The sequence below is a fragment of the Varanus komodoensis genome, unplaced genomic scaffold, assembly GCF_004798865.1.
Source record: "Varanus komodoensis strain SLA01 unplaced genomic scaffold, ASM479886v1 scaffold1, whole genome shotgun sequence".
NCBI lineage: Eukaryota > Metazoa > Chordata > Lepidosauria > Squamata > Varanidae > Varanus > Varanus komodoensis.
In genome coordinates, this window is record NW_025335268.1 from 106,107,711 (window position 1) to 106,168,658 (window position 60,948).

The following is a 60,948-nucleotide window of genomic DNA, read 5'->3' on the forward strand; positions in this document are numbered from 1 at the left end:
TCCATTCCAGATGTTCTTTTCAGTTTAATAGGAGTTATTCATGGTACTGAACTCCATTCCCAAAATGCATTCACCACCATGGGGCCTACTGGGCCAGGAGCCACCAACCTCCCCTGAAAAGAAAAAAGGATGATCTTGGGGTAGGTATCTGGGGATAAGAAAAGCCAGCTGTGCCCTATTTGCCGGCTGTGAGAGTCTGCTTTGGATGAAACAGTGCAAGTCACTGCTGGCATCCATACAGCTAATATATAAGACTGCATAGTGCTTCCTCAGCTGAATCAATATGGATTTGTTTGATTTTATAGAGGCTACTAACGTATTAGCCATTAAGCCAAGTACAACTCACCACCTTTCTAGTGCAACTTACCATATGCATAACAGCTCCATCCGCCCCTCTGTTTCTCCAGTCCCAAGCTGCAAGCAGCATCCCATAATGGATGGTTTATTCACGAGTCACATAATGTGGCTAGTAAACTCTGTTTTGGATTATTTCATTAATGGTGTGATTTATTCAATATATAGCCTGCCATTGGCACTAAGGGTGGAAACTAATAATAACACTGATGATAAAGGGAAAATTTAATTAAATGTAAAATAAAAATGATAAAACACATACACAGCTGCTAACACAAGGTTCATTTTTTTACAAGACTTTCCTGTGGTATAAGATGCACAGCCAAAACAGGCACGACTTTAAGTGTATGCTGAGTGGCTGCACCTTCTTTTCATTTTCACTCCGTCGCTCAAAACACGCGCAGGCACAGCCGCTGATCTGCTCGAAGCTCCACTCAGGAACGCAGCGCTAGCTAGTTAAGTAAATCAGTTAGTTAAGTAACTCGCTACATTCCTCTGCTAAACAAGCTTCCTGCAGGCTCTCATGTTACATGAACCCTGCTGAAAGGATTCTCTTTGTCTCAGTGTAATCTCCTTCATCTGAATGTTAAAAGCTGCGCTTGGGACCTGGCACAATTCACAGCACTTGACTGTTTATCTGTTGATCAGTCACTAAACACACCTATATCTGCCTGCGGATCCTCGCAGATTTACTGAACACTCCCCGCCCCCCGCCAACCATGGATAAAGAAAAGAAAAGTTTCTGAAGAAAACCAAACGTTTAATGATACGTGGGTAGATTCATTTGCTTTTACTGCTGACGAACTGATGGGGTTTGCTGTTTAATACATGCAGCCCTTTAGCACTGACTTTGACTCTTCAGGAAGCTGTTCTCCTATTCAAAATATATGAAAGGAGTCCTACTAGTTTATAATGTAAGATTAAAAATAAGTTTTTAGTGACTGAACAAGAGCTGCAGCTAAATCATAATGAAGATATACATAGTATTAAGATAGAAAAGATATATGCAGTGTTATCTTCATTTTAGATGTCAAAAGGGTTTTGCGGCTCCCGGTGTTTTCTTTTGTGTGGGAAACGGGTCCAAATGGCTCTTTGAGTGTTAAAGGTTGCCGATCCCTGCTTTAGACCAACTACAAGAACCCCAGTCTGGATCTTTAAAATCCCTATACTCCACACTTGGATCCAGGTGCAGTGGGAGGGTGGAGGGAGGAATATACTTGCTCTGCAGTAAAAAGCAGAAAAAAAGGTAGCTGCTTCACACACTTTTAAAGTAATGTCTGTTTTGACCTATATAAGGACTGCACATAAGGTAAAGGGTTCACGGTGTTGAAATTCTGCATTCTGGTTTGAACTAGTCTAGGAATATCTTTGGAACTACAGGATCAAAAGGCTGTGAATTCAGTCATTTACACTTATGTGCGCACACACAGTTTCCAGAAATGCCTGTGGAAAACTTCTTTTAAACATGTCTTTAAACATCTATTCAAGCACACTATAGAAAGACAATTGAGCAAAGCCAGTTGGGCTGAATGCAGCTTTAGGGAATAGAGGAATGATGATGATTTGAATTTGGCCCCATGGTGTGGGACAACTGACAAGATGGTCCCAAGCCTGCTTACCAGCCCTTTGCATCACCTTTCAAACTCGGCATGGGAGAAATGTTATAGTAATAATAATAATAATAATAATAATAATAATAATAATAATAATAAATATGTACCAAGATTCACATGATTCTTCAGAAAAAGAAGAAAAAAGGATGGGGAATACCTGAGAGGTTTTTTTTTAAAACTGAATGTGGGAGGAAATGACCTGTTTGTCACTATTTCAAATGTTTTACTTCACTAATAAATATAGTGGTGTTTTCAGGCAGTGGAAAAACGGGTATAGTGCCTACCCCATAGATGTGAGCAGAAAGCACTTTCCTGCTGCAAAACTGCTTGCATGAATCCCTTGAATTGTGTGACAAAGTGTTCCTGTGGATCCCTTGACTTTAAGGAGCAGCTTGGGTGGTCAAAGGGGTTACTGCAGAAAGGGATTCCCTTTGTAAACAACATTTTCAGGGAGTATAAACTTGCCAGCTTAAGTGTTTGCTTCATGCATCTGACCAAAGGGAGACCTACACTAGATGCCCTTCTGTTTAAAAGGGAGCAGAGTCTTGGTATTTATGAAAAAAGCATGGATCACAGTTGGAGCACATGCTAAGCCAATGTGATAATATGAGTTACTTACATGTGTCCTCAGGTATGAAAAAACATAACCCGTATTTTGCCATAGGACAAGATAAAAACAGCATTGTGTTTGCTGCCTAGCTCACTGGACAAGTCAGAGAGAAAGAAGTGAGAGAGAAGCCATAAGGAAGGCGGGAAAGCAACTGAAGGCTCTCAGACCTGCTGTTCTTTTGCCAAAGCAACAAGTGGGCCCTTCCTCAGTCGTACTGGTCTACTGATGCTGTGACTTCTGGCCTCAGAACAGCACAGCAAGTTTAGTATGCACAATAGGTAGATGATTGATAGATGATAGATAAAAAGGCAGCATACTTCAAAAGCCATGGTATAACTGGTCTGAAAAAAGCCATGACAAAATATCAGAAAGAGCATCAAGAGGATGGATTGAGGTGAGCGTCATGTGAGTCAGACATTACAGTGCTTGTAAAAATGCCTATTGTAAATAATGCCCATGTGAATTCTGGCGCATAAAAGCTTGTGCCATGATTCAACTACTAATTTGCTTACTTGGAAATCTAGCTCTAACTCCATTTCATGCTGGCTTCAGGCCTATTTACAGGCAGAGACTGAGAGAGGGTCTCTGTTAGATCTGCTGGCCTTGGGTTCCCCTTGATACCATCAACCATGGTCTCCTGGAAAGCACTGTTATACCGTGGTTCTGTTCCTCATCAAGAGACCATCTCAGGAGGTGCTGCTGGGTGATTTCTATTTGACCTTGCAGCCATTGGTCTGTGGGATCTTATCCTATTCTCTATGCTATATAATATATATGTGAAACCACTGGACTTCTGGACTCCATTTATTCTCCATGCTATTTAATGTATACATGAAACTGTTGGACTCCATTTGGACTGCTTGAGCACTCATCCCTACCTCACGGTGTTGTTGTTGTAGGGATAAGATTAAAAACAGGAGGAAGAGAATTATGTAAGCTGCTTTGAGTTCTTTCATATAAATCTAACAAATGAATGTTCTACCTGGGGTTGTCTTTGAGAACTGTTCAAAAACTTCAGCTGGTCCAGAATGCTGTTGTCAGCCTGCTCATTGTAGCTAGTTATAGGGAGCTCAGGACTCCTTCATTACAACAGTTTCACCAACTATTGGTCTGTTTCCAGGTAGAATTTAAAGTGTTGATTATGACACAAAAAGCCTTGTACATCTTGGGACCAGGATGAGCCTCCCCGATTTTTATGATTCTTACACACACATGCACACACCCATTTTAATTTGGTACGCTACCTTGGATGCCAATCTTGGTAGAAAGGAAGAAACAGAACAGATTAATAATAAAATAATGAAATGAAAAATCCTCTCATTGTCAATGGAATGTATTGCTTTTGCCACTAGAGGGCACCTTCTCCAAGTTTTTCATTCCAGAATGGAGACAAAATACATGCTTGTCATTTCAACAAACTGGTGTATTATCTTGTGCTGTGTTGTCATGTGTTTAGCATGCACCTTATTCAAGTACCTGATAATTCACCAAGAACTATAAAGATTAGGGACAAAGGACAAGATAAAGAGACTCCAGGTGTCTAGTTGACATATCTGTATTACCTGAGGTTTGATTTGGGCTATGGCCTATGGCTTTTCTGCCTCCTGACCATGTATGTCTCTGTATACCAGGGGTCCTCAAACTTTTTCAACAGGGGATCAGTTGAAAAGCGGCAGCGACCAGCACGGGCCAGTGAGGTGGGGGTGCCCGGGGGCGCGAGCCAGTGAGGTGGTGGTGTCGGGCACGTGCGAGGCAGTGGCTCACTCGCTCGGAGATCTCCCAGCGAGTCCAAAACCATATCCGAGCAAGCAAGCAACCCACCACCTCCCCACCGGGCGGTGGCAGGCACTGGGAGTCCAAAACCTCTGAGGCAGGCCAGATGAATGGGCATGGCGGGCCGTATCCAGCCCACGGGCCGTAGTTTGACGACCCATGCTATATACTAAAAGAATGCCTCCTAACATATCTTGGGAAAAGCAAATCCATCAACACTTCCAAGGACATAAGTTGGGCCCTATTGCTGGGGGAAGTGAGGAAGCTACCTCAGCTAGGTGTTTTTGGGTGTCATGAAAGATCTACAAAGTATTTAGTTATTTTTCCTGCTTTATTTACTGCCAAGAATGAGAATATTTTGGGCAGGTGAAAAAATCATTTGACTGGCCTTAGATACTCTACACCTTGTCTGTGTGTGTGTAGGTAGATAAGGCATTTGCTGCTCTGCCTCAGGTACCAAAATATATCAGAACAGCTTGCAGTGACACCAAGGAACTGCAATTGATCATGGTTGCCTCTGGGTCATTCATTTGATGGGGTGAGTAGATTTTCTAATGTTATATGAAGCAGTCCTGTTGGACAGCAGTTCATGTGCTACATGAAGCATGCATTGACTCTGAATACCTTACAACAGATCCTGGAAAATGAGGGCTCTTCAAGCAGATGATCAGGTCTTTGATTGCTTGCCTGCCATTAACACTCAAGCAAGGACACTGGTCAGCAAACCAGAGCTTGCAAAAAACCTCAGTTCCAGCTTCAGACACAGCTTCATTCTAGTACAATTGCTGGACTTCAGAAATCATCCATACTATAAAGCACTCATTTATCAGTTGTTCATTTAATGTCATCACTTCTTGCTTACTCACAGATATCAAAGAAATCCATAATGGATTCATAGAATCATCGAATAGTAGAGTAGGGAGGGGTCAAGAAGGCCTTCAGGTCCAACCCCCCTGCTCAGTGCAGGACTCCAAGTTAAACCATCCCTCTCAGATCGGTCTCCAGCTGCATCTTGAGTGCCTCCAGTGTGGAAGATCCCACAACCTCCCTAGGTCATTGGTTCCATAGTTATACTAACAGTCAGAACATTTTCTCCAATATCTAGTCAGAATCTGCTTTCCTGTAACTTGAGAACATTATTCTGTGTTCCGCACTATGGGATGATTCAATTGAGTTTGGATTTTTTTTCCAATACGATCTACAGAGTCTGTAGTGAACCATGTAGGTGAGGTAGGATTTGCACCAAAGCACAAAGGCCAATTAATGCTAATGCACTCTAGTGCAAGTGGAATGAAATTCTTGTTCATCCCAAAAAGAAAGAAAATCCAATGCCGTGGATGAAAGATGCCTGAAACACACAGAGAAAAAAAGTTTTGAAACACCATAAATTCCGATGGATTCGTGAAGCTTCAAGGAGTGTGCATATATTCCTGAAGCTTCAACGAGTGTCAAAGAACAAAGCTGCAGATATCAACAAAGGATCTATTCATAAGTAGGGCAAAATTTATAATATACCCAGGATGAAAGTATGTCAGATAAAACTGTCCATGTTAAAAACTAATTGGAAGGTAAATGACAGTGTTCAAAAACAGGAGATAATTAACCCTTGTGCATTAGCAGGACAAATTCAGGTGCTGGCTTAACTTACAGTTAACTTACACAGTTAACTTACAGCTTGAAGGTTACAGTTCTGAGAAGGACCATTTCTTTCCATATTTCCTGCCCATGATTTGCAATTGTCGTTTGAGGCCTTGCTCTGCCTCCCTTCACACACTGAAATCTGGTTGTTCACATCAGGGGAAGGGAATCAACTGGCTCACAAGAGGGGAAGGGAAGATGTGTTAAGCTTTCTCCCACTTTGTCTGTGTCTGTTTGTTGAAGAGAAGGAAAAGAGCAGTTGCAATTCGATTGGTCTGCCTGCCTGAACCAGCTTTACTTAGATAATTAATGTATGTTGAACAAGGAACTGATTACATGGGAGTGTCTAACACATGCATCATAAGGGTGAGACTGTTCAGAACATTTCTGTAATTGGAGCTTCGCTTTGTATTGGCACTGTAATCAGAAGGGTTTGCATAAAACTCTGAAGCTTAAAAAATTGCATAATGTTGGAAAGTCCTCAGAAATCACTGCAGCTCTGATGCTCTATGTCACGTTTCTAAAGAAACGTAAGCCACACAGATAAAACCTTTTACACAAACTATTTACACACTGCACAAAATATCTGAAACATGTCCAGGGAATTTCCTTCTTTCCATGTACAAGTGCCATACTATCCATATCTCATAGATACAGATAGGCTCACACAGTGCCACTTCTCGTGGAAAGATTGCTTCCTCTCGTTTGCTACTGTTCCTTGCACAGACTTTCTCCCTGTGAAATTGCCTCTGTCATCTTTTGCTATTCCAGGCATAGAGACAGCCATAAATAGTATGCAGTACAGAAGAAGTGCAAAGGCTGTGAGCCTGGAAAGTTTTTGCTTGACTCTGCCCATCAATTGCAACAACTCCATTTTGGAGTTTTCTGGTTGGCTAGAACACTGCACATGGGTGACTCTTCAGCTACAACCAACAAAGTGAAACATAAAGAAGGTGTCATTATGAGCAGGCTAATTGCACCTAAAACATTCATGTCATGATGGATTTGGAAAACCAGGACAAAAGCAGAATTCAGGAAATGCACATAGTTGTTTACTATTAACTGTGAGAAAGGACACACAACCAGTTCCTTCTGGTTAGACAGGATGAATGCACTACAGTTCCACAAACAAACAAACAATTCCACCTGAGAAGTGTATGTAAATGATCTCCTTGATGTCCAGTACTGTTACCTCTTCCTTTGAGTTTTCTTTCCCTGTATTTGGGCCATTCCAGTGATTACAGTTTTTCATTTTAAAAAGTATGCTCATAATGCTCCAAAGATTTTAATCAATTGCAGAATGATGTGGGATTCATTTCAGGTATTTCTGAGTGCAGACTACCCTTTTCTTCTGCACTTATATTAGTTATTGAATAGAAGAATTTTAAGCCCAAGTCTGGAGGAAAGCTTGAGGAAGAGGGTATATATGAGGTGTGTCCAGAAAGTAATGAGAATGAGGTCCCAATGCTTGACAAGGGCTCTGCGAAGGGAGAAACTCACTTGAGGTGGGGTGCCAGGTATACGTTAGAACACTGATCAGTTGCATCCCAGCCCTGTTAGAGACGAGATGTTCTTTTTTGTGACACCCTGTTCAAGTGAACAGGAATAATGTTAATGTTAATGTAAATAACAGGTTTATTAAGAAAAATGCAAAAGAGTTTAGAATAGTGGTATGCAATAAAATGTGTGAAATAGGGTTACAGTGCATCAGAAAATTTGGAAATGGTGAGGAAAGTTTATGGAGAAACTGTGCTATCATCTGCACAAGTGTCCCAATGGCACAAGCTGAGATCGGCTCAACGTGGATCCTTCATCACGACGATGCTCCCAGTCACAGTGCTTTGGCTGTCAGAGAGATTTTGGCTGAAAAACACATCATGGTGCTTCCTCATCCACCCTACAGCTGTGACTTGGCTCCTTGCAACTTTTCACCTTCCCACAGATGAAGAATGGTTTGAAAGGACACCATTTTGGTAGTGTGGATAATGTCCGAAGAGCCACTACGCAGGCTCTGAATGCCATCCCACTTGAAGACTTCTAGGTATGCTATGAAGAATGGAAAAAAATTGCTGGGACATTGTGTATACTCTCAAGGTGTATACCTTGAAGGAGACAATGTTTAGCTGTAAAATTTTTCAATAAAGAATTCTTAAAACGTCATTCTCATTACTTTCTGGACACACCTCATACGTTACTCTTCCTGTTGCTTGTGAAACCTGAGTCAATCTCCATTCAAATGTTGCAACAAGCCCTATTCACATGTTCTTCCTGTTTTCAATGAAACACAGTAGATTTGTGCAATGTTCAGGGTCCATGTCTGCAAAGTCTGGCTGTTGCTTCTTGCTGGTTAGGGTCAGGTCACAAGCTGATCTGCAGCCCTCTGTTGTTCCTTGTCCTTTTTCCCTGCTTGCTCTGTTGCTTTTCTTCACAAGAATGTTGAATCAACATTTAGGTTTGGAAGACCTGCTGAATGGAGAGAACTGTGGTGCTAAGGGAAGGCATGACCAGGCTCTGTGTAAGCAGAGCCCCTCTCTCAATGGAAGGCAGATCCTGGATTCAACCTCAGTATCAATACATGCAAGTCCCTCGTTCCCTGATCTTTTAATTGGAATATAGTAGGAAAAGCAAGAACTCTACATTTACTGTCAAAACATGGAACTGATTGGCATAAATTGAGCTTTCCTCCTGAGAGGGGACAATGCTCTACATCAAGGTGTCCTCTATTTGAAATGCTTTTAAGTTCAAGCTCAGATTAAAGATAAAGAACTATGAGAAATGAGAGAAGAGCCTTGAAGTGGCCAATCAATACTTTGAACTGGGACAGTAAATTCCACAGGTCAACAGGTAGGATCTTGGACACATGCCCAATGGATTCAAATGAGTTTGGATTTCTATGAGTTTGACCTGTTAATTCTACAACAGACCAGCTTTTCCTGTGTCAGGAGATTCTACGGAGTTGCAGACATTTCCCCCCCCCCCCCGCTTACTTTTGGAGCAGTTTTGTGCAAATGTGCACCGTTGCTAATGTGAATTAGTGCAAGTAGAATGAAATTTTGTTGTTGTTGTTTTAATCTGATTCAGCCAATGGGTAGCTGATGGAAAGAAAAACACCTAATATTCAGAATATTGATATCGCATCTAGTACAACTCTTCTTACATTAAAGGCACAAATGTTGACCCATTTTAGCACAGCCAATGAAGTGCAAGGGAAAATAAACACCTGCTTCTCTTTTCCTTCACATACTGCAGCCTTTGTCAGTATGGGCCCTCCAGATGTTTTTGACTACAACGCTGAAGAACTGTAGCTTCTGTGTAGCCTGAAGTGCCTGAAACCCTCAAATCTTGGTGGAAGCTAAGCAGGGTTGGGCCTAGCTGAAATCTGGAAGGGTGACTTAAATGGTTGTGAACCACACAGAGAGCTTCAGCTACAGGTGGTATAGAAATGTAATATCATAATAACAATAACTGGTGTAATTGTCCTTTTATGATGTTCTGTAAATACATTGGTTTGAAGGGTTATAATACTTTTCTGCAGAAGGCCTAACATTGTTATTGTGCTGAAGGCTTGTTTAGTAATAGATGTTTGGCGATAATATCAGATAATTAACTGATAATTTCAGTTAATTTCTGAAATAACTTAGTATTTATAGATGGGGCTTAGATCAGATAAATCTAATTTAATTGGCTTGGAAAACTTCAGACTCTGATTACCTGAGGGTTCTAGCTAGGTGGAAAAGAAAGTTTTGGAAATGACAGTTAGGGAGTTGAGAGGAATTCAGTGGGTGGTTGGTGGGCGATGCATGATAGCAGGACTGGGGAAAGACTGAGGAGAAGGTGGATACCTGAGTCCCAAATATTAAGCTGTTCCAAATATTTGCGTAAGACTAGGAGTAGGAAACAGGGAGCAGCCAGGAAACTGCCATAAGATCTTGCTGAAAGAAAGCTGCACAAACAAGCTATAAAAACCAGATAAATTGGGCAAGGAACAAGTAGTAAAATAGAAAAAATGTTGTGAGAAGACTGTGCTGGGATCTGAACAGTGAAGACTGCACCGTGTATTTGGCTGGGATGGAGGTTTAAGGAATTTGACTGGAAGTTAAGAGAAATCATTAAGAGGCTGCTATTCACATCAACATCTCTTGAATTCTTAAAAATGGTCAGTAAGCATCTATTTGAAATTCACATAGTAAATATTAGTACATTAAAAATCCCTTTACTAAACCAACTTATTAAATCATTTATCTTTCTCTAATCGTGGTATCCATCTCATTCCTAAGCCTCTTGATTTTTTAAAAGATTTTTAAAGTATCTGAAAGTATTCAGGAGTTTTTAAAGCATTGTAAAAGAACATGGTCTGTATTAAGCTTGCATAAGTTCTTTAGCCCCCCTCCCAAAAAAAAAAAAAAAAAAAGGAATTAAGAGAATCCATAATGATCTATCTCAGTGAAGGAGCACTATCGCCATAACATACCTTATCTCTGATGTTTGGCCATGCTTGCTAGGGCTGATGGGATTTGCAGTCCAAAAGTCCAGCAAAGGGCCCAGCAGTGAAGAAGGCTGACATACAGCTAGGAAAAATTTAAAGTGAACTTGGTATAAAGATGCTGCTTCCATTTTTGCTTCATATAATATTTCTTAGTTCATCCTCTCTCTGAGCAAAAAGGATGAACTAAGTGTGGATAAACTTGCGACAAGTGTGGATTTGATCATTCCCTATAAGGCATTCTGGGAGTTGTGTAAATCGCAAAGCTCACTTTTCACAAGAACCGTATTTTGATAAATCTGGATGCTTCAGAATTTAGCATTGACTAACATGATTTGCAAATATGCAACTGAGAATTCAAGGACACAAACAGGCAATGGCATTTCCTGCCATGTTCTTCAAGCAGACCTTAATCGTATCATTATCTATTTTGTGACTAAGAGGAAATGAAATTCTTGGCAGTGTAGATTTTGAGCATGCCCTGTGTATTTATTTCAAATTGTATGTCAATAACAAAAAAACCTGTTCTTCACTCACTTTTCGCTCACTCTTCATTCTGATAGGACATCTTCAGAAGTGGACAAATGTAAAAGAATGTCACCATGTTTAAACAATTGTGAGCATATTTAAGCCTTTACAATAATCACAAAGATCCTTTTGTGTGTGATTTTTGCTTGCCTTTTTGTACTACCTATGCCTCTAATCCTGCTTTGCCTTGCCTCTGGTTCCAAGAAGTTACCTAAAAGCAATTAATTTAGTCATGCTGTATTTAAAGCCACAAATGATGAAACCGCTGTGGGAGTATGTCAGACCAAATAGGAGAGATGAGAAACTGAGGCACAAGGATGTCCCTAACAGGAGCACATGAGAGCTCATATTATAAACTGCCTGGCCATCCCACACAAAAAATCTGCATAATTAGAGTCCATCCATCAGCACACACCAACTCGGAGCTCCACGCAAATCACTTCCCTCAAGGATTTTGTGTGTCGTCTTACTGTGCATTTCTCATTGTGTGCACAGCAAGGAAAGGAAGGAATTACGAAGATCAGTGAGAGAACAATCTGAATGGAGATTCACAACATTAATCAAAACTGGATTTAGAATGGTAAGTATTTGGTAATATACTCATACAGATTCTCAGGGCAATGAATTTATTGGGAGAAAGTTGGATGGGCTGTTGACTGTAAAGAGAACGCAAAGATAACTTTGGTGGTGCCCCATCTATGGAATGCGCTCCCCAGAGAGGTCCGCCTGGTGCCGTCATTATTTGTTTTTTGGCGCCAGGCTAAGACCTTTTTATTTAAAACTTATTTTAACTGTTAATTATTTATTAACTAGGGTTTTTTTTTATTATTAGCTGAGAATGCACTGGGGGGTGTTATTTATTGTATAATTTAGTATTTATTTATTTTATTACTTCTGTATTTATTTATGTGTTGTGAGCCACCCCGAGGCTTTGTTGCGATGGGGCGGCATAGAAATGTTTTAAATAATAATAATAATAATAATAATAATAATAATAATAATAATAATAAATAACTGGGAAATAGGGTCTGCCCCCCATATGGAATTCAGTGTTCTCTGAAAAACATCTCTAAATAGGTCCAACGACAGAACAAATTCCTAGTAAGAGAAGGCACTGTGAAACACCTTCTAGTAGTGTGTGAATTGACATCATCATTTCCTTGTGGTTTCTGATCTATATCAAATAACTTACGATACAGTTTCCACACCTACTGCAGCCAGCTCTTCTGAACTGCTAGCCAGGTAAAGTTCTGACAATTACTTCTGCAATTTGGGAGGCCACAAATAGCAACCTTGATTTGGCCCAAGCCTTCTCAGACTGCTTGATTGTTCTTTTCAGTTTCACATGTTCCAAGACATTCTCGTAACACCAGATCAGAGACTGACAGATGCTGTATTCCAGTTCCCACCACCACCAACTATGGGATTGATGGCAGACAGGATGGTAGACCCAATTAATATGGAAGTCAGTTTTAAAGACATGACAATCACGTAAGCCCAGCCTAGACTGCCATGTTGTGAACTTTCCAGAGACTTCAGATATGGAGTGATATAGAAACGAAATTAACAGCAACAGCAAAGTGGGAGTCACCCTCAGAATTTATGCCAGAGCAGCCATGTACATGATTGCTTTTAAAGGCAATAAGAGTCATGCTCAAGGTGATATTATTAGACCTGCTGCAGGAGAACACATGTAGGATATAATCCAGAGGATAATAGTCCACTGAAGCCTCACTGAAATCTATTTAACAAAATAGTTTCAGGTAACTTAAGTTCCATTTATTTGAATAGAAAGCACATGGTCTAACTAAAATGGAGCCATACCAGCTGTTCATTCAAACACTGTATTTATTAACTTAAAAACTAATTAAACATGAATGTTGCTTTGCATGCTTAAAAGGTATATTTAAATTTATTCTAGATTGCTGTAATTTGGATTACTACCCTCCTCCTTGGCCTAGTTGAAGGTGAGAAAATATTAATGCATTGTATCTTTCTAAAGAATATTTCATGTGTAAAGCAAGATCAGCAATTAACCATACTCCATGTCGTGTTGAATCATGATATGGATACATTATAGACCTTTAACATATTTGCTGAATTCATGAACAGTTATAATTTCTTGCAGTTCCCTTCTTAATACTAGTGTTCTTGCATACCTCCTTCTGGGAGATGTTTTGCTGCCATCTTTCTTTTCATCAGGATAGCTTCTCAATTTTTATAAAATTCCAAATCAGTCTAGACTTGGATTGAGCGATGTTGTCTTTCCCTGCTCCACCACCAACAATGTGATATTGGGTGAAATCTTCCTGAAGATCAATATTTTTATGTGTAGGATGATTTATTGCCCAGTTATAATTTACTGGTATTTCAAAACTTTCCCATGGCTTCTTGTTACAAGTTTCTCCAAGCTTATGCCACCCAGTTTTGTTGGATTGTAACTCCTATTATCTCCAACCAGCAAGAGTTCTTCAGGCTGTGAAGATCCAGTGTGATACAACCCATATACACAAGATGGGCTAGATCCAGACATAATCATGCTTAGAGAAGGCCCATTGAACTCAGACCCAACATCAGTTTGTGTGTAAGCAGCATGTATTTATATAGCCAATAAACTGACAGCATGTGCAAGAATGGGCATGAAAATTCAGCACACATGGAAAATTTTACACAGAAGAAAATACAAGGCATTGGGGTGCAGTGGGGATGTTCCGGCTCAGAGCCCACTTCTTTCTCCAAAAATCATACCTCAGTGATATGATCTTAGCACCTTCTCTCTGTTTCCTCTCTTTTCCCTCTGGTGGAGTAATAGCAGGACCCTATGTTCCCAAGGAAGCAGACATCAGATTCCAAGGTGCATACTTAGCTGGGAGTAAGTTCCATGAGAATTACAGGTGATAGGACAACACTTTCAATCTCTGCAGAGGGTCATGGGCTAGCTTGGGGAGCAATGGCTGAAGGACTGCCATCACTGTGCCTTCCAGACCACCCAAAATATGTACCTGAGGTACTTTTATCACATTACTTTCTGTCTCTGCTCCCTACCTCCACCTAATTATTGGGCCATCTGCCTAGAGCTAAATTGACATGAAATTGACATACTATTATCTGTTATATAGCTCTAACAGCCCTTGATTGTGGGAGGAACACTATACTTTTTAATATGCCATTTAAATGCCACCCATTTGGAAAGAGAATCCAGAAAAGATTCTAGAACTGACCAAGGTGGAATATTTAATCTAAGAAGGAAAAACCAGATTTTAGTACAAGTCAGTAAATAGTCCAGATGATCTAAAGCAAAATCCAGAAATCCAAGCCTACATTTCTTGATTGGAAAACTGCATCCTTTTCAAGGATATTCATGGTGCAGAAACCATATAAAATTACAGACCAGAGAATTTGATTTTTGACAATATTTTCCAGGAATAAAGAGGAATTCCATGTATAATAATCTTAATTTTACTCCACAAACTCAACCAATGTCCATCTATATGTGGAATCTTATTAGTAAACTTGTACAGGTTCAGCTTAATCATAAGACATATATCTCTGGTGATAAGAATCCCCAAATGCTGAGAGTGAGAAAGACAGTTGCTGTTGGTGTGCATTCTCAAGGCCTGCTCCCTGGACTTCAGGGGAAGTGGTGGTGGTGGTGGTGGTGGTGGTGGAGGAGAAGGAAGAGGAGGAGGAGGAGGAGGAGGAGGAGCAGAAGGGTGCCTTGGAATGTGGGCCAATTCCAGGTGTTGAGATGAGAGAAGTAGAGAATCTTATCTCAAGGCCAGACTCCCCAGGTGAGCAGGCAGCCTGTGAAAATAACCAAGATGTACAGTTAGTGATAGGAGACTTGGAACAGGGGAGTTTCTCAGAGACAGACAAGACTGGTAGGGCTCTTGACCCCATGACTTGACATCAGCAGAGGAGGGTGGCTCAATTACAGGAACATTGTACAGAAAGGAGGCATACTTATTTTCAGAAGACCCCTCCCAAGGGGATGTAGCCCAGGCATGTTCATAAGGAGAGTTCCTGGAGGCAAATACTAGATTCAGTTCAACTCTCCATATGCTCAGAGATTCATTCTGGGTGATTTTGCTTCTGGAATGCTTTCATTAAAGAAACATTTTGCAAGAAATGTCTGTTTACTTTAAAAGGAGGAATCCTCGCTCATGACGCCCAGTAAGTAATGAAATCCAGCTGCCACTGAAATTGCCAATAAGCTAATACACTGTATGATATATTGCTTCCTATTGGCAGCAGATCAGGCTTTGATTAGTTATTTGAATAACTATCTGTTGGACATGCAATGCTGCTGATATTATCATATGTGTTGGTAAAATGCAACAGTTGCCTCTTTTTGAGAGAAGGTTATAGTAAGGATAAACTTTATACCAGAACACTTTAATATTTACTGATCTTACATTCTTTTACCTACTTGCTTCTGGGAAGTTATGGGCAACATAAATACATTTTTCATGCCATTTCAGCAGCCAAAAGCCTAATATTACAATATTGGAAGTATAATACAATGGATTGAGAACTTAATGATATTTTCAACATCTGGAGGGATGGCATATGGTCACCACTCTCAAATGTATGTGTTTTTGGTCTGCCTTTGTTGAAGGTTACATCTAACCGTTATCTTTGAATATATAAAATATAATTGTACATAACAGTGTTTCTGTGCTCTTGTTCTGAGCACTTTTGCTGAAACTCACAGTAAAAACATATATTTTTAAAATCTTACCCATTTAGGAGTAAGACCCATTGGACTTAACAAGATTTACTTTTGCAACAGACTCCAAGAGTAGACTTCTGTAGACTCCAATAGGATTATTCTTGGAAATGGGAGGAAGGGAGGGAGGGAGGAAGCCCCGCGCCCTGAAAAGCGCCAGCGGCGCCCGGGGGAAGAGTGCCGGCAGAAGAGGTGCCGCGCACACCCCACCTGCGTGCGCGGCAGCGGCAGAGGCAGCAAACGCCGCACCCCGGACTCCACCACCTGCCCTGACTGCCGCCACACCCGGCACGTGTGAGACCTGGTTTTCTCGACGGGGCAGGAGGAGGGTGGTCTGAGGGTGAGGAATTTATGCTTGACTCCCCTGTCATGGTCAGATCACTTTCTGGTGAGGTTTGTGCTCGAGAGCGACCTCTCCCTCTGTAAGGGTGTGGACCTGATTGTGTGGGTCCGCCCCCAGAGCCGGATGGATCCGGAAGGATTCCTGAAGGCCCTGGGGGAGTTTCCGGCTGACAAGTCGGGTGCTCCTTTCGAGGCTCTGGTCGAACTATGGAATGGGGAGATGACCAGGGCTATTGACACGATCGCTCCTAAGCGTCCTCTCCCACCAGGCAGAGCCCGCTCTTCCCCTGGTACACTCCTGAATTGAGGGCGATGAAGCAGGTTGGGAGACGGCTAGAGCGTAGGTGGAGGAAATCACGAGATGAATCTGACCGAACACACTTGGGAGCCCACTATCGGGCCTATGCCGTGGCGGTGAGGGCGGCGAAAAAGAGGTTTTTTTCCGCTTCCATTGCCTCCTCACAATGCCGTCCAGCGGAGCTTTTTCGAGTGGTGCATGGCCTGGTTAACCCAGGTCGGAAAGAAGACCTGGTTACACCCTCAAAGGCCCGCTGTGACGACTTTGCCAGGCATTTCAGGGAGAAAATCGCTCAGATTCGTCACGAGCTGGATTCCACTATTGATTCAGAGGTTTTTGGGGAGACGCCAATGCTGCCGTCTGGTCCAGAATTATTGGATGAATTTCAGTTGTTGCAGCCCGATGATGTGGACAAGGTGCTTGGACAAGTACGTCCCACCACTTGCCTATTGGACCCTTGCCCGTCTTGGTTAATAAAGAATTCCAAGCACGGGACTGGGATCTGGATCTTGGAAGTGGTTAACGCTTCTCTGAGGGAGGGTTGGGTGCCTGCCCCTTTAAAGGAGGCGGTAGTCCGACCGGTCCTGAAGAAGGCGTCACTGGATCCAGAGATGGCCACTAACTATAGACCTGTGGCCAACATCCCGTTTCTGGGCAAGGTGTTAGAGCGAGTGGTGGCGGGACAACTCCAAGCACTCTTGGATGAAACTGATTATCTGGACCCATTTCAGTCCGGCTTCAGACCCGGGTACGGTACTGAATCTGCCTTGGTCGCCCTGTACGATGACCTGTGCAGGGAGAAGGACAGGGGGAGTGCGTCCCTGTTGGTTCTCCTGGACCTCTCAGCGGCTTTCGATACCATTGACCATGGTATCCTTCTGGATAGGCTTGCGGGATTGGGGGTCGGAGGCACTGCTTTGCAGTGGTTCCGCTCCTATCTCAACGGCCGGTTCCAGAAGGTGGTGCTGGGGGACTATGGCTCTGCGCCATGGCAGTTATGCCATGGAGTACCGCAGGGGTCCATTTTGTCCCCTTTGCTGTTTAACATCTACATGAAACCGCTGGGAGAGGTCATCAGGAGGTGTGGGCTGCGGAATCATCAGTACGCTGATGATACCCAGCTCTACCTCTCGTTTTCCACTAATCCAGGTGAGGCAGTGGCTGTACTGAACCGGTGCCTGGCCGAGGTAATGGGCTGGATGAGGGCCAATAAACTGAAGCTCAATCCAGACAAGACGGAGGTCCTGTTGGTTGGCGGATCGGGCTTCGGAGAGGGTGAAGTGACTCTTGCCCTGAACGGGGTTGCACTCCCTCCTAGGGACAAGGTCCGCAGCTTGGGAGTGCTCCTCGACCCGGAGCTCTCACTGGAAGCTCAGGTAACAGCAGTGGCGAGGAGCGCTTTCCTCCAGCTTCGGCTGATTCATCAGCTGCGCCCCTACCTGGAGAACGACTGCCTGGCGACAGTGACACATGCACTGGTGACTTCCCGTCTTGACTTCTGTAACGCGCTCTACGTGGGGCTACCCTTGAAGACGGTCCGGATACTTCAGTTGGTTCAAAATAGAGCTGCCAGGCTGTTGACGGGGACTGGGCGTTATGGTCACATGACTCCAGTTCTCCGTCAGCTTCACTGGCTTACCATTGAAGTCCGGGCCCAATTCAAGGTGTTGGTAATGACCTATAAAGCCCTAAACGGCTTGGGTCCTGGTTATGTGAAGGAGCGCTTACGTCCATATATGCCCAGCCGCCCCTTGAGATCAGCGGGAGAGGCCCTTCTCCGGGAACCCTCCGGGAAGGAAATTAGGAGGGTGGCTACTCGGAGGAGGGCTTTCTCTGCGGTGGCGCCCAACTTATGGAACACGCTCCCCAGAGAGGTCCGCCTGGCGCCGTCGTTATTTGCTTTTCGGCGCCAGGCGAAAACCTTTTTATTTAAGCGGTATTTTAACTGTTAGTATTAACTGATTTTATCTGGCCAGGGCGGCTTATTTTATATCGTATTTTTTGGATTTTTAATGTTTATATTAATTTATTGTTGTAAGCCGCCCCGAGGCTTCGGCGAATGGGGCGGCATAAAAATGTTTTAATAAATAAATAAATAAATAAAATGCATGGTTCTGAGCTGTTCTCGAAGTAATCAGTAGGCATTAGTTCACATGCAAATGTTCACAGGCGTGATATAAATATAACACATCATTAATCCTATGTAGGCTGTTAACTTAACTGAACACCCAGTGAATGCAGTGTGTTTAATTGTTTCTCTTGTTCACTTTCTAGCCAATGAAATCTGCTATGAAAAACTTGGCTGCTTTTCTGATAAACCTCCTTGGTCAGGAATTCCTGGGAGGCAACTCTTTGGTTTACCCAATTCTCCTGAAAATATGAATATTTCTTTCCTTCTTTTCACCAGAGAGACAGGAAATGAGTCACAGGTGAGACTTTTTCATTATCTCTTCAAAAGATATTTGTTATGTTCACATGAAATTAGTGCTCAGCCATGGTTTGTGTTAACTGTGATTGACTGCTTTAGCCATTATTTTGTAGAAGACCAGCCTATAAACTAGGACTATTTTATGTATTTCTCTCCCATCCATTTTGACAGCCTTTGGAGTAGTTGCATGTTCAGGCAGCTTTTGTTGGGTGGCTGTGTCTCAAGACAGATGGCAACTGAAGATGCCTAGTATAGGCCATGATTCTGGGTTAAGGCATCATGATAAGTAGTTTAAAATAAGCCAGACTCTATAACTAACAGCAAACCATGGCCTCCCTTTGTGAATTCTATCTAGCTAATAAACCATGGTTTGTTCATGGTGATGTTTTTAAACAGAACAAAGCTATATGCATGACACTACAGCCCACTCTGGGTTACTTAACATGGTCAGGTTATGTCGTGCACAGACCACAAGTGTCTGCCATTTTAAATGTGCAAGCTCTATTTAGATATTTTATATCATGTGAATCCAGTGATCATGGGTTATGTAGGGGTTAAACAACCCTCACTTAGGCACTTGCATGTTTTTAGAATCATAGGAGCGTTTTTAAATCTTCGCATAGCCCACATTTGCTGGAATCACATGACACAACCTGCAAACAGAGGTTACATATTCAACCTGACATCTGTGGGTGTTGTGATTCATTTTGGGTTAAGTAAGCCACAATAGATCATAAATGACAAGCCAGATTTTTAAAAAATACACCTTGATTTAGTGTTATGCATGAACCCGGACATTAGCCATATGATTCTCTTTCATATCTATTTCTTCCCATCTCAACTGAGGAAATGTCAATGGCTATTTTAGATAATGGTTCATTAAGCAGAATAACATATATTTATTTCTAAATCATGTTTTGTTAGATGTGGATAACTTCAGATTATAACTGTAAACAATATCAATGACAAATCATTATGCAGATCTGCTTTATTGCAGGTGTGGATCTGAACTAATATTCAATAAATTTCAGAAGATATAAAAACTCTAGTTCAATCATCTACCATGCAATAATATTTGTATTTCAGTATCAAGGGATCCATAAATTGGGCATTTGGTATGTTTAGTCAATAGCCTTTTTCCAGATAATAGCTCTAATTTATTGTATGGGTTCAGGTACATTTATGAAGCAAGCAATAGTAAGACATATATATTGACAAAAGTGGATATTAGAAACATGAAAATTCCAGGGTTGGGAATTCTTGCCAGTTACCTGACCTTGGAAATATATAGACTAAAACAGTGTGAAGTGAGGATTTCAAAATCAAGTGTACATCTAAGAATTAGGGCTTTGTGAGGATGTTGGTAGATAAGTGAGAAATATGTGAATAAATGAGACAGCATGCTTTATTTTGAAGATATTGGAATGTCTAAGAACTTATGTTATGATTCTTTTAAAATTCCAAACAGAAAATATTATATGACAATACAACAACTATTCGAAATTCTCATTTCTCTCCATTGAGGAAAACTCGCTTTGTTATCCATGGATATACCAGCACTGGAAAATATGGCTGGGTTGTGGAGCTGTGTTTGGTATGAAATTTTTATTGGCAGATTTCCCCCTCCTTCATTTTTAGACATGAAAAAAAATATTTATTTAAGGCTTTTATAGAACATTCATCTACTGGCATCTCAGGATTGTTTAACAACAAAGCGGCAGATAAAATAGAGCACAGCATCCAATAGTTCAATATTATAAAAACCACATTAAAACAGATTAAACATTAAAATACTGGAAAAATAAAAAGTGCCAAAAGCCTGGTTCCAAAAAGAAAAAGAAAAAAGAAAAAAATGGGTGGAAATTACATGCACACAGGTTTGCAGTAATGCTCCTGAGTCAGTTGTGGGGGTTTGCGTTTTCATTTCCATGAGTGATAGAGGCACATGGTGCACCTTGTGTGTGACGTACTTGGCCAGAGTATTGCAGGAGGGCAGGCCCAACCTTCACATTGACTTTTGGAACCCTTGAATTGCACCGACTATCTCTGGAAGAGGCTCAGGTATCTTTGATTGTCCTAATAACTGCTAACATGCTTATTTTGTACACGGCATGTGCACTACAGCTACTGGTGAATGTGGAAAACATCAACTGTATTGCTGTAGATTGGGAAGACGGAGCGAAATGCACGTATTTTTCTGCTGCCAGCAACACCCGTGTTCTGGGGGCTGTAATAGCTTATCTGATCAATACTTTCACGGTAAGGATGAAATTAATTGTTTATTAAGTTTCATAGCTGGGTACTATGCCTAAGCAGCAACATATTTTCATATATATGTGATTGGTATTTAAGCTAAATTAAAAGTACATGCAAATACTATGCATGGGGGTGGGGGCAATACAGAAAACCAAATGTTCAGTTACATCTCTTTGCAGTAGCAATTTATGGCCCGTTCAGCATTCTCACATGGCTTAATGTGCCCAATGTGCAACACAGGGACATCAATTCTCAAAGGAACTAGCAAGACTTCACCCATGCTGTATCTTTTTATGCTATCAGTTTGTTCCCCAGTATTTTGTACATAGCATTTTATGGAACTGTCAGCGTGCCGTACATGCCCTACTTATGTATTCCAACCCAACAGTCCCCTGAGAAGCACAGAATCTTTTGCAAAGTCTAATGTGCATTTGCCTTATGCATGTATAATGCAAATAGATATGTGTGCATATCTCTATTTCCCCTCACAACCAGAGAAAACTCAACAATACTCTCAGAATATAAAACATTCTTTTATTACAAGTAGGATAGAATGGACAGAGAGAAGTAAAAATGCAGCTTGTTGGGATCACACTACAAGAGTATAATGCAAGGCAGCATGGCATTACTAACCCTCTCAGTTGCACTCATTAACTCTTAACATAGCAAGAACTTTACATCCTATATGCCCTAGTAAAGAAAACAGTGCACGGAGAAACCCCTGTTCTACTGAAAAGAGAGAACTGAAGGTACATACCATCTTGTAGCTTTAATCAGCAAGGCATGGCTTTGATTCCCATCATCAACATTTTCTACTTTTGACTCCCTAGTTTCTCTTGTATAGAAAGGAGGGGTCCCTTGGATAAGAAAGAAAACTTCCTAAGTGCCATTGCTTCATTTTTATTGTTCGCATTGTATTGTATTCCTTTCTTAGACATTTAATCCCAGGTAGAACTCATTAAACTATTCTTGATTAAGTGTTTTCCTCCAGCCTGCCCTGATTTTGTCTCATCATTTCCTGGACTATTTACCAAAACTGCCTTTCCCTCTTTCTGTGCACCTCGTCTAATCTCATTAATACTGTACAGGAATTCCCTGCCGGAATTCTGTTTACATAATCTGCACCAACTCAGTAGCCACATCTGCGTCCTCAGACATCTCTTCTATAACATCAGCAGTCAGCTTGATTTTCCTTGGCCATCATTTTTAGCAGCCCTCAGAACTGTTTCAGTGCTTGCTTCTGTTTCTTATGGCTGGTTTACACACCAAACCATACCAAAGCGGGATGGTTACACCACCAAAAGCATCACTCCATCACCCTTACAGAGGTATAATACCAAGGGTACATCATCTTACAGAATATAAGCAATAGCCAAAGAGACTCCACTTGGAGTATGGCTGGCATACAAATGCATAAATAAATAAATAAATAAATAATGGAATATAAAAGTCATTAAATACATATATCACACCCATGTCCTTTCTCAATATTGTTTTCAGGCACCTGAATTTTGGTTCATGTTTGTGTTAATCATCAAAATAATTTAAGAAAGGGTCAGCTGAAAGGAGGACAGCAAAGAAACTAGTTCATATCTTGTAGGTAGGCGTATTGCAAAAACACAAAAGAACAGGAAAGACTAAATCAATCCTAGTCAAAGGAAGGCAGTTGCACAGACATGGAACAACAGACTGTTCTGTTTAAGCCTTGGGCTCAGTGGTGCAATGGTCTGTTCAAATGTGCAGGCACTTGTCAGGACAGTCTCCAAGGAGCATCCAAATATACCAGGAAATCAGTTGCTCCACTAGGAGCAGGACTCTGACAATGGCTCTTAATAGCCAATTCAGGATGAAACCACCCCAACACGTTTTGCATTACAACAGGGAATAGGGTTCTTCTTTGCCAAGCACATATCTTTATGTAGATTTTTCTCCTTTTCTTCAATTACTAGAAAATGTATCTGTACTGCCCATCCAAAATCCACCTCATTGGCCATAGTCTTGGTGCCCATACTGCTGGAGAAGCAGGGAGACGACTTCGAGGCACTGGCATAAGGTTTCTGGGCATCGACAGAATAACTGGTATGTCATCTAGTGAAACTGTATTATGCTTTTTGGTAGAAAGATAGGAAGAATGGACTGGAGTGAAACAACTGAGTGAGGAAGAACTCACCTGGATTAGAATTAAACTAAACTCTTTTTGGTGGAACAGTTAGTTCATATTGGCTTTTCTGTGATGCTAGGAAACACTGGCATTTAGGAGTTATTGCAAAGAACTCATAATCGTACTGTCCTTCCCTTTTATGCCTGGAAGGTATTGCATTGATTCATAGCAGCATGCCTGACTGAAAAAGCCATAGCACGGCACCTTCTTATTTTAGTGCCAGCCTTGCTGGAAGCTGGCAGAAGCAGGGGAGAGTTCAGGAGGAGAGTAAGGAAGAATGAGCAGCTGTATAAGCGTCATGCAATGGCGACATCTTTGCCTTTACTCTTTAACTTGCTATGCCTGTACTCTTTAACCCATAAAAGCCCGGGGTGGACATAACATTCTTAACCATGGTTCATAAATCCAGGAGAGACTTGTACACTCTCCCATTTTCCATTTCTCAGGCAACTTATTCTCAAGCTTACTTGGGTTGTTTTAGCTGTGGTGTAGCTATGACTGTCTCATCACAATGGTCAACCCAACATAAACCAAGGTTACACACTTAGATCTTGTTAATGTTACATTCAACCATAGTTAGTGCTAATGTAGATATGCTTCTACATCATAATTAAAGAAAATCATAGAGAGGAAAGAAGAATTTGGGTGTAAGAGGGGAGGACTGAGCTGCAACCCACCCTTATGTTACATTTGTGTTGACTCACAGCCTCTCATTAAGTTTAGAATTACATATAGTTTCCTCCTTGGGGATGCAGGTGGCACAGTGGTTTAAACCGCTGTGCTGCTGGGCTGGTTGATCGAAAGGTCGCCAGTTCGAATCTGCACAACGGGGTGAGTTCCTGTTGCTCCATCTCAGTTCCTGCCAACCTTGCAGTTCGAAAGCATGAAAATGCAAGTAGATAAAAAGGTACCACTTCGGTGGGCAGGTAACAGCGTGCCGTACAGTTCGATGTTTAGTCATGCCAGCCACATGACCACAGAGACTGTCTGCAGACAAACGTCAAGGGGAAACCTATATTTATTTATTTATTTATTTATTTATTTATTTATTTATTTATTTTCTGATTTATATCCTGCCTTTTTCCTACAAAGGGCTCAAGGCAGCTTACATCATTCTCCTCCTCCAACTTATCCCCACAACAACAACCCTGTGAGGTGGGTTGGGCTGAGAGTCTGTGACTGGCCCAAAGTCACCCAGTTGGCTCCATGGCAGAATGGGGACTCGAACCCAGATCATCTGAGTCCCAGTTCCATGCTCTTAACCACTACACCACACTTTACCTTTACCTTTATAGTTTCCTCCTTACTGCCTGTGTCATATCTAATCAAACACATTTCTTACCATCCAAGTTTTTCTTTCTTCTTTCCATTTCATACCTTCTTAATATATCTTCAGATAGATGGAATTTGTCAAACGTGCAATATACTAAATGACTGTTATGCTATAGTATTGTTTTACCAATACCTTCTATCTATAGATATTTATAATAGTATAACCCATCACTTTGAGAGAGACATTGGATTTTCAGGGATGAGAGAAGGGCCAGGTCTCCCAGTTCTTAATGGATGGTTTTATGTCTGTTTAGGTTTGGACCCTGCTGCATTTGGTTTTGAAGGTTTCCCTGATATGGTCAGGCTGGATCCTTCTGATGCTAGATTTGTGGATGTCATACATACTAATGCTGGCCGGTTTCCCAATATCGGTAATAACCAAACTTTCATGGACTTTGTGGTGCAAGTATAAAAAACTGACCAACTCATTTAGTGCACCACCAATCTATTTCAGGATTTGGGTTCCTTAATGCCACAGGTGATCTCGACTTTTACCCCAATGGTGGAAAGATAATGGTTGGATGTGATAATTCAGATACACCACCAATAGAACGTGACTCTGAAGACGTTTTTAAAGGTAACCCTCTCTACATCATCTATAGCAGCCTTCCCCAACCTAGTGTCCTCTACATGTGTGATCATCAAGTCCCATCACTCCTAGCTAGCATAGTCATTTCAGTGCACTGTCTGTTCATATAGCAACTCCAAATCAGAAAGAGGATCTCTCAGTCTTACTGTCCTAACAGCATTGTGTAGCTGTAAGTATGGAGGTAACTATTCAAGTCCTTGAACTATAGGTTTTCCTAAGAATTACCCAGAGTTATCCGTCTGTCCGTCCATCAGTCTGTCCGTCCTTCCTTCCTTCCTTCCTTCCTCTCACTCCCCCACACTTTTTCTCTCCTCCCTCCCTTCTTTCATTGGGTTTATTTAAGGAACATATGCATGCACACACAAAAATCACCATCATCTGAACTGTGGGATGAATGCAATTAGAAGAAAGCAACCAGTTCTAATACCCTCTACCCTTCACCTTCTTTTCTTACCCTAGTGATTTAATGGGCACCCCACCAGCTCCCATTCCTATTTATGCTACATTCTTCCCCCTTCCCATCTCCACTGTAATGTAGCCCACAATATGGAAGCTCCAAAAGGGAACCCTCATCATTGCATTACCTGGGCTATCTTGAAAGCAGATCCACTGGAATCTACAATGTTGGGTGGTCTTGGCTTTTGACTAGCAAGAGCTCTTGACTTGTCTTTGATCTAATGCTTGCAATGACTAAAGCACATCTGCCCCCACCCCAGCAGTACAGTCCCATGAATGTTTACTCACAATATTATGAATAAAGGCTGATGGAGTTAAAAATCTTCAGAGGCTTAAACAACTTTAAGACTCTCTACTCCTTCCAGCTCCAGGTATTTACCCATCATTTTAATAATTAAATTAATCATTTTAATTAAAAATAATATATTTTACATAGTCGCATTTTCTTTTTCTTCTTTCTTTTTCTTTCTTTCTCTCTTTCTTTTAGTTTTGAATTGTTGTTATTATTGAATGGTGTGATTGTATTTTATATTAGTTAAATTTTTTCATAAGCCATCCTGAGGCTTGTGCAAAGTATGGGGTAAAAATGCTTTAAATAAATAACATAAATAAATAAACTTTTTTCTTTGGCAGAGGCTCGTGCTGGGGGAAACTGCCACCACTCACGAAGTCATGAGTACTACAGGTATAGCATTCTCTACCCAGATGGCTTCATTGCTTATCCATGTGAATCATATGAATCCTTTCAAGAGGTAAGACTCGGCCTGGTTAAATTCTATCAACTTAGCTGAATTTATCTGTCTGAGGCCTGTGCTGTATTGGCAACATGTTATGTATTCACTTGCTTCACCACTATAAAACTGAAATCCTTAGAATCTTAGTGGAGTTCAGGGTGCCCATGGAACAAGTCCACATTTCTATGGCTAATGTAAATTATATTGCATTAGTGGACCTTACTATAATGCAACGCCAATAGTGCGTGCTCATAGATCAAGTTTTCCAGTGGTTCCATTGTTCCAGCAAGTTCTATCACTGTTGGATTAGAAGGCTTTCATGCTGGTGCCATCTCATGCACTTTAGTGGCAGTGTCACACTGGATACTGCCACTAGGGCTCCAATATGTGAGATAATTAGAACCTTTGAATATGTGCTGGATGTATTTCCAACAGCACAGAGCAGCCACCACCCAATGCCAGTTCCAGCAATTTGTGGGGATCATTTGGCAAGATCTCCTCAATAGTTTCTTTTCCTTATCCTGCAATGGACTTTCTTTTAATCTTGACTCTTTTAACAGTCCTGTCCGGAAAGAAAAGACAAATGACTGGACAGCAGTAGTAGCTGCCATTTCTTCAGCTCACTTTCATTTCTTTCTGGGAGAAGTAGAAAAGGCTGGATTTATATAAAGTCATGGTGACTTTTTTTCCTGCCCACATGAACTGGCCATGTGCCACATGACTTGACTAATTATCCCTGTGTTGCATGGGTAGCTGCTCCAACCATGGAGAAGTGTGTGCTGGTGGCCAGCTTCTAAACCACTCAGAAGCCATGGTTTGTTAGGATCAGGAGATGGCTTGAAGCCACCCCCTGCCATGCTTCTTGCAAGGTTTGGACAACTGAACAACAATGAAGGCTATTAGGTAAACTTTGTGGTCCATTCCCAGCTTCCCCAAGAATGGAAGAAAGATGCCACCATGACTCCTTTTCCCTGGTGATCACAAGAACCCATCTGGAGTGGGTGAACTGGTGCCAATGGCAAGTAAGGAAGCAACAAAACCAAGGCCCTGGTGGGCAGAACTGGGGTTCCTGTTGGTGGAGCCTTGGTAGACTTCCAAATGTGTGACTCCTGATGCTGGACCAGCCATCACCAGTCGCCAAGGACTAATCAAGGAATAGGACCAAAGACACTCAGGACAGCAAGTGAATATTAAGCAGGCATCCCTAAATTTTGACGTTAAACATTGGGCTTAACCATTCACTGGGGTGAAAAAAGAGAGCACTAATCATGGTGTCTTCTGCTGAGATGGAATAGCAGCAACTAATTTTTGAACCTGCATCATATGTTAGAATGCAAACAAATGAATGCCTGCCCTTTGACCAATGCATCAATTTTCTCCCAGGGAAATTGCTTTCCATGCCCCAGAGAAGGCTGCCCAGTGATGGGTCACTATGCTGATCGGTTCCGTACTAAGCTGAGGAAGAATAATTCCACCTACTATTTAAACACAGGACCTAAGGAACCATTTACCAGTGAGTGCACAAACAAAAATAACTGTGATACCAATGAATATGGTTGGAACTGCAGGGAAATCTTTTCAGCAAACTCAGAATCTCTTCTGAAAATCAAAGCTGCACAGGTAGTCGTGTCTCTACCATCATTTTCCATCTGGTGGTGGGGAATGGGGATTCCCATATAGAATGGGCTGCTTGGCTAGCACTGTCAGCCAGTGCTGACAGCACCAGATCCAGATAGTTTGGGCTGGACAGATTTAGGCACACAATTCAACTGAGTTGGCTGAAATTGATTTCCCCAGCTCCTTCTCCCCACAGCAATTTCTCAAGCCCCTTTGAAATGCCACACAGAACTATATAGGACATTTTTTTGTGTACGTGATTCTTTGCAGGTCTGTAGCTAGCCTAAAAGCTTGGAGGAAGGGGCCCCGAAAGTTAATAGAACAATTCATTTTGTTTGCAGCTATTTGAATTACTTTTTGAGTGTATGAGTCTGTGTGTGTTTGTAAAAAGAATTTAGACAGCAGAGAAAATTTAGGAGGGCCAATCCTATTACAGTCCTCATAGCTCCCAGGTGATGTTTTCCACCTCAAGGGTCAATCCCATTTTTTGCTATCATTTTAGGATTTACTTGCTTTTTTTTTTTTTTTCCTAAGAAAGGAATTATGGTATTTCCATGGACCGTGGTGTGAAATTCTGGCATATTTCTGCAAGTCCACCAAACTACAGCACTACCACTTTGCAAAAGGTCAAAGGTGTAAAATTATTAAAGACTGACAAGCAGCAATCACAACATGTTTTTCATTCACCTCTTCCCAGATTTCTTAAGCCTCTTTCAGGTTCCAGTAGAATGCCACTGCTCTCCATGCGTGCAAGCCTGTTTGAGGCACATAAGGTGTGCCTGCGGCTGCACCTGCCACCAGGTATTTTACCCAAATAGCCATGTTTGGCCACCCAGCAAAAGGGCCAGGACTGGAGAACCAATAGGCATCAACATAAGCCCTCAGCCACAGCCTCTTCCCCTCCCTGCTCCCCAGTACATCCCCTTTTTCCTTTCCAGGCCCAGGGGAGACAGCAAGCACAGGTCTTCCAGCTGCAAGGGGAGGTGGTGGTCCAGGGCTAGGCTTTGACTTTCAGACTCCCAGCCCCAAGATGATGGGATGTCAGAAACCATAGGACTGAGCCCTGAAGCTACTAATTTTTAAAAATGTAAAGGTTGGGTTTTATGGCCTTCCTACAGAACTTTTTTTGCACACACATATTTAAAAAACGTTATTGCTTGGTTTGCAGTTCTTGCATTTTTTAACTTTGGCTAACCTCTGGATTCATTGTATATTTATGTAGGTTGGAGGTATAATATATCTGTCAGACTATCTGGAATAGGAACAGTGGAAGGTGAAATATATATCATTTTCCGTAGTAGAGATGGAGACACAAAGGGCTATCAAATTGAGAGGTATGCTTTATTTATGTTATAGTGAAATAACAAGTTTTGCAGAGGAAATGCAAAAGGAACAAAGAAAGGATTAATTTATATGTAACTATAATTATATCCACAGTCCAATGAATAGTTAGCCTATGTCTTTGTTTGTGAATAGCGTAAAGAAGGCAACATATGATTAGCTTACATTATCAGAGTTCAATCATTGCCAGTGACAGTCCAGAGCTACTTGGTGACCTAGTGCCTTGCATTCTCTGAACTTAATGCAATGGCAACCATATTTCCAGGAAGGAAACTCATTTGTCATCTCAGGGGACTAGATATGAATATCTGCTTCCACCACCAAAACAAAAGGGGCAACTTCTAAATCTGGGAGAATCATATGGCTCCAAGTGTATGAGAGAGGAGAAAGGGGAATCAAAAAAGACACCTGTCTGTACACCTGTTCATTAGCACCAAGGCAAGGCCATGAAACGTAGACACCTGGAACTTGGCATGCATATTAAGGACACCCTCAACATGTGTTATTTGTGATTATTTTATTTTCACAATGCACAAATTAATCTGAATGTGTAACATCCTTGGTAACTAGGGGCACATTTCCATAATCAATACAAAGCTTTGGAGTCTATGCAGTTTGTAGCTAGGGGCTCTTAGTGGATAGAAGGACAGAGTTGGTTCACCCCTTCCCCTGCTGTGGGGCAGTCTTGCCTCAGGGGAATGGAATGGGCAGATCCCACTCTCAGCGGGGTCCAGGAATGCTCCATGCCAGGCAGCAGGCCTGGGAATGCCAGTGGGATGTCTACTCTGACAAAGCACAGTGTGTCCAGCTCTTCTAGCTACATGCATTTGTTTGAAGGCTTTGCTGTGCCAAATTAATTGTATCAACCTGTGCAGACCTGGGACTGTTTGATGGTATTCTCGTAAAGTCACCTTTAGAATGAACGCTGGTTCTCCAGTACGAACATTCGTGCAACATAAACCTCCATATAAATCTCATCATGATAAAATAAAGGGAGTAAAACAATAAAAAGTGAAGAGAAATTCTGCAGTAAAATGGCCTGAGCAATCCTAACCGCATGGGGGATGGGGGGGGTTGGGGGAGATGCAACTGATGTTGCTTCCAAAGCTCTGCTTGTTGGCACCAGCCAAGGAAGGAGGACAGATTTCATCCCTCTTCATTCCGGAAGTTGATGGGAAGGAATTAAGTATGCCAGCTGCAGACTGGAATGTCTGAAGGATCATACCCTGGGCACTCCCAGAGGAATAAGCTGCCAAAAGAGAAGAAATGCACCATGAAAAAGAGGAACAAAGCAAAGATCTATTTGCATAAAAAGCATATTAAAATGTATATGTAGCTATATATTACAATTACCTAGATATACAGTACATTTCACAGCTCAGTCTTCTGTCTGGGTGCTATTGATGGGCCACTTCAAGTCCCAGATCTGCCTTCTGCTGAGACTGATACCAATACCAAACAGTCCTCTAGCAGTTCTCTGATCAGAGGACTGTCCTCTGAAAAAGAAGACACCTGGCCATCCTATGAAGGGGTTTTTGGATGCAGAAGATCCAAGACCACTTCCAAGCTGCCCTCACTCTGCTCCTGAATTACCCCTTTTGAAGGCTTACTGTCAGCAGATTTGCATTTATTTCTGCTACTGATCGTTCTGTGGCAGTCACTGAAGGTGTAACTGTGCACCCTGGTTACACAGGAAGAAGATTGTCTGCCCTAACATCTATCTTAAATGCCTCTGGCCAGTGCTCTCTATAACACTGGATGAGAAAGGAGATTTTAAAAAGAGCCAGGTGTATATGATCTAAAGAAACAATCAAAAAGACAATAAGCTGTTAGGCAAGAAGCACATTTTTTTAACAAATTACACTTTTCTACACATTTCTCACTCAATGTCCATTTAATTTGCCATTTTGTGTTAATACTTCATGAAATTGCTTACTACGTTCCTTGTGTCAGCTCAGACATCTCAGTTTTTAGAAGGCACAATAAGATCAAAAGAAGGCATTGCCATATTTTGTACTGCTAACATAAGGTTTGGTCAGTGGCAGCAGCTTAGGGGCAAGTTTAGAAGTGGATGGTCTCTTCATGGTAGTCAGAGCCAAACCCCATCAAGGCTGCACCCACAACCCACACCTATGGCCAAGATTATGCAACCTGTGATTATACAATCAAAATGAGCCTTGCCACTTTGAATTTCTGTTGAGTAATGAATGCAAGATGAGTGTATCTCTTTTTGAGGTGAAACAATGGCAGCTTCTAGGAGCTATATCTTATTATCTTTTTTATTATGAATGAATGACTTTTTATTACCTTCATACTCCACTCTCCAGCCAAAATGCTTGCAGAGTGGCTTATATGGAATTAATAAGACAGTTCCTGCCCACTGGCTTACTATCTAAAAATAAGAGATACAAGATGAAAGGGACATGGAGGGAAGAAGAAAAATGGAAACTCGGGCACAAATTACCCACACTTATAGAAGCATATGTAATTCTATTCTGCCAAGAGCAACAGTCTGGATTGACAATCACTGTTTGGTTTATTTTACTTTGTGTACTTTGGTTTCTTTTATTTTCTCTTACTTTTTTACTTTACACTAACCTTGTGTGTGCTTATGTGTTGGAGATCCTTCATGAGTCCAGTTTAGGGGTTCCAGTTTCTCAAAATGTCCAATAAACTTTTGTTCTGCTCTCATTGGGTCCACATGAAGAATCATGCATAAAGTAGTCTAACTGAACTAAAAGCTATCAGAAGCCATAGCTAATTTTTCCCATTGCTTGCAGTGAATACACTCCAGTTACAATACTTTTCTTCCACGTTAGCTGTAACACCTATTTGCCCCACAAAACTACAATTCCCAGAATGGTTTATCAGCCCATCCCTCTGATGCAGGAACTCTGGGCTCTATGTGAAAGAAAGGTGGTCACTAATGGCACTGGTCCCCAAGATTCTTTGGGGAAATAATGACTAAAGTGGAATAAAAATGTTCTAAATGTGTGGTGTGAAGGCAGGGGAGATGGGAGGTAGTGTTTGGAACAGCAAGGCAAGCTGGCCAGATGTTGCTGAAGAACAGGGGCTGATGATGAGGGAAGGCGTCACAGAAAACACTTGTGCATGCCTGGCAGACCTCTCCAGATAGGTAGTTCCCAGGAACTCTTGGGAACTGTCAAAAAAACCAATTCTTGGGTCTTAACCCATTAAATTCAGGACTCCAACGCAGTGGCAGCTGCCAGCCACAAACCAGCAAAATTAAGTCTCTTGAGTGGCACTGGGGAAGAGAGAGTGACCCTAGCTTCAAGGATCAAGCGATCCCCCTGACCACCCCCCCCAAATGAGTGGGGTGCTCTGACTCACCCTGAGGGCCCCCTCCACTACACCCTTGGTTAGTGGAGAAGAAGGGAATGAAGTTGCTTTGGGGCTGAATCAAGTGTTTCTTTAAACTCAGTAAATAATGGTTTTACAACAAGGAGCCTTTAACTATAGAGAAATGGAATTGAAAGCACTGGGCAGTGTAGTGTAACCAGCCAGTGCAGATTGGGAGGATTATGGACAAGCAGCCTCAAAGTCTCCCTCCACTGTCCCGAGGATCAACGCAGACGTGGCTCTCTGAATGTAGGAAGCAGCTAAGACATTTGTGCTTTTTACTCTAACATTAGCATAGGCCTCCTCCCCAAATTTGGATCATGCCCTTAGTGTATTTATGGCAAGGTAGGGGGCCCTCCCCATGTAGAAGAGGCAGAGAGAAGAGGAATAAGAAAAATGTATAAATGATAGGTGACAATTTGTATTGCCGTGACAGAACCGGCTTCCAGGCTTCCTTTCCTGCCAGATGAATAGAAGCAATAAGGAGGACATATAATAGTACAAAAATGACAAAATGTTCTGTAGTGCTATAAGAACGAACACATTTATTGTGTCATGGACTTTCATAGACCCGTATAGCCTAATTCATCAGATTAATGAAGTGGTCTAAAAAAGCTTGGTAGCAACATATACAACAGAGAACAGGAGAAATAGACTTATATTGTGGGCTTAAAAAAGAGAAACTATGAAATATCTGACCAGAGTTCAAGCATGCAGATGAATATGTCAGTACAGCATCTAGTCAGAGAAGCTGAATAGCAGCCCTTTCAGTCCCAAGGCCCATCTTTGATGGCCAGTATGTGATATGGGACCTACTTTTAACCTCAGAATATATACGCTTGTCTGTTTCTGTGCATCACCCACTCTCATCTTCCATATTTCAAAAGCTGTCCTGAGCAAAAACCAGAACTGCAGAAAGGAAACTGCATTCCGTTTCTCATGCTTAATGCCTCATATAACTTGTAGATAACCAGTATTCATAAACAAGAAGTTGAATCAATCAAATGTTCAGCAAGTTATTACAATGAATACCTTAGATGCTATTGTCATCCCCAGTAGATTTTACAATACCTGGATTCCAGTTTAATCATAATGACATCATCATCATCATAGATTGAGTAGCTGATATTTCACAAGCTATTCTGAAGGTCTCAGCTACTCATCCAGATGAGTTGATTGTATAGACTATAAAAGTGACAATTCTACAGCACAGCTCTTCTACTGATGCACCCTAATTAATTTGATCATTTTCTCATTTACAGTGGAACCCTTAATCAACAACAAATCTACTCAAAGGTCATTGATGTTGCGATTAAGCCTCCAAATGCTACGAGAATTGAGTTTATTTGGCATAAACAGTCATCAACTTCATTTTTGGCTAAAATGAAAGCAAAAAGAGTGAGTCTAATGAGTGGACAGGATGGGCGTGAGTAAGTACAGACATTCTGATTTGGAGCTGTAGAAAGTAAACATCAGTGTTTGCAATAATATATTGCAATTTCATTGAACACTGAGCTTTCCTGTTGCACATGATTGTTGGATTGTATCTCTTGGATGATCTCCAAAGAGCCATAAAAGGAACCTCAGCCTACACAATGGAATAGCTTTCCTATTTATTTATTTATCATTGTTGAATCAAAACAGGCATAAAAACAATAGGTTGGATCCAGATTTGGTGATAACTAAAATGTTACCTAATCACATTTACATTAAATCATTAGTCTCATTAATTTCAATGGCGATATTCCAAGCATGACTAAATCTTAGTCCAACCCAATAGATTACCAGTGTAAAATCAATAGATAATTAAAACCATCTAGCTGCTTCATTGACTCCCAGTTTGTTTCCAGGCCCAATTTCAAGTGCTGGTTTTAGAGCACAACCCTGTGAGTTGTGCTCCTGCATTTGGAGCACTCTACCCAACTTATGCTCTGCTCCTATTCACAAAAGCCAGGCAGACAAAGGAAGACAACATTAGGTCAGCTCCATTCCTTTGTTTAAACTGCAAACAATGCCCTGGAACAGTTTGCACCATGTTCAGAATCTCCAAGGTCACCTTACCCTCCTTTAAAGAAGTGCTACGGAATGCATGATCCTTCAGATGTTGTTGGACTTCAGTCCCCATCAGCTGCAGCCAGCACAGCCAATAGAGTCAGGAACAAACATTCCTTTGTCAGTCACCAAAATAAATGCATAATGAGCATATCTGTACAGTTGCACTTGAAACATCAGGGCCTGACCTCCCGTGAAGAAACATGAGATCTTTGTCTAGGACAGTAGATTTGGAGGGAAAGGGGCCATTCACTGCCAGTTAGACCCAATGTCTTGCGGTGAAGAAGGATCCTTTAGAATGAGGTGTTAGGTAGGCAGATGTTCCAGGAAAACAGCTGGCACTGCTTTCTGGAGTAGCAGACATCATGTCTCAATTTAAGGACTTCTCCCAATGGCTTCAGTCTGAATGATATTTCCTCAGAAAACTGAGGTAGTGTGGGTGAATTGACCTTGGAGACTACCTGTAGCACAGGCTAGATGACCCCTGAGAGCAAGGCACTGAGGAGGGCAACAGCAGAAGTGCTGGGGCAGCATCGTCCCACCTCAGGCAGGAGGCCATCTTGTTCCACTGATGTGGAAAAAAATGTTCCTTCTGAACATTCAGAAAAGAAGATTTAAGGAGGGGAAAGAGTCAGTAACTGGGAAGCAGAACATTTGTTGACATGAGGACTTTTGTCTCCCTTCTCCTAGGTATGTTCTTTGTGGTGATGCATCAGTAACCTATGGAATTGCTGAACTGCTTACACCTTGTTAGCATTAAAAGGAGCCAGAATACATATATGCAAAGTGCAAGATTAAAAAAAAAACTTCCTTCAACTGGCTGCTGAAAAATCCTAATAGTATGAATTGTGACTGTTTAAGGGAAGTCTTATGCAATGTTTTCCTCATTTCAGCACTGGCAAAATCATTGCCTTTCTTTTGAAAGTGAATGATCAATATAAAGTATGCAGTATTGATTTTGATCTGTTTTCTAAACTTGTGGAAGCAGGCCTCAAAATTGCAGGTGGGGATTATGTCAGAACACGATCTCCATGTCAAGAAACAAATTACTATCAAGAAGAAGTGGACACCGGTCCCAGGATATAAGTTAGCCAGAAATGTAGACATTACTGGATCAATGAGAACATAAAGGGGGATGAGGGAAGATATCCATTACTACCTTACACATTTATCTGTGGAGCAAGCTTCTCTGTCTTTGGCTTTTTGAGGGCCATTATTGTAGAGACCCTGTTTGGTCACCCTCTCTCCATGAGGATAGTTTCTCAGCAACACAACAGATGTTCTTGCTCTTCCTCCATTTTTTCATTGTTGCTTGACAAGCAGAGTGCCAGCGAGCAAGCAGGCAGTGGCATTTAATGCCCCTACTTCTCACCAAGATTTCAGGATCTGAGGTAGCTTCAGGGCTGCATCTGTTGGCTGTATACTGGAATAGCAGCCCTGGTTGTTGCAGGAGTACACCCTTGATCTACTGCTGCAGCCAGGGCCCTCATGAGCACTACCTGGGAGCCTTGGAGAAGAGCTATATAAGACCTGGCTCTTCCCTCCAGAAGCTTCTTCAGTAATGAAGGTCTTCTGACTTGCTAGGGTGCTCCTTGCTGCCTGAACTTTTGGACCTTGGCCCAGTCCTAAGGTACCTGCTCCTATTTGTGTTGCCTCACAGTGTTATTCAGTCAGTCAAGCACTCATGCCCTGGACACTGACACAAGGCTTGTTGGGGCCAGAATGAGAAACAGTGAAACAAGCAGATTGCCATGATGAAGAAAGGAGAGAAGTCCAGGGGGCTTCAGCCTGTAGGCACCTGCTGTGCTGTGGTTCCCTCAAGGAGATGCCTGATGACACTTGTCTTTCATGTTGGCTGTGCATGCCACATATGGCTCTTAGATGGTGAGCTCAAATGTAGCCACCTTGCCCTGGTGAAGTCTAGTATCAAGTTTTCATCGGGGCTGTATGTGATTCCCTTCCAGGACTTCCTCCTAATTTTCTGGTTAATCTTCACACAATCTTCTCACTTTCAATTACCAGTTAATCTGACTTCATTTGCTCTGGGACTTGCTTTTCCCTTCACCAGATTATGTTCTGCCTACCTGAGTCTAATTATGGTACTCAATGAACTTTGATGAATGGAGGAAGGAATATGTCTATTCTTTGACCACTGATTGAATTCAAGATGTCCAAGTGGAGAAAGGAAGATCTGAGTGTGTGTGTGTGTGTGTATATATATATGGGTGAAAAGAAAGTGTTGCTCACACATATACCTTCTCAGATGAAACCTAATAACCATTGGGTTGAGAACTGGCATCTAAACATTTTTGGAGATAAACAAAGAAATGCCCGCAAAAACCATAATAAAGGAATTGCAACTACCAAGTAAAACTCTTTTTGCTTCTATAGTTGCATGTGAACGTTTTTTCTGAATCTCAACTTTTGAACCTCGAAAGTACTGTGATTATCTGCAGAATTCCTTTGAAGCCAATGTTAGGTCAGGGTATTGAACATGTCACTCCCTAGATGCTGTTGGGCTGCAACTCCGATTAGCCCAGTTGGCATAACCAATGTTGAGGGATTATGAGAACTGCAGTCCAACAGTATCTGGAGGCCCACACATTCCCATCCATTGGTTTCCTTCCCATTTTTAAAGCCCTGTGGGTCTTCTGAAAGTGAGATGAGATGGTGGCATGAGTTAGAAGGGTATCCATTTATTTGATCTCCTTTTCTAGTATTTGAGCAACTTGGAAACAATTCAGATTTTGGACTGCTTCCTCCAGATTTTTTAAAAGAAGCGTTTTTTAAAAGGTTGCATGGGTTCACATGCACACTGCTGACTTGACATTTCAATGTAGAGGTCAAGAGTAGTGAGAGTGTAGAGAGAAAGAAAAGCAGATAAGTTGATCCTGAATACAGCAAAATGTTAAAATATGTTAATTTTTAACTTGCTTCCACCATTTGTCAGCGCTTGCTAAATGCACATAGATTTCAGAAATGTTAAATGCCATTCTATGCACAGAGGTCCAGATCTTCTCTAACTAGTGATCTTTCTCTTTTCCATGCAAAGGTGCACAGTTTGGCTGGCTTGTAGCTCTCCCGAACCATTTCTCTATCATTACATGGTTTTAACATGTCATCCATGGGCTTGTCATGAAGCACAGAGCATATAATGCAAATAAACTGGGCTAAAAAGTTAGGGGAATGAAGACAATAAACTCAGGGTTTTGCAATTCAAGGAATGTTATCTATGCTTCAGTGTAGACATAAAAGTAACAGGCTTCAAATTCAATATGGACAAGTACATGCTTGCGGGTGGGAAATAGGAAGGATGCTAAGGAGCAAGAATGCTGATCTGTCCATCACTTGAACGTTAACTGCCTAATGAAAAGAATGCATTGCTGAAAAGCTTGTCTTACTGCTTCTCATGCTACATATTTTTTACTGACTACTCAAGAATGTGGGTGGCCATGTTACCCTGATGAAATAGGAAGCATTTGTTGCTATGTACCTTAAGTTTTATGTGCATGCTATATAAAGGCAAAGCATTCTCTTGACTGTCTGGGCCCACTACACCAGTTGAAGTTCAGCTTTCCTATATCTGTTCGTACTTTTACTAAAGGTGCTTCTAGTAAAGATCTTACTCAAAGCCCAAGCTGAAGCTTTGTTTCTACCAAAATTTGGTGCTGTGACTGGAATCACTATGTTCCATCAGAGGCTGAACCAAAACCAGCTGAAACTCCGGAGCCTATGCAAACAGGTAAGTGACCTTTTGAAGTCTCTGTTAGGGCTGTTAGCACAGGATTGCCTATAGTTTCTGGCTCACCGCTGGTTTGGACTCATGCCATATGACCCTTCTGCTGCTACACCTGCTAAACTCAGGTATGAAATGGGGTAGAACCAAGTGAGGGGGATGTGGCCTTCAGGAGAATCCCAGCAGGTTGGATTCGGACCCCTGGTAGGCTGTGTTTGACCCACTGATTTGAAATTCAAAAATCCTTGTTCGGAGTAGTACCAAGGTAGGGGAAATGGAGTGTTGGATAATACGTATCACCCTCTGAGAGTCAGGATTGGCTGCAGCCCTCTACTGAGCAAGGTAGTGGCAAGTTGGGGTTTCTTGCTATGCAATATGTGAGAGAACCTGCTTCAGGGACAGATGTACCACTTTTGAGCAAACCTAATCAACAAGGTCATTTTCATGCTCCAGACCTCTGAGGGTTTTGTGCACTTGCTGAGCAACAGATGGAACAATGCCCTGAATGCAGATGCCACAGACACAAGGGGGGGGGGGGGAATGCACACAGTTGGATTGTTTTCATGCCACCTCTTACATAATTTGGCAGTTCATAGTTGTGTGCACAGGTGAAGTCCTTTTAGTCCTTCACACGCCTTATGACTGGGAGATACCAAAGCCTGCAGTGCAAAACATTTCAACAATATTAATTATGAGGCTGTAATGAGGTATGATTCTCTATATGTCTACCCAGAAAGGAGTCTTACTGAATTCAACAGAGCTTGCTGACAGGGCATAGGATCACATTCTGAAGTATCTATTGAAATACTATTATATAGTATCTTTAAGTTTTGTGAACTGCCCATACTGGTTTGGCTATTGGGTAGAACAGAAATGCAATAAAAATACAATATTAAGAGATCAACTGAAAAACATATAATCTATGCATTTTAAAAGGTTGTTTCATCTTTCTTACATTCATGTAAACATACAGGGTGGATCCAGATTTAGGATCCACAAGCAACTGGACTGGCAGAAATGGGCTTCTCTGTCCCTTTCTCCCTATGGCAGATCCTCCAGCTCTTGAAAAAGCAACACAATGGTCAGGGGGACCCTAATGAATGGAAGTATGTGAGACAGAGAGGGAAACCCTGAAAATCAGACAGAGATGCCATCCTTCTATCTATGGGAGGCAGATCCTGGATCAAATCTACACACATCTAATATTAGTTTCCGTAGGTGGTGGTCTTACTAATTGCCAGCTCCATTCTTGATTTGTTGACCACAGAATGCAAGGCAAGGAATTTAATTGCCTTTAAAATAATCACAGATGGAAAAAGAGTTTTCAAGTTGATATCAGTTTCTAGCTAAGTAAGATCTTTACAGACAATAATGTCTGCTCACTCAGTTTCCATTTTGTAGGCAATATGCTAATAGTGCTTTGTGTATTTATGATAACCTTGATCTGAAATACGCAGACCAATTTCCATCTTTGCATGACCTTTCACTTTCAAGAATATCCTCAAGGATGTGTCAGTTTATAAAAAGGCCATGTGTTGATTGCTGAGCTTTGCTCAGCTTTGTGAAGAGATATGAACAAGAGCCGCACAGTAAGTCATATCTGATTTCATCAAGGAAATTCTGTCTGTAATGCATTTTCATTGTATGCTGTGGCTATTCAAATAATTTGAGGAAGACACAAAATTAAATGGATGGAATTTTAAAAGTCATCAATCTTCTCTCTTTTAACATTTATTTTAGATGCCTGCCTTTTGGACCTTTGCCTTGTTACTGATCCATGCCGCTAGAGGTGAAATATCACTTTTATATTTGCCTTAGCATCATGTGGACCCCAAAATAATGTCAGTTGTACATTGCTTTTGGAGATGCTGTACTACAGAAAGTGAGTTAAGTGTGCCACGAAGCCAGGCAAAATAGAGGGAAGATGGAAACCAAATTATTATTAATATTATTATTTATTATTATAACATTTCTATGCCGCCCCTTGCCGAAGCCTCGGGGCAGCTTACAACACAATAAAATACATTGAAATACAATAGAACATAATAAATTACCATTAAATACAAAAATACAAAAAATACATTGAGTTACAAACATAATAATATAAAATTAAAATTATCAGTATAAAATAAGTAAATAAATAATATGGGAGGAGAAAAGAGAAGGAAGAAGAAGTTGCCCTGGCCAGATCACATGTTTTAACAATTGAAATGATGTTTAAATAAAAAGGTCTTTACCTGGCGCCGAAAAACCAGTAACGACGGTGCCAGGCGGACCTCTTTGGGGAGTGAATTCCATAGGTTGGGCGCCATCACAGAGAAAGCCCTCCTCCGAGTACTTACTCTCCTAATTTCTTTCATGGAGGGTTCCCAGAGAAGGGACTCTCCCACAGATCTCAAAGGGCGGTCGGGCATATACGGACGTAAGCGCTCGTTCAGTTAGCCAGGACCCAAGCCGTTTAGGGCTTTATAGGTCATAATCAACACCTTGAATTGGGCCCGGGCTTCAATGGGCAGCCAGTGAAGCTGACGGAGGACTGGAGTCATGTGAGCATAACGCCCCGTCCCCGTCAGCAACCTGGCAGCTCTATTTTGCACCAAACCAAATTGAAGTGATGTTTTAGTAAGTGAGACAAGTGGGACTTGTGACAAAACATTGCAGTGTGAAATATTCCTGTTCAGAGTTCCAGTCGTGTAGCCAGCCATGTGCCTCATGCTAATTTCTAGCATACTCCATTCCATTTCCCTGGTCCTAGATTTCTTTTTTTAATTCTCAACTGACAACACTTTGTGGACACTCTGATCTAGCTGATTTGGGAGTCCGTCCTTCCTTCCTTCCTTCCTTCCTTCCTTCCTTCCTTCCTTCCTTCCTTCCTCTATCCAAGTCTTCTGATCCCTTCCTCTTATATGTCAGTGCTGCTGCTGTAGAGATAAATGAATCATTACTTGAAATGAGTTTGCTATTGAAAATGAGTTTGCTATTCATACTTAAGATGGAATGCCTCACAAGAGGAGAGAATTTTGTAGCCTGCGTCAGGAGTCAATCTGGTCTGGGATTTAAGTCCTAAATATATATGCTATGTAGAAATGTGTAACAACATGCAGTTGCCCATTGAGAAGGAAAGAAAATGCAGCTTGGAGGAAGGCAAAATTAAAACCAAACAACAGGAGGTGTTTGTACTTAAAACTGTCTCCACAACCACTTGCCCACTCTAAATTGCCCTCCCTTACAAACCAGTTTCCCTGCAGAATTCCAAATGTGTTTCTAAGTCAAAGAAAGAAAGAAATTGGCACATGTTCTGCGGATTCTGGTGTTCCATGTTCCACAATAAGAACTGCCCCTAGTGTAGAGTAGATGAAAAATTCCTTAATCCTCATCATTTAAATTACAGGTATATCATACATAGTGTTTCTTGACAGAACACAAATTGTTGAGAGTGAGTGTGAGGGAAATATGTCAGGTAGTGGTGGAAGTATGTCAAGAAAAGGGATGTCTGGTAACTGTATCTTTAATTTATTGCCTAAAGCAACCAGTAGAGAAGAAGTCTGCTGTCCCCCCTCCCATTTTAGTAAAGCAGAGAAATGACCAAATCAGATTACTCTTAAAGTGTCAAGTCTCTTTTCCTGTACCAGTAATAGGGACAAATGCTAGTGAAATACTGCAATCCAAAAAGAAGAGGATTTCCTACAGAAGAGTCATCCATCAATAAGATACTTTCTCCCTCTTTGTTACTCTTTGTGACTACGGAGGAGCAGGCATCACTTGCCAAAGAGAAAATGGGGGGCACCATATTTTGTAATGCACATCTCATGCATAAAGGCCATCCACATCTCCATGTGCTTTCTTGGTTTTCAGAATTTACCCCTTGCCCCGTATAGCTGTCTATGGGTTTCCACAGAAGCTATTTAGGACTTTTCTTTAAACTAGTGCTTTACCAAGGCTGCTGCTGCTTCTTCCTTTGTGGGGAAATTTAGAGTATGAATCACAGAAGTTTTCCTCCAGCCTCCTGTCCCAGGAATTTTCCTCTTTGCCTTTTTAGATGTTCCCTTACTCAGCACACACTGGCACTGTGGTATAGAGCAGAACTGTGAAATTACACAGCACTTTTATAGCAAGTAATGGCAGCATCCAGGAAAACAGCTGACTTTGATGCTCTAAAAGAAGCTGTAAGAATGGCTGGAAAATGCAAGAGATGCCCTGGAAGGGTGATGACACTCTGAAAAGGACCTACTTCCACCACTGATGGATCACAAGCACACAACAGAGGTCTTGTGTAGGGAACCCCTTAGCCTAGCACTACTTTCTTTAGATTAGCACCAGCAACAGCAGAACTTGAGAAACCAAAGTGATGCCTTTTTATGCCAGAACCGAGATCACCATGCTGCTGTTAAGTATTAGAAAAGTGGTTCTATGAAAGGACAGGATGTAAACTCTTACCTTACTTTGGTCATTCACACTTTGGTCTTAAAATATAGGAAAGGAAGTTTGCTACAATCGAGTAGGCTGCTTTACTGATGATATACCGTGGGCTGGAACAGTACAACGGCCAATTGCAAGATTACCCTGGTCTCCAGAAAGAATAAACACCCGCTTCCTTCTGTATACTCGAAGGAACCCTAACAACTTCCAGGTAATACTGACTCACAGTTAAATTTGCAGGATTTTCCCATTTACTCAATAGGAAAAAAAAGTGTTAATGTCCTAAGAAAAGAATTGCTATACAACCACATGAAAAATGATATTCATGAAGCACTTATGAATTAAAGTATGTTTCTAGTTAAATTACTTTTAGGAAGGCAGAGAAAAATAATGTGAATATTCTTTTACTATTCCCAGGAAATCACAGCAGTTAATCCAGAAACTATTGATTACTCAAACTTTAATGCCAGCAAGATCACTCGCTTTATTACCCATGGATTTATAGATCAAGGTGAAGAAAACTGGCTGTCAAACATGTGCAAGGTATAGCACAATGTAATATTCACACAATCATTCTGAAATCACTTTGTATCCAGACAGGCCACCCTAAAAATTATCATACCTCTTTATCTATAATCTATCTGCCACATGTAACATGATTTTGAAATGTTATGACTGTGCATTTAATTATAAAGTTCAGATTTTAGCCTACTAAGAATAATAGAACTTTATTCTTGAAGCAATCTAAAGGTTATGAAATCTAATATCATATACTGAAGCCTTACCTGCCACACCCAAATGGATCTAACACTTTGGTTCCTAAATGTAAAGTGATCATTATCCAAGGAAATGGAGGGTATTGCTAGGAAAGCTCCAAGTTCATATCTAACGTTACAAGTTTGCAGAAGAGGTTAGTCCTAAAGTAAAAAGTTTCCAGTGTGGAGAACTCTGGATCAGAGTTGTAGCAGTCTAGCTGTGCCATGCTCCAGAATACTCCATTTCTCTCCCCCCTCCCCTCATTTTCCATCCTTGCCTAATAGATGCTCAGTATTACATGGCTATTGAGGATGTACCATCCTTGCTGAGCTGTATTTATGACCCCCTCTACACCTAGTATTTTCTTTTACATTTCTGCAAAGTTTCCCATTTCCTCAGGCATGCTATTACCTTCTTCCTGTATGTGGATTGTGCTGTTTTGGCTATGTAAGGACCAGCACTCACCCCAAACACCAGTAACATAGGTCAAGGAGCTCAAAATATGAAACTGCAGCCAGACGGCCACCTACGAAGATGGCTGTCCACACTTCTGGGAATAATGAGACTGGGTTAGATTGCAAGGGGAAAGGTTCCACTTCCACAGTGACAGCAGAATCTGTATTTCTTCTGTTTGCATCAGAGGATGTTTGAAAAGGAAGATGTGAATTGCATCTGCATAGACTGGAGCAGTGGCTCCAGGTGTTCATACACCCAAGCATCAAACAATATCCGTGTGGTGGGAGCTGAAGTGGCTTATTTTATCGATACCCTTAAGGTAAGAGAGCCTGCGGTTATGACATCATAGTTCTGAATCTTGCAGCTATAAGGCTTCCAGGACAAGAAACAGACTTTAATTTGATAAAGTCTGGACCCCCCTAAAAAAAGCTTTCCCAAGAACCATGTGATATATGAAACAACTAAGCTGATAGTGATTTTAGTGTCAACATTGAGTCACCAACTTCAGGGATATGGTATCAGTGGCAAAATCATTACTGACATATTTTAGTATGAAGCTGTAATCTGAATAATAAGTTTTGAATATACTGTCTTGAAATCTATGTTGCATACTCTGGTGAACTCCAAATGTAGAACTTGCAATACATGTATTAACTATGCACTTAATTTAAAAAATGCAGCACTATGCAAAACTCTGAGAAGGGAAATATATAATATAATAAGTATACACAGACCTTACAAATTGTTTGGAAAGGAAATAGCATTTTCTTATTGGGATAACATATTAAAAGTATTTCCTGGAAGCCTTCTTTCAAATCAAGATAATTTTCATTACTTAACTGTATAGCACATCATTGTTATATGAAGTTAATCCGCAAAACAGCCCTTTGGAAAATTGTCGGCAGTGACATGGTTGGAGTCAGAGGCCACAAAAATACAGATTCTTCACTGTAAATGGGCTGCTTCTTCCCGGATCCTTCATTTCTTCCCCTATCCAATTTCAGATTAGTGCATAGCAAAGCTTGACATGTTTGAGGCAGACTTCTTATCATGGAGACAGCATTTGTAGCATCCTTTTGCAAATGTGGATTCCAGTGTGATGATACAGCTAGTCCTGGACATTGCAACCAACGTCCATAGACGCAAATGGCACATGACACAAAGCAGCAAACAAGCTCAGCATTGGCATGGGCTGCCATGATATGAGAATGCTCATTTCCTCTCATTTATTTAAAAAAAAGTTTGGTCAAGGGGAAGCTTGTAGGGTGCTTATATTATTATTATTTAAAAGTATGGTCCTTTCCTACAACAATGGTACATATTCCCCAGTAACTGACTGGGTTGTCATGCGACACCAGGCAACCCTACATGGTGCTTGGTTAATTGCCTGGATGTGCCTGACAGCTGATTAAGTGGTTTCCACCCTCCTCGCTCCTTCTGCTGTTGCCATGCCTGAAATTCAATCTCATGCTGGATGGCTGAAGCAGCTCCTGCAGCAGCTCCTGCTCTTTCCAGGGGACTCTGTGGTCTCTGCATACCAAGACGATGGAAACTATGGATTTGAATGATCAGAGGAACCATGGTAAAATGTGGAAACCATAGAACAGACAGTTGTTCTCTTTGTGGTTGCTGAAAACCAAACATAGCATGCTTAAATACCACGACAGGGTTTGAGTGAAGTGGTAGACCATCCCGTGCAAGAAACCATCATATCTTGTCATGTTGTGCAAACCTACCCAATACATTTAGGATCAGGGCAGTAGAGGCAAAACATCAGTTATGATGATACTATGATTTAAATGAATTAAAATGCAAAGCTATACATATTCAGTGCAATTATTGTTTTCTCATTGTGGCTGGGAAACAGGTTGGGTTAGTTAGTTTGGTTTTTGCTCTGTCAGGAATATAGAAGCAATTTGCAAAGCTGTGTTGGAGAAGAGAAGGGGGAAGAGAAATGTTAGTTGTGTGCTTCACAACTGAAATAGCACAACATGCCCACTGCTGAAGCCCCAACCCACCATAACATTGTTTAGTCCAGAATCTCAGACTACCTACTTGAACCACTGCAGGTGGACTTATGGTAGCTTGCTTCCAAAAATACATGGCCATCAGTGGATCAGGGCAATCAAATGAAGCCTACAAAAATTTGGTACACTTTAATAATTGATCCTGAAGGAGAGAGTCTTCCCCAAGGTCACCAAGTAAAATCCATAACTGATATTTATAGTCAGAAGTTCCATGTCAAAATCCAACAATGGTTCTGTGCACTGGGATATAGGTCATTGCATTCACTCTCAGTACAATGTTCATTGTATTTCTATTCATCACAGAGAAATGAGTTAAGAACTTACTGGGAAGGATCTGTAACCCAGAAAAAAGCAACTTGAATCCTTTTCTCCTGGGGCTTTGCCACATGCTCTTACTTTCAGACTAAGTAGTAAGTCTCTCTCCCTCTCTCTCACACACATGCATGCACTTATGCACAAACATACACACATACACACACTTTGTGTGCAAGTGTATCTGCTGAATGGATCAAAGGAATTTGCTTCATCATACTCCACTTTACCTTCAATTCAGATTTAACTAAGAAGATGTCAGCATGTACACAGTGGCCATGAAGTAGATAGACTGAACCGAATTGCAAGCTGAAGGATTGGTAGAGTGCACACACTGCTATCGACATATCTGTTGTTTTACTTACAATTGCTTTTGCCATTAGGAAAAGTATGGATACTCTCCATCCATGGTACATTTCATTGGCCACAGTCTTGGGGCACATGCAGCTGCTATGACAGGGAAAAGAATAAAAGGACTTAGAAGAATAACAGGTAGGCTAATGCAATGCAGCACAAATTGCTATCAGATCAAACAGTGCTGAACTGGAAACTTATCTGGCATATGACACTAATGTAATTATTCTACCCACATTACCAAGGTTGTAATTAGTGGATGACTGTGAATATACTTTGGATTGGGTAGTGTACACCCCAGTCTTCTATAGAATGGCGTTCGAGAGTCCAACAATGTAACACAGGCTTGTATGTCACAAGAATGGGGCAGATTTAGCAATTGCCACAACGCACAGTTATTTCAGTTGTTAGCAGCCCAAGATACAGTCTGATAGGAGTTGTATCAGTAAAAGATTTGAGTTTTTTTTCCTGTTGGTGAATGGAAGTGAATCCTCATCATGTGGTCATGAGAGGGGAGAGGATCAAGAAAAGAGTTGCCATTCTATAGGCTTGACATTTGATTGCTTCCAAACCCTCAGCCAATAAGGAATCTCTATAAGGGGATTCTTATGGGCCTTCTTAACCATAGTTCTCTATATAATTCACTACATTGCTGCCCTCTGCAGCCTGCTCCATTTCCCCACCTGTCCATTTGGCATTAACAGCAAACTGTTTTATCTATGCAGATGGCCCTATTCACATGGAGGAAGGCAAGACCTTTGGAGTGGAAAATTCTCATATCTTAGTGTACCTTTCTAATGTTCTTGACCCAGAAACTCCCAGGTGGACAAACTTTTAAAGAACTTCTAACACAGTTTGCTGTGTGACTAATGGCCAAAGCCTTGGGTTCCTTCTACACCAAACCTTTCTTTTGGAATTACTAACATTGACAAACTTGTGCATCCCAATGTTCTACAACAGAGCAGCAGGTTTTTCTCTCCCTACCCCACTCCTGATTTGATTTATGATGATTTTCTAAAAGCAAACAAATTAGTATGACTGTAAATCACAACCTTAACCCTTATTCTACTTTGATATTGCTGCCTACAGAGGGAAGAAGCACCATTACCAGTTTATTTCTACCGGAGTAACTTCTCTTAGCTACCTTTTAGTGTTGATTTATTTTACTGGTTTACCCTCATTATTTATTTTTCTTCTCATTTCAACTGAGGAAAATAGAAACAACTGTAGCTAAATAAAAAGGGAAAAGGTGGGGAGGAGGAACCTTGTGCTACACTCACAGATGTCTGTGAAAATGTTCACTAGCCTCAAATACTTTTCTCAAGAGAGTGAGGTTCCCTGGCACAAGAGTAGGAGGTAGCTTCAACAGGAATAAAAAACTGCTGACTTTTTCTTTCTTGGTGAAGAATTCATTGCCATTAGGCCTTCTGTGGTTCAATAAGACTGGTTTCTAAATCTTGATTGACCCCTCTTCTAAAAATGTGTATGTTTACAGGCCTAGATCCAGCTCAGCCTTATTTTCAAGGCACACCAGTTGAAGTCAGACTGGATAAAAGTGATGCCGATTTTGTTGATGTGATTCATACTGATTCAGCTCCAACCATTCCATATCTGGGTAAGTTGATCACAGTACATAGCATACAATAATAAGCATGAGATCTCTCAGATTTAACACATGCTTTTCTTCTATGAATTTCCCAGGCTTTGGGATGAGTCAAGCTGTGGGTCACCTTGATTTTTACCCAAATGGAGGAGAACACATGCCAGGATGTAAGAAGAACCCCGTTTCACAAATAGTGGACATTGATGGAATCTGGGAAGGTATGAGCAGAAGGGCTTCATGGGCATTGCTATGATATATGTGCAACTGTATTGAAGATGTAAGTGGTTAGGACCAGTCAATATAAAAACTATTGATTGCTTTGGTGCATTTGCCATCATCTAAGTAGCAGCTATTCATCAACTGGAATCAGGTTTCATGAGGAATCATTAGTGTAACAGATTCATCCCCTCTCTTGCCTTATCCAATACCTCAGCTGCACAGGCCTCCAAGAAACTTAGGAATGAAAGTATAACAATCAATATTGTAATAACTTCATATAGCATCTATGGTATGGCTGCATCTAAAATACCATTTTCCACACAAGTGCCTCCATGGGAACATTTGAAAGGAATTTCAATGCAAATAAAATTATGCATTATGCAGGGCTGGTGTATTAGAAACACCAGCCCTGTTGAGATGCAGTCATGAGCCTCAAACTTATTGGAGAATTTCTAGCCAAGGTATCTTGGATACAGAGTAAGCTTCCATATATATAATTATTCAATTGATTACTTGGATACACATCAGCCTAAATATTTCCTCCAAGCCAGTGTCCCAGAGGACTTGGCATGTAAAATTGCTCTGTCTCCTTTCCCCACTGCATTCATGAGCCCTTTTCTGTTTGACACAGCTTTTTCCTCCTTTCCCCCAGAAATTACCTTTGTAACCTCCAATGTGACAGCCCCTCCAAACTGCCCAAGCAGCATATTGTAAAGGTTGTCAGTTTTACCACCCTCCTTTAAAAACATTAAGCAAAGAAATGTATGCATTTTGGTGGGTTTTGCTGTTGTTAATGATATTAATAAAATATTAATTGGCCTCAGTTTTCAGGGGGCAGGCTGGCAAAAAGACTAAAAGGAAAGGCATTTGCCCAGAAACTTGAGGATCTGAGCTCCAAATCATAAAAATACTCCTTTGAACCCAAAGGCAAGTGGTACTGGAATGCCAGAACCACTTTGCAGCAAGCCAGTCTTGAGTGCGTATGTTTTAAACAATCTGAAAAATCAAAGTAAATTTTAAAAAATCAGGAGGTGAGGAAGAGCAGCAGATGCCAAGGAAGGTGTCTGTGGGTACATTGAAATGAAAACAGAATCATAAAGTGTGTTTCTTTTCCACAGGAACCCGTGACTTTGTGGCCTGTAACCATCTGCGGAGCTACAAATATTATTCAGATAGCATTATTGACCCAGATGGATTTTTGGGTTACCAGTGTGCTGCATACAACCTATTTGAAGCAGTAAGTTCCTTGTGTATCCCAAGAACTATTCTGAGAAATAAGCTCGTGGAGTTATTTTGTCATGCACATTTAGTTGAGTGAAACCTGCTAAGATGCACTACAGGAACAAGCCTTGGGTTAACACAATCTCTTTCTCTTCTCCCTCTTTGCGCCACTTAATTGATGACTCCCTAGTTTTCAGCAAACCACTTTGCAGTTGCAGCCTAAACAGCAAATTGTGGTTTGCACTTATTTCTGGAACAGGTTTTCAAAACTGATGTAAAACTGTGGTTTCCCATCCTGGTTTTGAGAACTGGTGCAAACTATAGTTTACTAGTTTGGATGTAAATGGTTTCCCAGGAGCCTGAAAGTAGCCAATTCAGAGTGCATGAAAGAAGGAGAAAGCAAGTGAACCTGTAGTTCACGCATGCAATACCTAGCCATATGATCTGATCCACTTTAAGGCATATGGTTCTCGTATGACTGGTTAAGGTCTATCTGGGAGTAATTGGAAAACTTTTTATGGGGTTACTGAGCTGGAAGCAAAATGATCTTGTAGGGGTGTCATGACAACTTGAGACAGGTTAATAATGAAGCAATGATCATGGTGGTATTTTCTAAAACAGGAACAATCACTTCTTCAAATATAAAAGTACTAAAATAATTGAATTCTAGGATGCTATTTTTCTGTGACAGGTGGAAAGATTTGTATAATATCATCTTATTGGCTAATGGGATATGTAAAATATTTATATAGTATAGGACATTGGGGAACATGTTTAAGGACACATACCATTAACCATGTAGATGAGGATTATCATTATCAATACTTAGATGATAAATGATGGCACATTTTTACTTTCATAATAGATGTGCAGATTGCAGAGTTTGAAAAGAAGGCAGTGTCCTGCAAGAGAAGGACTCAGTGGCCTTCTGGCCCCTTCCAACTCTACTATTCTATGACTCTATGATTTCTGGTTGCTCTAATTTTTCACTGATGGTTATCCTGCTCATTTTTGAAATGTTTTCATAATATGGCATGGGGTCTCCAGGTTGTTCTTCAACAAAGAATATTATTGCTCCAGGCCAGGGCAAGGAAAGTGAAGAGCATTATTAATAATGACTTTCTATCAGTAGAACAAGTGTGAAGAAAATTATTGCGGTAATGAACAATTAAAAAAGAGTTTTTCCTTTATTTTAAATTAGGGCAGCTGCTTCCCATGCCCAAGTGGTGGATGCCCTAAAATGGGTCACTATGCATATGAATATAAGGACAATATCACCTCTGGATTGATGAAGCTTTACCTGAATACTGGAGATGCCAGGGATTTTGCCCGTAAGTTCCCAGCATGCATCTTAACTTACCTTTTTGTAGTAAATATTGAAAGGTGGCCTTTAAGCTGCATTTGCTTTCTCAAAGGCCTGTATGAAACAGTGCATTGCTTGAGATGAATTTATTTTCTATAATGGTCCAGTGATTACCTTACGTTAATATAAAAGAACATTATTTTAAGCAATTATATTATTAGTATCTGACTCCACATCATTTAGCAGAAAAGAGCACGATTTAATGACATTTGTGAGACATGCAGACAGGGATAGATTTTATGCACACATGGTTGGAGTACGGCAAGCCAGTAGATTTTGGAAAAAAATATTATGATGCATACAAACACTGGAGGGGATCCAGATTTAGGCACATACAGCTTGGCTTCCCTGCCCCTCACTCACCATGGTGGCCCCTTCTTCCCCCTGAAAATGCAGTTTCAGAAGGAGGATGCTGAATGGAATGAGCTGTGGTACCAGGGTGCTAGATACAACCCAGGGGAATTAGATATTCCAACCCTCTGAAGCCTTTTCCTATTTTATTAGGCTATCAAAAAGGTGATGTTTATTCCAGCTATTTGAATTAATTGATTTGTAATAGTTGCATGCATATTGCAACTTATAAGAAAAAGATGATTAAAAAGAAACAATCAAACAGATCAGAAAATGGAGCAGCAGCAAGACGGTTGTTTATTAGCTAAGGCATGCTTGTGTATATTTCCAGGAAGTGTTGGAGACATGTCTCATTTTCTGCATCCCATACAGAGGGAGAGCATCACTACTGAGAAGACCCACTTTTTAAATGTTAGGTGGCAATATTCTGTTAGTTGTAAAACCACCAGCAAGGTTCCGTGGAAGTTCTGGGTGTATATAGTGGAAGATAGTCCTTTAATTAGGTATTCCTATAATTCAGTAGGAAGCCTTTTAACAGCAACCTTGTCTCCAAGTGCTGCCCAGCCACTGCGCCCACTAGAAAATAATGATTTAATAAGGTTTGGCATTACGCTGAAAAGACTGAATTGTTGCAGTGGGAAAAGGGGAGGCAAAGGCTGGATTCTTTCTTCACTGTCCTGCTAAAGACTGAACCTAACAAATGAGTGGTGTGAGCCAGGCATTCCCTCTGCTAGTGCCCCATTTATGGAACTTGCTCCTTAGATTTACTCCCACAATTCAGTTGTTCCAAAATCAAAGATGCTCTTCTTTGTTCAGGTGTTTGGACTATACAGCGTTGTTTAGGGTGGTCCTAGTGAGAAGTGGTCATTGCTGTTTTATGGTATTTTGGTATATTTTACTTCATGGTTGTTTGGCATACTGGTTGTTAACACAGAGAAAGAATAAATAAATGGCAAAAAGATAAACCTTTGAGACTCCACTGATTGCCATGAACTAGAAATTTAATAGGTACAATATTTTTTCCACAGTGTGTGTGTATATGCACACACATGCTTTAGAGAGAATATGAATATTTCCTTTATAATAAGGGTAAATGATACAGTATAGATAGTACTGATTAATGTTTTATTGCTAACATAGGGCAATGTTATGCATGCTATATATGCTCTGTTGATTTTATATTCATATATATCAAAGCAAAAGCAAAACACAGAAATTCCACACAAGGTGATCTTTGCTCTATTGGGGTGGATTTCCACCTTGCAAAAGGAACTGTAAGCAGGGGAACATGCCAAGTAATCTTGAATTGCATACAGCCAGATGCACTGACCTAGCTAGTTCCTTGCACACAAAGATATCACAAGCTGATACGTGTGCCAATATACCTTTTTTAAGTGTGACTGGATGCAGACATGCATTGCCTATGTACTCTAATTGTGTTCCTGTGAATTGCTACATGATCAAAACAAGCATGTTTTGTTTGCATTACTAGTGATACATAATTTATTCAGTTCGCCAGCTATAAAGACATCAGATCCATTTTCTTAACCTTTTGGCCAGAGAAGATTGTATATATATTTTAAGTGTTGGCAGACATTTTTTAACAAGTTAGATTTTATAAACCATTGCTAAACTTCAGCAGGCCTCAGTTTTTTTTAGAGAAGAGAATACCAGAAATCAAAATTAAGTGTAAGTTAAGAATAGTACATCCTAAATAATAGCAGAAAATCCCTGACAAAAACGAAGTCTTGTTTTTTGTGTTGTGTAGGTTGGAGGTACAAGGTATCAGTCACAATTTCTGGAAAAAGTGCTGTCCGTGGGCGCATAAATATTGCTATATATGGAACTGGAGGGAATACAAAGCAGTATGAAATTTACAAGTAAGTTCAATAATGTCTTTTGGAAAATTACATATTTCATAATATACAATTCTTTTCTGCTTTTCCTTGTCTATTTATCTGGGAAAAAGATTTGATAGTCTTTTAAAAGTTTTGCAGTGACCAGAAATACACACCATTTTCTAATATGGATTGACATGGATGAACATATTCTGCTACATTTCTTCCAATTTTATCTCCACAGCACTTAATTTGCCCTTTCCAAGATATATGTCATTTCTATTCTTCTCTTTTGAAATGAAAATGTGAGAATGTGTCCTGGGAACAACCCTAGCTTGGCTGTCCTGAGTGCTCATGGTTAGCTTTGGGCTTAATAGAACCTGCCCAGAGAGACTTGTGGGAAATTAAGGGGACAACAGCTAGACAGTCCCACTTCATCTGGAAGCATTCTCAGTTGCCAGTAATAAAATATTAAAATATTTCAAATAAAGATTGGGTGCAGTGGAGTACTTCAAGGAGGCATCTTGGGGATACATTGGGTTCCATGGACAGCTAATTGCTTTCCACTCAGATAGAAGACATTAGTCTCTGCAAAACCCTCTGAAGTGGTTAGTTGATATGTCTACCAAGAGAGAGGGAAAGAGGGGGACTTGGAAAGAGGGTGAAGGAATGGTGTCAGAATGAGAGGAAACTAGAAAAGGAGTAGTGATGAGAAAGAAAAGGGTGGCCCTATCCACTTGTCCAGTACCAGCAGATAACTGGGGGGGGAAAGAGACCTAGAGAGCTTCCAATGATGTTTAGATAGAAAAAAAGGCCTACAACTCCCAGCATTCCTCACTTATTATTTGGAATAAATGACTGCAGAGTTCTCTGAAAAATGTAGTCTCCAATCTTGCAACTGGTAGTATTATAAAAAAAAACTGACCCCTGAGGAAGCCCCTACTCGGGGAAGGTGGAAAGTATAGGACTCCTACTTGAAATAAAATTACATGTTTCTACATCTTATTCCATTCACCCCTACTGGATATCATGGAGTGGAAAAGCTTGACAGAAAAGGATTCCCATGACAGTTTTGTTATTAGGGGCTAGTATTGCTAAGGAGGGAAAAGGCCAGCCTCATGTAGCAGAATTACATTTGGAAAATTCTGAGCAGAACAAGACCGCAAGCAGCAGGAAAAACGGCCCACTAGGCTGGGCCATCTGGTTCATGAGGCCTTGGGTGAGGCCTTCAGCCTTCCCACAGCCCTACCCACTCAACAGAGAGAGGCAGCAGCAAAGTGTCTGAGATGGCTTTGATCATCCTACATTTCCTATGGTTAAGGATGTTTGCAACTGGTTCTGACCTTCTCTTTCCTCCATCACCTTCCTGGCCCAGTGAAGATGACAAAGGAGCATAACTGACATCTCACTGGCCTTTGCTTACCTAGAACTGAAATTCATTCTCCAGGCTAGGAACCAGCTGGAGAAGCATTTGTCCAGCTGGCGCCTTGGAGCCGATGGCACGCCAGTCAAGGTTTGTCTCTCTGGTGAGGAGGGAAGCAGTTCCTCGACCGAGGCACCAACTGGAGAAGCTTCTGCTGGGAGTCCAGGGTGTCAGAGGATGGAGATTCACCCCCTGATATAGATGAGTCCCTGCCCACTGATCCCATTTGGCTAGTGGAGTGGTCTGGGTGGCCACTCACTCCAAATAAGTCCTCCACCATATCTATGTTCACACATAAGAAAAGAAACTTTTTTAGTTCAAGTCACAGGTCTTGTGTCTTAATCTGTGCTTCTTACTGTACTTGTTTAAATTTGATTGTAAATCTGGCTTTTAAATTCTGTAATATAGTTTTTAAAATATATTTTATTGTATTTGTATTTCCGTATTGCATTGGTAGTTTATGTGTTGTTGTGCTTTGTGAACTATAGAAATAAAACAAAGTAAAGTAAATAAATAAATAAACTACCCAGACAGCTTAGGCTATTGGGTAGTGTTGGGATATAATAAATAATAATGAGTTGCTAACACAGAGCCAACATAGAAGCAAACTCATCAATGGTGCTGGAAGCAAGAATTAGCTTCTGGCTCTTTGTGTCAGGTAATAAAACTAGGATCTTGTCTGGATTCCCATTTCAGGCTCCAACTCTAATGCCACTTTCTGGAATCCCAGGTTGTTGCCAGAACTCTCCATGGGTCCTTTGTTAGTAAAATGTTGTACTGAACACTTTGAGTATCTTACACATAATAGGAAACATATGGTGCCTGCAATGCTAGCCACTCTGGTTTTCAGTGTCTCCTTCAACAAGCCTTCTTAATGTTTTCTAAATGGTTGTGATTGTAAGCTTCCACCTTTTGTCTGCCTTGACTGCCTGAGCTAAAAGCCTGTTAAAGTATAGCTATAACAAATGTGACTCATGGCCACCTATTTATTTAGTCCTGCTGCCAACACAGTTTAGCACCAGGAAGTAGATTTAATAGCAAAGACTTTTAAAACAATTTCTACAATAAGTCATTTTCATCCAGACTGAATTTAGTCTGGCTGTCAGGCAATATTCGTAGTGGAGCAGTGCAGACCCTGGCACAGACCCTTCCCAACTGAGAGGAGGAGTATTTTCCTGTCAAATATGAGCAGAAAAACCTTTCAGTCCTGCAAGATGCTTAGAGGTCAAAGGCATTTTTTGGACATAGACTGAGGTGACCCAGGCCCTTTCAGAATCTGCAATCATTTGGAAGACTCTATGCATGTAGGCTATCTGATTTGTGGGAGATGCTTGCCCCTTCCAAACTACAGCTGTCTTCTGATTCTTGCTTAGTGTTTTCAGGGGACTGGAAGGACAGTAGCAGGGGAAGCCCATTTCAATCAGCCCAGTTGATTCAGTATAAATCTGGATCCAAGTCTTTGATGGAGTGAATAAGCTATGGCGATTCTAATCATGTGGGAGTGTGGTAGAGTTGCCAGCCCTTGAAAATGAACCTTCAAGTATTTCAGTCAGAACAGGCCTGGGCATGCAAGCTGATGTTGGGGTTCTTGGTTGATCTGATGTCAAACCACAGAGTCACCATCAGGTGTTTGTATGTACCAAAACAGCCCATATCCATTGTAAATGCCAATGTCCATTGCTTTTCTGACAACAAGCTGAAAAGCATAACTCCCCTCAACAACAAAATGGTGGGTCTTTTTTTTTTTCTGTCTCATTTGATCCTTAAGAGATGGTTGTCTATAACCACTAAGCTGAGCATCACCATGCAGCTCTGCTTCCGCAACTTCTCAGGGAGTTGTGGAAGCAGGATCATGCTGGGCTTAACATGTGTGGCCAAGAGCTGCGGGCCCTTCTTCTAGATTGCCACATAATGCAATCAGCTTGTATGTCCCTGTTGCACTTAGTAGTTGACCGAATTCAATCTTCAAGCAGTCCAGTTGGAAGGATATCTCTGTGTTGACAATATTAACTGCAGAAATGCATTTGAATTGCTCACATGTTTAGCAGATTATTTGCGCTCCATCCCCCAATACTGGCTACTGAATGGTATTGGATGCCCTTGAACAAGCAATTTCCCAGAAATCATAATCCAACTGACCAGTCAACAGGAAAAGATCCTGTTTCAATTAATGTTTGCCCTCACATACTGTGAAATATTGGTATTGATGAACATCACTTATACCTCCTTAAGCCAGGCAGTATAGACATCAATTTCACTGATTCTGAAATCAATTTTGGGGCTGTAACTCTTATTAATGCCTTTGAAAGAATTACATCATAAACCTAACCTTTCTCAAACTGGGAACAGCAAGGATTCTTGGGAAAGATGAAGAAGATGGACATGTGTATTTCTAAGTGTAAGAGAGAAAGAAAAAGAGAAAATACTTCCACATGTGCATCTTTATATATGGCATTCTTCTTTCTTTCTAAGGGGGAAGATCACACCTCATGAGACCTACACCAACCAGATTGATGTAAAACTTAATGTTAGAACAGTTACTATGGCCAAGTTTCTTTGGAACAACAATATCATAAATCCAACACTTCCCAAGCTGGGAGCATCAAAGATTACAGTGCAAGATGGAGAATATGGGAACATGTATGTACATATATATTATTTTTTAAAGCACTGATTATTTATTAAGCATATGTAATTATCTTTGTTCTATACATGGGAGCCTTAAGATTTTAGTTTTGCATGTTCGTGTCTTTAAATAAAAGATGCTGATAAATATATATATACTACCCCATAGCCAAAGCTCTCTGGACGATTTATGCAGTTCATAAAACATGATAAGAGTACAATAAAAATATACAATCAACAAAAATTGAAAGTTTAAAATAGATAATAAAATCAGACAATAACATGGAATAATGAAAGAGAAAGGGGAAAGGAAAGGAAAGGAAAGGAAAGGAAAGGAGAAAAAGAGAGACTGAAAACATGTTTTCAGTATAGTTTAAGCACTGTAAAAAAAAAACTTAAATGCTTTAGTAAAGTAATCTTATCAATGGGTGAGTAGAGGGAATCCAACGCTCTCTCATCTCTACTAGGAGAGGAAAAGGGGAGCAAGGTAGCCCTGGCCTGGTTGTTTCCCATACCCAACTTTTACTTCCACTGTTTCTTTTCCATTGGCTGCAGTGGAAGAGAAATTATATACACCAGGTCCAGGGCTAGAGTACATTCCTTCCATCTCTGGGGACATGTCAGGGAAAATACCTTTCCCCAATGTCCCTGCTCCCAACATACCCATGGAATACTTCCTTTTTACCTCTGCCAGTCTCAGTGCTCTGGGATTAAAGAGGAGAGGGGCACAGTTTCCACACTGACTGGAAGAGAGTTTGCAAGGCTGGGCATCCTTCTTTAAGGCTGGACCTCTCTTTCAGGGCTTGGAAGGGGAGAGCTGAATCATCCTATGGCCCTGTGATGCTCATCCAAGGAACAAAGAATTGTAGCCTTAAATATACAGAGGCAAATAGAGAGAAATAGGCAAATGCTTGTAGTTTAATTACATTTAGGCTTATTTGTAGAGATCAGTGTGAGTAGCCAGTAAATACTGTTTGCTGAATTTCAGGACATTTTGCAGGTCAGGTGTCAGTTTCTTTCTAGGGTATTTTCTACCAAAGGATGTATTGTGCACTTGTGATTCCTTACCCGCAGTTGTGTTCAGGCTTTTTAGACCAAGCTGTTTCAGCTCTGCTTTTCAGAGTGCTTTCCTGTTATATCAGGGGAAATGAGCTGTTAGATTACAACAGAAAAAAGGCACTATATCTCCTAGGGCAGTGGTGGCGAACCTATGGCACGCGTGCCACAGCGGGCACACAGAGCCCTCTCTGTCAGCATGTGGGCCATGTCACCCCAGCATTGCCCCAGCAGCCGAGGATCGGATAACAGCGAGCATAGGGGCCACGCTCATGCTCAGAAAGGAGTAGTGGTGCCAGGTGATGACATCATGAGCCGTGACTCATTAGCCGCGACTTGTTCGAGCTTTCGCATGGCCGGTCAGTGCGCTGCCAAGGCGCTATATATATAGCGCCTATATATATATATATATATATATTTTTTTTTGCTTGGACTGGCTGTGAGGTGTTTTTTCTAAAGTAAAACCTCAGTTTTCAGGTTTTATTGCAGTGTTGGCACTTTGAGATAAATTAGTGGGTTTTGGGTTGCAGTTTGGGCACTCGGTCTCGCCATCACTGTCCTAGGGTATTTGCACTATACCACCTCAGCACAGCTCCACCTAGAGGTTGTGTAGCAGAAAATCAGAAAAAGAAGAAAAGCTGAGTAAAGCTTGGATTGTAATGTTGCAACATAACAGAAAGGGGATACAGTGCTTAAGAGTACACTAAAATGCCTTGTACAGAAAAGCCCTAGCTATGGTGACACAGATTTTGTGGGCCCTGTTACCAAATCTATAGAGCCAGAATATATCTTTCTGTGTAATTTGATGAGCATAAGCTACGACCTTGCACCACAATTCAGAGTTCCAATCACAGAGTTGGACATGTACACAGAGACCTGGCATATTTGCTACACCTTTGAAATCTTGGCAGGGGGCTCACAGGGGCTGGCGAGTGCCCACTTAGTCTGAAACTTGGTTTAGGACTTTCTGCACAGTGGCATCACCTGGCAGAACTCCCTCCTAAGGGAAGCCAAGCTGGCTGGCCAGACATTGCAAGTTCTTCCTGTTTAGGAAGGCTTTTACCTTATCAGTTTTGAGTTCTGTTGTATTTCAGAGTGCATAGGGTTACCTTGCACTTAGAATAGAGGTAAGCAATGTGAAGCGTTCTAGAGGTGGAGGGGTGGGATGGGGGGAGACTGGACATCCCAGAATCTTTCAGGGGTCTTATCCCTCCTTTGCCACAGCCACAACAAGAAGTGGGCTAATGCCTGCTTGTCCAGTGATTCTGTGGGGCGGTAAGGCAAATGCCCCCCAAATTGCTTTTTGGCAGACTGGGGAAAATGCAACTCGGCGGGGAAACAGGACACACATCCCCACAGTTGTCTGGTTTCCCTGCAGAATTGTGTTTCCTGCAACTATTAGTTAGGTTGGCAGATTGCGGCAAAACAGTGATTCTATGGGGAATCTGGTGGTGTCACAGTGGTGGGGTGTATGTTGTGGAAGTGGGGGTCCTACTGTTGATGGCACATGCATCCCAGGGATGTTTGACAATCACTTTTGCTAAAAGTAAGTCCCATTGTGTCCAATATGCTTTTACAGAAGTTTTACAGAATTCAATAAGTCTATTCAGACCATGACTATGTGGTGAAATTACACATTATTTGAATTAAATAGCATATAATTAACTCTTCTCCCCATCCCTGCATGGAGATTAAAAAGGAAAAGAAAAAAAGTATCCACTGGCTTCAGTAAGAAGGAGATTCAGAAAGGAAACAACTGGAAGAAAGATTGAATTCTCTCTTCCTGGTCCTGATGTGAATTGGGGCCATGTGCACTTAGTCTTGAGTAAGAAAGCAAGGGAAGATGCATGCTATGAAATAAATATCATATGTAGTTTGAGCCTAAGACTAGTCCAAACCAGAACAATCCTAGATAAGCAATCCCCACAGACTTCAAAGCAAATTACTCGCAGGTAAGTGAGGATAGTATTGCAATCTCAAAGGCTTTTTTAAAAATACTTTTTATACCAGCTTTTGTCTAGCATCAGAAGCCTCTAAGAAATGAAAATCAGAACAGAAACATAAAAATAAAATAGTGTCACTAGATAAAAAAATAGAAAGAATAATTTTTAAAAAGTTACTTTGGATTTATTATATTTTCTTTAAGTGTGCAATGCAAAAAATGTCTACTATGATACAAAGGTAACTCTTAAACATTTTAACCATTTGTTTCCAATCTTCAGATTTAATTTCTGTGGCAGCGACACCGTGAGAGAAGATGTTCTGCAAACGCTTACACCATGCTAGTATGCAAACAATACAAGAGCTTTCTTGCAAGTCTTAATTAAAAATTATGCTCAGTTGCATTCCATGCACTCATGGTGATAATCAGCTCTGTTATTACATTCAATGGTTATTCTTCTACAAAGTGAAAAGAATTAGCAATTTGGAAAAAAAAACCTTAAAAAGGGAAAGAAACTCATCTGGAATGAAGGACTGAAATACAAACATGTTAT

The 60,948-nt window shown here is 41.1% G+C and overlaps 2 protein-coding genes across 3 annotated transcripts; both read left to right on the top strand.

Annotated features, from left to right (window-relative positions):
- Positions 1–18,746: 18,746 nt before the first annotated feature.
- On the top strand, positions 18,747–35,780 carry LOC123024114 (pancreatic lipase-related protein 2-like). Its single transcript, XM_044431487.1, has 11 exons — positions 18,747–18,797; positions 20,265–20,390; positions 20,921–21,055; positions 23,002–23,131; positions 24,800–24,916; positions 25,000–25,122; positions 26,224–26,342; positions 27,708–27,837; positions 29,164–29,275; positions 33,905–34,072; positions 35,588–35,780. The coding sequence occupies exons 1-11, from the start codon at positions 18,747–18,749 to the stop codon at positions 35,778–35,780; spliced, it is 1,404 nt and encodes a 467-aa protein (XP_044287422.1).
- Positions 35,781–40,170: 4,390 nt separating this feature from the next.
- On the top strand, positions 40,171–60,739 carry LOC123033648 (inactive pancreatic lipase-related protein 1-like). Of its 2 annotated transcripts, none has more exons than XM_044450367.1 (12): positions 40,171–40,219; positions 42,906–43,076; positions 43,280–43,392; positions 44,246–44,380; positions 46,784–46,892; positions 48,250–48,369; positions 48,456–48,575; positions 49,695–49,813; positions 50,999–51,128; positions 53,280–53,391; positions 57,245–57,412; positions 60,676–60,739. In XM_044450367.1, the coding sequence occupies exons 1-12, from the start codon at positions 40,171–40,173 to the stop codon at positions 60,737–60,739; spliced, it is 1,410 nt and encodes a 469-aa protein (XP_044306302.1). The 2 variants fall into 2 exon arrangements, with proteins under 2 accessions (XP_044306302.1, XP_044306308.1); XM_044450373.1 differs by having other exon boundaries at positions 42,906–43,060; positions 43,267–43,392.
- Positions 60,740–60,948: the final 209 nt, after the last annotated feature.

What these genes read in the sequence shown, in the direction of transcription:
- LOC123024114 (XM_044431487.1), top strand. Translation starts at nt 18,747, where the DNA reads ATGAATATTTCTTTCCTTCTTTTCACCAGAGAGACAGGAAATGAGTCA. An exon ending in TGGCCGGTTTCCCAATATCG is followed by an intron (nt 24,917 to 24,999) that starts GTAATAACCAAA and finishes AATCTATTTCAG; the next exon opens with GATTTGGGTTCCTTAATGCC. An exon ending in AAGGGCTATCAAATTGAGAG is followed by an intron (nt 29,276 to 33,904) that starts GTATGCTTTATT and finishes TCTCATTTACAG; the next exon opens with TGGAACCCTTAATCAACAAC.
- LOC123033648 (XM_044450367.1), top strand. Translation starts at nt 40,171, where the DNA reads ATGCCTGCCTTTTGGACCTTTGCCTTGTTACTGATCCATGCCGCTAGA. An exon ending in CCAGGTAATACTGACTCACA is followed by an intron (nt 43,077 to 43,279) that starts GTTAAATTTGCA and finishes AAATCACAGCAG; the next exon opens with TTAATCCAGAAACTATTGAT. An exon ending in AGATGCCAGGGATTTTGCCC is followed by an intron (nt 51,129 to 53,279) that starts GTAAGTTCCCAG and finishes TGTGTTGTGTAG; the next exon opens with GTTGGAGGTACAAGGTATCA.